This window comes from Brachycentrus maculatus, unplaced genomic scaffold (genome assembly GCF_059751285.1).
Source record: "Brachycentrus maculatus isolate JH-2025_06_01 unplaced genomic scaffold, ASM5975128v1 h1tg000142l, whole genome shotgun sequence".
Lineage (NCBI taxonomy): Eukaryota > Metazoa > Arthropoda > Insecta > Trichoptera > Brachycentridae > Brachycentrus > Brachycentrus maculatus.
Genome location: NW_028280895.1, coordinates 41512 through 113600, shown reverse-complemented (window position 1 = coordinate 113600; position 72089 = coordinate 41512). Strand labels below are relative to the sequence as shown.

The 72089-nt window shown below is 32.1% G+C and overlaps 4 protein-coding genes across 4 annotated transcripts in view; 2 read left to right on the top strand and 2 right to left on the bottom strand.

The window, feature by feature from the left end:
• LOC148308969 (flexible cuticle protein 12-like) overlaps positions 1-10333 on the bottom strand; it is an 11580-nt gene extending 1247 nt beyond the window's left edge. The window contains exons 1-3 of the mRNA XM_088260759.1: positions 10195-10333; positions 9107-9219; positions 902-997 (exon numbers count right to left, since the gene is read on the bottom strand). Of these exons, the coding sequence (XP_088116885.1) occupies positions 902-997; positions 9107-9219; positions 10195-10203 (218 nt within the window). The 5' untranslated portion in view covers positions 10204-10333. The remainder of the gene's footprint in view (positions 1-901; positions 998-9106; positions 9220-10194) is intronic.
• Positions 10334-23203: 12870 nt separating this feature from the next.
• LOC148308968 (endocuticle structural glycoprotein ABD-5-like) lies at positions 23204-29913 on the top strand. Its single transcript, XM_088260825.1, has 3 exons — positions 23204-23290; positions 27908-28014; positions 29563-29913. Exons 1-3 carry the CDS (start codon positions 23279-23281, stop codon positions 29789-29791), a joined length of 348 nt encoding a protein of 115 aa, XP_088116951.1. The 5' UTR covers positions 23204-23278; the 3' UTR covers positions 29792-29913.
• A 4608-nt stretch (positions 29914-34521) lies between these two features.
• Positions 34522-52988, bottom strand: LOC148308967 (UDP-glucose 6-dehydrogenase-like). Its single transcript, XM_088260823.1, has 8 exons — positions 52775-52988; positions 49432-49569; positions 45737-45887; positions 44515-44874; positions 42566-42705; positions 42152-42310; positions 40725-40865; positions 34522-34765 (listed from the first exon to the last, which is right to left on the bottom strand). The coding sequence occupies exons 1-8, from the start codon at positions 52931-52933 to the stop codon at positions 34601-34603; spliced, it is 1413 nt and encodes a 470-aa protein (XP_088116949.1). The 5' UTR covers positions 52934-52988; the 3' UTR covers positions 34522-34600.
• A 7549-nt stretch (positions 52989-60537) lies between these two features.
• Positions 60538-67521, top strand: LOC148308966 (uncharacterized). Its single transcript, XM_088260767.1, has 4 exons — positions 60538-60766; positions 64021-64148; positions 64831-65176; positions 66138-67521. Exons 1-4 carry the CDS (start codon positions 60749-60751, stop codon positions 66228-66230), a joined length of 585 nt encoding a protein of 194 aa, XP_088116893.1. The 5' UTR covers positions 60538-60748; the 3' UTR covers positions 66231-67521.
• Positions 67522-72089: the final 4568 nt, after the last annotated feature.

Sequence of the window (72089 nt, the reverse complement as noted above, 5' to 3'; positions counted from 1 at the left end):
CACTTGACCTTGTCTAGTGAAACAAGTAGGAAGGTCGTACGAGTAAATGTGGAAATTTCGTATGTCCAACGTTTTAACGAAAAATAATATGGACATTGTACAAAAATAAATAAAACTTTTGTGTGACCCATCATGACATATGGGATCGAATGTAGAGCGGACACCGCAGTAACAAAAACGCGCTAAGAGTGTCAGAAATGAAGACTCCAAGGAGCATATCTGGCAAGAGTCAACGAAATATTTAAAATTGACCCATCGCATTCCCAGATCTTTTTATTTTTATTTTTATTTTATTTTATTTTAGGAATAACCTGCAAAGCCTCCATAAGAGTCTTGTCTGCAGGTATGATAGTACGGATAAGGAAGGTAAATGTGAAAAATACATCACAAACATCCAGATCATCGCAGGACGATAATCACTCTTAATAACAGGCCACAAGGTCTACACCAAAAAGAAGAAGAAGATGTAGAAGAAGAGACTTTATGTACAGTTCCAGCTCGCTAATCCGAACGCTCTGTAATCCGAAACACGCTGTAATCCGAATGATTTCGAAGTAAACACATTTCGGATTAATTTTGGTTCCTCGTAAGCATGTAACTTTAACACTGAAAGACAAATTTAAAGTTCTCAAACTAATCGATAAAAGGTCTTCCTATACAGTCCTATCAGGTCTACACAAAGAAGAAGATGAAAGTGAGGAAGAAAAAGATTTCATATCAGTGTAAATATTTTTTTTCACTCTAACACATATTCAATATTGCCTGAAGCGGAGGGCTGATCACCTTTCCTTTATGTGTTAACGATCAAAATAGTACTGTGTTTGTATGATGCAGTGCCCTATGCACCATTGGGGTGAGAATTAGGGTTTGAAGAAGAAGATAAATGAAAAAAATCGCTTACTTGAATTCTCCGTTTACGATGAATGTTTCATTTTCGGTGTCTGGGTAATACAGACGACCCTGTTCTTGCTTCTGGATCCCATCCTCGGATACAAATCTGAAATATTTAATAAAAATTAATAAAATTTCAAATATGTTTGATAAAAAGTGAGTTTTGACATTAATGAACACTTAAATTTTATAACAGGTCATAATTTAATTCGTATTATAATCGAGACTTCGAGTATCAAATTACCAATTTAAAACATATATTAAACATGCATACATTTTTGTCATAAATAGCTTGTTTATTTAATGTCCTTTCCATACTCACGAATTAATAATCGAATTTAACGGCGAAACATCCGGTTTGTCTCATCGGAGATCGTTCCGGTTGTACAAAATCCTATCTCTGCAAATAACTTTTATTTAGTTTTCTCAGGCGGCGATTTGATAATCGACAGTTGGACGAGAATCGAGAGTGAAATTTCAAGGACGCGTCACGTTTATTAGGCACATTTTGTTACATAAGAGAGAAGAATGATATATCATTCAGTTATTAAATATGTGTTTAGTGAAAATAATTTAAACAATATTGAATTAATCGAAATTAAGTCAGAAAAAATATTTCACATACATATATACATATATAAGCCTTTAAAGACTACAAACACGCATGCATTTGACAACACATCAATTATTATGAATCGAGTATGATTTATGTAAGATTTATACTACATTACATACAGTGAAACCTCGATATAACGAACCTCCATTTAACGAACTTCAGATAAAACGAACAAAAAATCCGATCAAACGTATAGAAAAAGTCCAATGTAAACAATTTTAGCGGCCACGATATAAATTATGTCAGAAAACTTCAAGAGTAAAACGAAAATTGATTGCTTTTTTAAAGCAAGGTCACTGAAAGCAAGCGCATTGATATCAAACAGCAACGTCACATAACGACGAGTGTCCGAAGACAATAAATATTTTGTTTGTATTTTGTATTGTCGATTTCTTTCTATATATTCACATTTTCAAAGGTTTTTTTTTCATTATTTTTAAACCTGTTTTTATATAACGGACTTTCGGCTTCAATAGACACTACTTCCCCCAATTAGTCCGTTATATTGAGGCTTCACTGTACTTATGTGTGAGACATGACCACAGCGTAACGAATAAATAATTTGATTAGCTAATATTACCAATGTATTGACAGAACGTTTCGGATATAAAATTGAAATTTCAACACTAATTCTCCTCATATGCTAACAAATACAATGTCAATTGAATTTGTTAACATGTAAGGATAATTATCGTTGGCATTAAAATTTTAAATACGCAATACTTTGTCAATATACCGAATAATGCTGGTTGATCAAATAAAAAATATTGGGTAATAAAAAAATGGTACCCCTAATGCACGTATACTAAACATTAGGGAGTAGGTACTGCATTTATTGATACATTTTTTAATTCAGTTACCGTAAGGGTATCTGAAGTTGATAATGTTAACATCTCAACATAGATGAAGAAGAATGCGGAAACCAGGGTATTTACTGGGCTTATGGCTTGTCAAAGGCTGGTTAAGTGATCACTTTACACATGTGTAACATTAGCCATTCTATCCATGAAATTTTTGGAACTCCCACATGTGTCCTAAATCTCGTGACGCTTTATGCTTTAGTTCACGGGAGCCATCTATGGTTAGTTTAAAAAAGCTTTTATTTATCAAAGACCCTTTTATTTACCACAGATGTGCGTATATTCGATATTCTTCTTCATCTGTGTTGAAATGTCAAAGTTAAAAAATAACTCCTTAAATAAACCCATATTTGTGAACACGGATTTTATTTCACCCAAAAATTTAGTTTTTTTTCGAGTCAATGATCTTTATCTCGTAAAAGATAAACAAATGTATTTAAAAACTATTTTCACATTACTAACTAACCATCACACCGCTTCTCCTCGGGGGCACGCAGAGAGAATAGAACGCAACACCAATTTATCATTGCAAACAATTTTCGCCTCTTCCAACATATATACATGCATCTCCTCATAAATACCGGCCAATTATTCCGACTCCTGACCTGACCCCTTTTAAGTATTTGAAACACTTGATCATGTCAAATTTCCCCAAGTCTTCCTCTGCTCGTATATCTAACGAATTTCGCTACATAAAATTGTTTTACTGATCTTTCTTCACTCATTCGAATCACATGCCCAAACCATCCCAACACACATTTCTTAATTCTATCGTTAATGCTCATCTCAGCCTTCCATTCTTTCCTTATTTCACCATTCGAACATCTATCATTCATCGTTTGTACACATATGAATATATAAATATACAAATTCAATTTGAAATCATGTTCCTATCATTTTAGACTCAATGACTTTGTAATTTGTTTTGAAATAATAATTGCAATACGATAATTAACTATACATATGTATTACACAATACCATCACACACATATAAGATATTGCTGTTAACAACTTGTTTTCATGGGGAACATGCTTATATTAACGATTTTTTTATATTTTTAAAAATATTGTAAGTAAATTAACTGGTATAAGCTTAAATAAAATGAAAAATGTATTTTCTAGCGTTTCTCAAGTACGTGAATATAATCCAGAATTCAGATCTCACATACAAATAAAAGAGTTTCTGCTTAATAAAAATCTTGCCTTATCCCATCATAGATGTCACTCGTAGAGTCTATCGAGTTCAAGAATTGTGCATAGAGTTTAATCAATATATCTAGAAGTTCCAAAAATTTGAAAAGTGTGGTTGTCAATAATGGCTAGAATTAGATAATGTTACACGCGTGTACTTTATTTTCAATCTCCACCCCCTTGACTAAACCCCCTCCCCCTAACTTACCCCCTCCTTATTTATAGAACAGTTAATTATTTATTTTGTTTTAGTTTACATTTAGACCTGAAGATGGAAGCATAGCTTCCGAAACTAGTCGTCATAAATAAACTCAAGTGGTAAAATAAAAGTGTTTTTCATTAAAAAAATTATGATTCTTACGGCGAGCATGTTACGTTACGACGATACTGCGTTGCTGACTGACCGCGATCAGTGCTCGTTTAGAACACAACTGCTCGCTTGTGGCCTTGTGATCAGTGTTGCCTGAATAAATCTGAATTACAGTCTAGAAATCTGTATGAAACTTAGCGTTCGTAGTTAAAATGTCGGACGACGAAGACGTGATTCTTGGTTCTGTGATTTTAATAAATCACAGCTTACTCCAGATGAAAAAAAAAGATTTCCCGCAGTTTGAGGAATTTTCCACAGATTCTCAACCTTGGTTCTGACCTGAGATTGCATTCGTCTTCGGATGGAGCAGTCGGAACGAGCGGCGAGCAGCTCGGCTCGCTATACTGACTGCCTAAATGCTCGCATCGTAACATGTTACGTTACGACGAAATGCTCCGGTCAGTCTACACCAAGGGTGGCCAACCCGCGGCCCGTAACGTAACATGAATAATGGTTCAATGGAAATGCGATGACTGACCATTCTCTGTAAATGTCTTTGCACTGTTCCCTGTCTGTTGTGGGCGTCTGTGTACCGGCCAACGTCGAGTCGGAATCGGGTCAAGCTGACTAATTGAACTAAATACTAATCCCTTTCACTGCCTACACCGGGGTACTTCTACAAATTTTGGTGATGGATTTACAATATTGTATTTATTTAGAAGGGTAGTGACAAGTATATTGAAAGCTTTTAAATGTACATTCACAGTAAAATCGGGATACAATTTTATATTGTTTCGCATTTTCAATTAATTTCGAAACTTAGTTTTAAAAAAAATGCTTAGCAAGAGCAGATATGTCAGGAACCCTAGATGCTTCTGTATCAGATCTGGGCATGCGGTGGGACAGCTTTCAATATATAACCCGCGGCCTGCATTCGGCCCGCTGGGTGTCTTCTTGTGGCCCGCGGAGCATAACACTTATTGTTTCTTTCAGAAGAACATTCCATCGCATCGTGCGTAGTTTGTATCATATACCATTTATGGAATTTTCTTACTATCGTGACAATTTCTTCCATATACCAATATTCGTATTAACAATCACGACCCGTGCCAAAATGATTTGATTTGAAGCATTTAGAAAACTGTTTGCGTGAAGCAACAGATCAATCGTTATCAACATTGATGCACTTAATTCTGACGAACAAAATCAGACTTCTCACTAAAATATATTTTATTATGCATATTTTTTAATATTATTTTAAATATTGCCTAAATTTTATCTAAAAAATATGTTTGATTCTCATTTTTACTATATCTTCTTAAAAATACAAATAGTATAAATATTTCTCGTTTGCTTTGAAATTATAAAATAAATTTTGTGTTACGGCCCGGTAGTATATCTCATTTCTAAAATTTGGCCCGGCTGCTGAAAAGGTTGGCCACCCATGGCCTACACCATCACATGTTAATTATTTATTTAAGTACTTCATTTCGAGATCGGTCAATCAGAATCCAATATCAAACTAATGACCTCTCGAGTGTTAGGTAATTCATTCATCTTTGTATCCCAAATGTCACGACACGCCATCCGAATTAAATCTTAAATTGGATAAATTACAAATTCACAGACCTTTAAGATAAGATGGTAATTATTCATCAATTACGATACGCGTTTCTGTTAATCGTTAAATCTTAGTTTTATATATTTTAATTTCGTTAATTGATTCGGCAGTCACTTTGTGGTAATTATCTAGCCATTTCTAATTTAAGTTTTACTTAGTATTAATGACTATTCCTTAAAATGTATTGTGACTCGTATTTCGATATATTCCGCATCATTTTCAAATACTGTTAGAATGCATCGAAACACGTTTCGCAAAATATTTAAAAAAAATAGTGGTATGTAACTTAAATTAACAATGTTTTTCCCCTATTAACGGCCGGAGCCCATTTGTACATTCAACAATTCAATTTCAACAATTCAATTTATTCAACAAAAAAATAATATAAACATAACTAACAATATTCAAGGCGTATATATTAAAAGTAAGCAAGAAGACTTAAAGGTGTAGAAGAATCCCGCTTCGGAAAACTCCTTCGGACACATGGAACAGATCAATATCCAATGTGATATTGTTCAACATAGCGGTAGCTCTTCCTACAGGCATAACCATCGGCATGTTGGTCCTGTGTATAGGAATGTGAAACAATCTATGCCGACGCTGTCTTAGGTAACTATCGGGAACATACAGACCAATGCTCCGGATAATTTCAGGATTATCGATCATACCGCGCAACAATCGATAAAAATGCGTAATCAAATATGTTGTATAAAATATACATAATATGTTGTACAAAATAATATGATAGAATTACATATTTTTCTTTTTAACTATATTTTGGTTCGAAAAGTACTTATCACAAGGATGAACATATAAAACAAATAATGCATTAGCCTGAAATGTTAGCCTGTAATTATTATTTCTGTATGGTTAGGAAGTGACATATTCCATAAATCGATGTGGTCCGCGAAATCATTGTCGAGGTTTTGCATTCGGTGTATAGGAGTATTGAATCCAGACACAGTCCGGCTATTATAACAATAAAATAAATGACGGTTGCGAATATATTAATGTGCGGCAAAAAGTTCAAATGATATAAGGAAATAATGCAAGGCTGAGATATGTATTATCGATAAAATTAAGAAACGTATGTTGAGATGGTTTGGACATGTGAATCGAATTCGTAAAGAAAGAATAGTTAAGCAAAATTATGAGGCAAATGTGGTTGGTAATAGAAGCAGAAGAAGACCGAGGAAAACATATCATGATCGAGTACTTGAAAATAGTCAGGTATAAATAAATAATTGAAATATAAAGAAATAATTATTTTTTATTTGAAGAGACCAAAATAATAAACTAACAAACCAATTAACGTAAATATAAAATTAAAAATTAAAAATAGTGTTGACCGATTTTTATTACTCGATAAGGAAAATAAAAGTCAATTTATAAATTAAGTAAATTTTACTCAAATTTCGGTATTAATTAAAATATATTGAACTAAGATTTCACGATAAACAGATATTTGTATTGTAATTTATGAATAATTACGATCGTATCTGAGAGGTCTCTGACTATCTTACTAACTAACCATCGCACTGCTTCAGAGGCTAAGAAAATACATAGAGCGCCACACAAATCTATAAAGATGGAATAGACAAAGATTGTCTCCAAAGGGAGACAATCTTTGTCTATTCCACATTTATGCATCTCCTCATACCTACCCTCCAATTATTACAACTCCTGACCTGACCACTTTTATATAATTTAATTTGGGAAAATATTCAAAAAACAGAAATTAATTAATTCATTTACACAAATCATATTAAATTGAAACCCTGAAGGACGCAGACTCCCAGGCAGACCTTCAAAAAGGTGAAAAGATAGCTGGGGGTCAACATCCCAAGAGCGAAAAGCGGAGGCACATTCAGATCCTTAGGATCTACATAAAAAAGAAGAAGAAGATATTAAATTAAGAAATAAATTAATAATAATATAATACTCACATTATAAGTGTCTAAATACTTTTCCACAAAGGAATTATTTAAACATGTTGACAACTAAACAAAGAAGAAGAAGAATGTGGAATTCTTGGTATTACAGATCTTATGACTTTTATAGGTAAATTAAGTGATTCACACGTACAACATTCACCATTCTACCCATGATTGACAACCACACTACTCAAATTTGAGAAGTCAGAGATATATTATCCATCTCGTGACGTTCCATGATTGAGTTCACAACAGCCATTTATGATTGGACATAGAAAGCTTTTATTAATCAGAGATCATTTTATTTGTATGCAAGTTCTGCACCCGGATTATTTCACATACTGAGAAACGCCTGAACATATGATTTTATTTTTTTGTGCAGTTTTTACTTTGATTAGTTATTTTTATTCACAACATTCGTTAACAAATATTTGGACACACTCAAATTCTTAATTTAAAACTCCTCTGTATATTGATCGATCTCGTTACACAGTAAGTTTATATTATATGAGTTCACAACAGCCCTATGTTGGATTCAAGCAGAATTTAGACACACTTAAATGTTGCATCTTTGTTGATTTTATCGCTAATGCCCATCTGAACCCAAATGAAATAAGAAAGAAAAATGGGAAAGACTTGGACAAACTTTTCTTTTGACAAACTCAAACATATGACAGAAAATTAAGAGATTCCGACTTGTATAAAAATATAAACGTATGAATCGTGACTACCAGTGAATACATATGCACTGAATCCATACTTAAATTAAGCCTGAGAGATAAAATAAGAAATGAAAAAATAGGAACAGAACCAGAAAAGAGGATATCATGATAATATAAGAGGAGGAAAATCGAGGAAACTTGACATGATCAAGTATATTAAATACTTGAAAGCTCAAATGCACACAGCGATTCATGGAAAGATTTAAATATAATAATAAAAATGAAAATGATATTATCTGGCGTTTCTTATATGTGTGATTATAATCCAGGATTCGGACCTCACATACTGATATAAGAGTTTCTGCTCAATAAAAAAGTTTCTTTTCATTTCACCAATAGATGTCTCTAGTGAAGTTCTAGTGATTCAATAACAATATTTCTGAATTGGTTTATATATATAGAACTTCCAAGAATTTGAGTAGTGTGGTTGTCAATAATGGGTAGAATTGGTGAATGTTACACGTGTGTAAAGTGATCACTTAAACCAGCCTATGAAGGTCGTCAGCCCCGTAACTGCCCAGACTTCCATATTTTTCTTCATCTTTGATGAGATGTCAAATAATAATATTCATGGAAAGATCCATGCTTGGCATATACCTGAGAGACAGAATAAGAAATGAGGAAATTAGGAACAAATCCAGAATAGCGGATATCATGGATCGCCAAGGGAGACTCAATGGGCAGGACATGTTGCAATACAAGACCCCACAAGGTGGATCCCTAAAATTTTGAGATGAAGACCTTGGGAGAATAAAAGAGGAGTTAGAAGACCTCAAAAAAGATGGTCCGACGACATAGTCGCTTTGGAGGGTAGTAGAAACTGGCTACAAGCAGCAACAGACCGAAAAAATGGAAGGATACAGAAGAGGCCTGAAGAAGGATGCGGCGGTGGATAACAAAAGACTAAAGAAGAGGAAAAGAAAAATATCAATGTTACTTTTGAGAAAATTATGTACTTACGCATATGTGTAGTTTCCTGAGCCATCATTTTCATCTGCATAACTCGTTATTTTAGGGTATTCGTTGGCAGGAGCTCCAAACACCACGATGCCAATCAATGCGACGCAAATAACCTGAAAATAAGAACAGCTAAATCCTTGAAACTACTATTTTACCAGTTGACGATTAAGATAGCACTGCGCCGATACGATGTAGCGCCCTATACACCATTGGTTGCAGAAACGAGTTAGAAGAAGAAAAATTAATACAAATATTTAAATTTAAAAAAATGTATACGTTAAATCACCTCTTTTATGATCTACTCTAAAAAATATGTATTAAACTCATTTTTCATAGCTCCTAAACTGTTAGAAAAAAAGACTATGTGATAGACACGTATCATCAAATATGCTTCGATTAAAAATTTTGTCTAAATTATTTATTTAAAAAAAAAACAGATCCAAGTAGCTTCTTCTTTTGAACTTATACTCGTACATTCGTTAACTTTTTTTCATTTTCATCTTTTTGATTTTTTGTTCTCTATTAAAATCAAATATTGTATTTGTAGTTAGTATAAGCACATTGAATCTATTTATGTTTCTGATACGTATATCTTTTAAATTCTTTCATATATACCCGCACACAGACCATGCCTTAGTGTGATCTTTTTTTTAATTAATATAATATTTATTTTTTTGCTTGTAATAACAATATATTGTAAAATACAAAAAATCAGCCAGTTTTTGAATCACATGATCCAAATATATTATTTAACACATTTTTTTGGCAAAGCACTTATTTTGGGTTTTTGTTCTAATGTTCAAAAGACTATTTTACACTTAAATAGTGAAGTGGTTATCATATTTAGCTTCCACGCTGGAGGACCCGGGTTTGATGCCCAGAGAAGGGGAGGGGGAATGAATTAAGTGTTTTTTAACATTAAAAATATATGAAATATTACCCTGAAACGCTTGACTGATATTACAAAATATTTACAGGTACCCTGGACTCCTTGCTTTCATTAAATTACAAATCAAATTGACATTTCATCAATATAACGAAGTGCCCTAAACACTAATGATAAGGGTCAGTTCTAGTAGTAAACTTACCAGTTTCATTTTTAAATTAGGATAAGATTTATTTATATTCACAATTTCACACTGAGCCTCTGAATGATTAAAAAAACATGCGTGAAACTTCTTATATAGACTTCCGTCACACGTTTCAAAATCCTAGGCAGTCAGTGACATTCGGTGTCAATATGTAATATTTACCTGTTTACCTTATTCTGCATATAAAAGCTAATTAACATACGCAGGCCTTGAGGATCAGTACAATTTTGTAATTCCCTGGCCAAATTTGACCGTTTGCTTCAGTTTGACTATATATCTTCCTCGATATTATCAATCAAAAACAAATATTTTATCATGGGTGTCTCAATTTGAGATGAAACGTGTATTTTTTTTAAATAAAGGAATATGGAAGTCTGAGCATATATCACATACTCCTTTCAAGAACGTCATAAATCAAAAATCGTCAATTTTCAGTTGTGTATGTTTTCGGAATGCCCAGACAAATGTACCTACTATATCCCAGCAAAAGCAGCATATTTTTAACTAAATATTTATCTACTACAGGGCAGCAAGTGTTGTTTTTGCATTTGAAGAAAAGGTTTTGTTTAATTATTTTTTTTTTAATAAACTAAATATTTTTCAAATGGAAAAACAAACCTTCAGGTTTTACCTAAAAAGATCTGTTGCACATTAAAATGTTCAATAAGTGGCTTAATATTTATTTTTAATACATTGTATTATATTTTCAAACTTTAAAAACGTTCTCCTGAAAAATCAAGTTTTTTGATTTATGACGTTGTTGAAAGGCGTGAGCGATATGTGAATTTGTGAAGTAAGTCGGATTGAATCTCACCTTTATTCAAGTGGTCCAAGCTATGGTACATACATATATTATAAGAGAGCTTACCTTGCTTATTATGTACAAGGTTTATAGATCATTATGTGATATTTTTTTCTTCTTATTTGTATTTTATTTATTTAATTTGTACGAGTAATGGGAACAGGAGGGATAATTTAGTGTGGATCAATCAGGAACTTCCCAACATTTGCTTATTGCTGGGAGGAAACCACGTAATACTCCTCAGGAGAAACCGTACTGTTGACTATCGTCAACAGGACTTCCTTTGCACAAGAAGAGGGTTTGTCATTTTGTGTCCTAGCTTGGTTTATGTTTTTGTAGCCGTCCGGCCACGCCATTTGGTGTTGTCAGGTTGACAACACTGAATTATACTGCTACTGTCAGGTTGACAACACTGAGCGGATTCAACAAAATCAGCCAACCGGAGCGCGGGGGCGAGAATCGTCTGCCATTGCTTGATTGTTAAAGAACGTATATTTTAACTTCATATTTCATTCAAAGTTTAATAATCAATTAGATAAATTATAATAAGTTAATATCAAATCATCATCAAATCGTGTAAGAATTTTATATCAATAAACAAACTGTAAGTACGCATTTCTTTTAAATATCCTGCTCTGGCATCCCGCACAATAACACATGCACGAGGTGCCTAAATTGGTGACCCCAACGTGATTATTTTAAATTTAATTTAAATATTTAATTTAATTTAAATCTCCTATTCTGGCATTCCGTCACCAAAACACACAGGGTCCACCATATTTTCATTAATTGATTCGGCAGTCACTTTGTGGTAAAATCTATCCATTTTTAATTATTGTTTTACTTAGTAAATACCACTATTTCTTAAAATCTACTGTGACACGTGTTTCGATGCATTCCGCATCATTTTCAAACACCGTATTACACGTGTCACAGTAGATTTTAAGAAATAGTGGTATTTACTAAGTAAAACATTAATTAAAAATTGGTTTATGTTACGAATGCCCTTCACTATTTTTATCATGTATAATTAGACTCCTGGATAAACTAAAGCCTAACGTAAGAAAATGATACTGTAAGGAGCATATCTGGCAAGAGTCTACAAGATAGAATAAGGAACACCAGTATGATAGAAATATGTATGATTGAAGATGTCGTTAGGTGGGGAAGGCAAAGAAGGAGACAATGGTATGCGCTGTGAGGAGAATGGAACCATCCAGACTCCCCCACATTGCACTGCACAAGGCAGACCACAAAAGAGATGGATTGACAGCTAGGAATCGACATCGCAGGAGGCTAATCTATCTTAAAAACGGGCCACAAGGCTTACACTAAGAAGAAGACGAAAGTATATTTTTAATTTAAATGTCACTAAGTAAATACTGTTTTTCCTTTAAAAATATAAATATACTGTGAGTGCATATTGCAATCAAAATTTAAAACATGAAATTTAATTGTTTGTTTATTTAAATATCAATCTTAATGTTTCTGGATGTATGTAACAGGTGTGAATTTAAAATAAAACTTAATGGTATTCACGACAGACAAACAAATATTAAATCAACCTCGGTTAGATATATTTATATGATCGCGACATATGATATTGCGACACGAAATGATGTATCAAGTTCTACCAAATTTTATAAGACTGAAAAAAATCATTTTCATTTGTAACTTTCTCATTTTACGGTGTATCATGAGTCACCTCAAATCCCTAACTAACTACCAATCACACAAAAAGCCACATCACTCTACTGTTCAAAACAAACTTCGCTTCTCCTACATTCATGCACTCCTAATACATAGGTAAACGCCGATTATTCCGACTTATAACGTGAATACTTTCGAGTACCTAATTGAAATACGTGTTCATGCCAAGTTTTCCTCTATTTTTTTCTGCTTCTATTTACAACAACATTCGCCTCATCAATTTGTTAAACTGTTATTTCTTTACTCATTTGATTCACATGCCTAAACTATCTCAACACACATTTTTTCAATTTTTAACTATAATGCTTATCTCTTTATTCTATATTATTATAAATTTTTCCATCCCAAGAAAACATACTTCCGGCGAGAAAAGAATCTGCGAAAAACCTTCAAAAAATATTCCAATGCATTTTGAAATCTTAACATGGATGAAGAAGATTATTTTGAAATATTATACATAGATTAAAATAATTAAAAATTGTCAAAAAGTATTTAAAACAAAAAATAAGACGTATGTCCACATGACAACGAACACGTTTTTTATGTAATATAATTCACTAATTGATTATTTTTATTAATTAAAAACTAGTCTTCACACCATAAGATTAATTGACTTGACATTCTTTACGTGGAAAGATAAATTTGATTATTAAATACAGGGTGAATATATGTATATAAAAATATATGTATATATTTACAAACATAAAAACATATGCGTGTGTGTGTGTGTGTGTTTCTCTAGCGCTTTAGCTTTTGAAATAGTCGTTTACATTTACCTCACTGTAAACAGTAAAAATTGATCACTTAAACCAGCTTGTGACAGGCTGTAAGCTTTGTAAATACCGTTAGGTTTGGATTTTTCATACGTAGCTTTGAGGTTAACATAGGTCAGGTTAGATAAGGATGTTTCACACGTATCTTTTAGGTTAGGTTAGGATGTTTTACACATATCTTTAAGGTATGGTTAGATTAGGTTAGATTATTATGTTTTACACATATCGCTCATTCCTTTCAACAACGTCATGTATAAAAAAAACTTGATTATTCAGGAGATCGTTGTTAAAGGTTAAAAACATAATAAAATGAAAAAAATATACATCAAGACACTTATTGAACTTTTTAAATTGCAACAGATCTTTTAGGTAAAACCTGGATGTTTTTTCTCCATTTGAAAAATATTAAGTTTATTTAAAAAAATAATTAAACAATACCTTTTCTTCAAAATGCAATAACAACACTTTCTGCCCTGTAGCGGGTAAATATTTAGTTCAAAATATGCCGCTTTTCCTGGGATGCACAACTGAAAATTGACGATTTTTGATGTATGACATTGTTGAAAGGAGTGAGCGATATCTTGAAGGTTATCGGAGAAAGCTATTTTTTATGTTAATGGTATAAGTTTATTATTTTTTTAGTTAAGATGGTGTATTTTTTACATTTTTAATTACCTATTTACAAAAAACCTGTTATCTGTTTTTAACGAATAATTTCCATAAACGATAATTAACAATGGCATTGAGTTAAGTGATTTTTAATATAGAGACGTAATATTTTCACTAGACTATTCTGCTAAATATTTTAATGAACATTTTTTTATCTAGCAATTCTAATGAGCTCTATTTTAAGGACATATACAGAAACATAACTGAAAGACATCTAGAGGAAGACCAAATAATTCATGGATGCTGCAGAAATGCAACATAATTCGAAGGCATGGTCTAGGTGGTACATATTTATGTAATAAAATACCTAGGTACCTATACATTTTATAATAAAATACCTATACATTTTATCAAGTACTTACAAATAGTACCTACATAAAACAGTTCTACCACCAGATGTCGCAAGCGTCGCACAGAATAAAACAAAAGACTTCCGATAGAAAAAATGTAATATTCCGAACTGTCAGAATCAGATAGATAGATAGAAAAATATTACCACGTTATAATATATATATGTTTATATATATATATATATATATATATATATATATATATATATATATATATATATATATATATATATATATATATATATATATGTATATATAATTATATGTATATATTTATATATATATATATATATATATATATATATATATATATATATATATATATATATATATATATATATATATATATATATATATATATATATATATATATATATATATATATATATATATATATATATATATATATATATATATTTATATATATTTATAAATACACATATATAATGTTAATTGAATTATTTTTTGATTCTTAATTACCTTTGTGGAATGACATGATTATTTTATTAAAATAATTAATTATTTTAATTTGTACTAGAAGATGAAAACAATTGTCGTTTTCGAAACTAGTCGTAAATAAAAATTAAACTCGATAAAATGGATTATTCAAGTGTTTAATTTTAATAAAATGTTAATTGGATTTTGAATAGCACCAATTTGTATAATGAAGGAGTTTGAAGGGCTTATAAAATATGTAAGTTTTATTACCTTAGCCCAGACATCAACGAGCGGTTCTGTCGCAACCTATTTGCCGATACAAACCTACTACGAATTAGTTTAATATTACGACTGTTATGTTCCTAACTTTTAGTTTACGGGTCGGCAAGTGTGACTCGGGACCCGCATGCAACTGTTTGACCTTTTAAGTGCGACTCCGACACAAATATCCGCGAGAAGGCTCTTCGACTCTACGTATTTATGCAAACAATCTTTTTGAAGCATGAAGTGAAGCATGGAGTTGGCAAAAGTAAGATTAAAGTAGACTGAACGGAGTAATTACTTAGGAATTAAAATATTAATAATATTGAATATTGAATAAATATTATAATGAAAATATCTCTTATATTTATTTGAACCCTCCTGGGAAGCGAACCCAGGAACTCCAGTACGGTAGCTAAGCGTGCTGACCATTACACTACGGAAGCGGATAGTATAATGTTTATGTATGTAACAGTGTATGTAACACTCGTTAATTAAATAGTCTAGACAAGCTCAAACGTGCTGAACAAAAATATGTTTCGTAAATTCGCGGATGTGGACAATCAGAGAAAATTGAAATCTTTCAATTAAAAACGTGTAAAAAATACATTGAATTTGAATTTCATCTCAATGGTCATATTGGGTAATACAATGAGCGCTCATTAAGTCCTTTGAAGCGATTATTGACGGTAAATACCAAATCACTAATATGAATTATGTTTATTTCAAAACGTGATTGAATCATGCATTGCGATATGAAACATTTAGGATGAGTTGATGATCATTATGTCATATTTTTACATAACTCTTACAATTCGTCAAAAGCGTCAATATTAACCCTTTGCCTACCAAGGACTTTTGGGGTAACTTGCTAAAAATACCGCGATTTTAACCGAAATAATCCAAAAGATAAACGTGTTATTTTTCTTCTTTTTCATAAATTTTGATTTTCATCAATTAACCTGAACCTGTTGGAATGTATGAGTGTACTTATGTCTGGCTTTGTGAGAAGCAACCGCAAATCGCAACACGCATAGGGTGTTTTATTAGAGGTAAAAAAATTTAAATAAAATTATGTGTGTTTATTTCTTCTCCGTCTTAATCCTCATTGCTGAGGGTTGTGACCCTTGCAGAAGCAATGACTCTTCTCCAGTTATCCCTTGACTGCGCTGCACGTAGCGCTCCAACCACTGAAGTGCCTGCTGCTGCCTTAATTTGATCGGTCCATCGTGGGGGGGATCTTCCTCTCCCTCTCTTTCCCTCCAGGCTACCGATCACAACTAGTCGTTCCAGGCTATCCTCGTTGCCACGCGCAACGTGTCCAAAGAACTGGAGAATCCGTCGAGTACAGATATTGTTTATTATTTACACAAATATTTCAAATTCATACTATTTTTGTGAGCCTAAGCGGCTCATTATTAGAAATATGTATCAAATTGTGGTAGAGTTGATTCGAACCGAGAAACTCTGACTTAGAGTCAGAGTCCGCGACACTAACCACGGTACCATAATCCGACACATATACACGCGGTTTAAACATAAATAATTCAAAAGTTAAACATGTCATTTTTCTTCTTCCTCTTCTTCTTCTTCTGCTTGGTGTAGGCCTTGTGGCCTGTTTTGAAAAGGATTAGCCTTCTGCGACGTTGATTTCCAGCTGTCAATCCATCTCTTTAGTGGTCTGCTGTCTGCTAAAAAGCGAAGAAATGAGTTATAAAAATAAAATCTATTTTAATTAAGAATGTGAACGAGTGATCGCAATCTTTTAACGTTGATACTCCTTTGAGGAAAATTTGCACCGACGTTCATTTACGTCTATACTCCCAGAAAGGTCAATATATTGTTTGCGGGAGACGCCTAAAAGCGTCTTCAAAATACTGTTTGTAGAGAGCGGGAGACGCTTATAAACGTTCTATTTGCATACTTTTGGTAGAGCGCGAGACGCCAAAAAAGACATTAGTTATGTAATATTACAATTAATTGTTATACACTAGTATATGTGAAAGTTTAATTCTAAATATCGATGTATAACTTATTGAAGAAAAAAACAAAACATGCATCGCTTTTTTTACACAACCCTGAAGGAATCCCTAACATACTGACCAAAGTGTACGTGATACTTTTATTAATCATGACGCTAGAGTACCGAAAGCCGATATCGGATTTTGGTAACCAAAGGGTTAAGAGACGCCCACTTAAAGAAATTAAGTACTTCTATTCACACGATCGTTACCTACTTAGGAAAATACAAAAAAAAACTCGGTTTTTCTTTTATAATCCATACAAAAGTAGAATGCAATTGATCTTTACCTAATTTTTATTTGCGTAATTGTACGCTTCTGAGTTTCGATCCCAATATTTTAAGGTTAATTACATTCCATTATTCATTTAGCCTTGTTTTAAAATTCTAAACAATTTTTCTTTATTATATTAACTGCAAATTATTATTTAAATATTTTAAGTGCATTCTAATCATTGTTCACAAACCTGATTGTACCACTATATTTACACGCTTGCATATAACACAAATGATTTCTTAAGTGTCAGTTTTGCATTCTTTTGTGGTGATCAGTATACTACATACTTAGTAAAGTAGGGTAGGTAATTTTTGCGTTTTTATATGTCACGCGGGTAAGTTAAGATAGGCACTGTTTTTCTGCCTATGTGGAATGCACGCCCCTGCCTATATCCAGCGTTGCAGGAGAGAAGGTTAAAGAAGAAGAATAAGAAGAATGTTTACCAGTATGATATATCCAAACAATTAGTTAATACTGTATATACTTTATGGTTCAAATGTCAAGAGTACATTTATTAAAGTAGCACCTTCGTACTTTTGTATGACCCTACAATGTGAGAGATGAGTTTCTCTGAAGAACCTCGTAGCTGAAAAATTATCGAAATGTATTATTTTTCTAATAATGAGCCGCTTAGACTCACGGAAATAGTATGAAATTGAAGTATTTTTGTAAATAAAAAAAAAACACAAATATTTCTTCTATAGACAATATAATTATAATATAATATTTATAGTGATTTTAAAACAAAGTTACATTTTAATTATATCCTTTTTATTCTATTATTTTAGCTTATAATTTGACCTGATAATTAATTAAACAACATTTGAGTGTGTCCAAATACTTGTTAACAAATCTGGATTATCTCTATCTATATAATTATAGCAGTTATTTATCATATTATGGTTAGATGTCAAAAAAAAGTATGATAAATATCTCTAATAATTGGAGATAGGCCAGATTTGTGAATAAGTATTTGGACACACTCAAAATGTTATTATCAAGATGTGTTGTGTATAATAAAATCAGGTTTTTGTGCGAATATCGCGGATTTCCAAGTAAACGATTTGCATAATTTGATAATGGGTTTATTGTGTGATGTTTATTGTCCGGCGATATCTGGAATCGCCCAGTGAATAAATAAATTCTGATACTGTTGAAAACACGTTTAAAGACTGAGTAAAGACATTTTACTTTTAAAAAATATATATGACTTCTTTAAAACCATTTTTTTAAATAGAAGATATGAATCTAGATAAATGTATAAAAAAAATAACGGCTATATAGTTATATTAACTTTAAATATTTACTAATAAGAGTACAAAAATGTTCCTTTAAAAAAATCCTCACCCCCACCCGATGACGCATAGGGCACTGCATCATTTAAACGCAGTGTTATCTTAATCGTCAACACATGAAAGAAAGGTAATTAGCCCTCCTTCCAGTCCAGGGTCATATTGCATCAATCTTCGAGTTAAAAAATCATATATATTTATTTGACACTCACCTGGAATCGAACCCGGGACCTCCAGAACGGTAGCCGAGCATGCTGACCATTTCACTAAGGAGGCGGACAACTATATATTGTAGTTATACTTTAAATATTTACTAATAAGAGTTCGCAATATATTTTTTTAAATTTTAAACTTAAAAACAAAGAACACAAGAATAATTTTAAAATACCCTTAGAAGGCACAAAAATAAAACAAACATATTGATATATCTCATGACATTATTATTAAATGTTGACATCTCAACACAGGTAAAGAATATTATGAAAGTTTGGGTATTTTTACAGGGCTTATGACCTGTAATTAATTAAGTGATCACTTCACTTAACTAGCTTATGAATAATTAGCTTTTGGAACTCTTAGATTTATGATCAATCTCACGATGCAGTACATATGAGTTCACAGCAGCCATCTTTATTGGATTGAGATTGGAGAGAGATTGAAAGCACTTAGCGAAAACCCTTTAAATTAAATGTACCATATGCAAGGTCAGAACCCCGATTTATTTTTAGATACTGAAAACTCCTGGAGACACGATTTTCATTTTTTGTAGCTTTTATAAGCTACAAAAAATGAAAATCGTGTCTCCAGGAGTTTTCAGTATCTAAAAATAAATCGGGGTTCTGACCTTGCATATGGTACATCCTGTATCTGTATCTATATCTGACCTTGCATATGGCTTTTATAAGCTGGTTTTTATTGTTGAAACAAAATAAATGCGTTTTCGGATTAAACGACGTGTCAAAATTTCAAAGATATCTCTGAATAACCTAAAGAAATGTAAGATTTTGAACAAATAAATATTTACGTTTTTATTTTTATAAGTACATACGTATTAAAATACATACAATCTGTGTGTATTTTAATACTTTTTGTGTTACTTGGTTCTCACTGTAGATACAAATAAAATTTAAATAATTTAAATGTAATTATTTTTTAATAATATGGCTTCAAAGGTAAAAATGGTTAAACTCCTTAAATACCTCTACTTAAATGTCAAGAGCATTCCCATCATATTAATATATTGCACATATAAATATTTAACACGCTTCTTTATAAAACTGTAATGTATGGTATGAGACACGGGTACGATTCAATTGCAAGCAATTTATTTCATTAATATCTTATTACATCGTACATACAATATTATCCAATCGGTTGAAAGAAGATTCGTCTAAAGCAGTGGTTCTCAAACAGGACCCCCAGGGGTTTCCGGGATATTTCAGGAGGGAAAGGTGGAAAATTAATAATGAATTGGGGGTCCCTGAACAGCGTCACAAGATCCGCGGAATTGATAATATAAAATAAAATTAAAAATGTAAAAAATTTTTAAAACACATTGTTTGACGTCAACGCTTAAAAGCTTCTTTTATATACTGTTAGTAGAGAGCGGGAAACGCTTATAAAAATTGTATTTGCTTACTTTTGGTAAGTTAGTAGGGTTCGCGATTACTTGTGATTAGTATAATACCACTCTAATTAGGGGTGGTTGATGAAAAAAACTGTCCGCCAACAATGTGTTAATATGGAAGTTATAATAAATACCAATGAATAAATTGTTAGCTAATTTTGAAACGAATTTTTTCAACCGTAATAATGCCATCTTCTTCACTCCTTTTTTTAAAATCTGGAGTAAGACACCAAGAATTGGATAAGAGAAAATACAAAAAAAAACAGATGTAGCTCAAAGAATTGCGGAACTACATGGAAACTGGGCAGCTGATGTGGCATGAATGTATGAAAATAGATGGAAAATAGATGCTTGACTGGAGACCTAGAACAGGACGCAGGAGCGTGGGTAGGGCCCAGACTAGATGGTCCGATGACATTAGCAAAGTAGCGGGCCTGCACTGGAAGAGAGTGGCGTCCAACAGAGAACTGTAGAAGTCCAAAAAGGAGGCCTTTGTTAAATACTGGACATTTTACAGGCGCCGTGGCGCAGTTGGGTAGACGCTCGACTGCGAAACTGGCGTCACGAGTTCGATTCCCGCCAATTATAAAATAAATTCAAGAAAGATTTATTTTCAATTGGTCTGAGTATTTGTGATGTATTTTTCACATTTACCATCCCTATACTTACTATCCTACCTGTAGACAAGCCTCTAAAAGAGGTTTTGTGGGTTGATCCTTAAAAAAAATACAAAAATTAAAAAGGTGAAGAGAAGACACTGAACGAGCAGAAATTAAAAAATAAGCCTTTCGAAACATGTTTAAAGGACTATTTCGGCACAAGAGGACATTTATCAACAAAAAAAGATACTGACTATGGAGATTTTTTATTGCAACTCACAAACATAAAACTGAACATAAATACGCAACATCCCATCTAGTTCATTCAAGTAATCAATTTATGAAAATCAATCATAAATTTATGAAAAGGGTTCCGTGGGTCAAAAGAGTTTAAGAATCACTGATCTAAAGCTGTTGTAAATACGGAAAAGTCATGCTTCGGATGTATTAACACAAAAGGTTTCGTCGCATCTTTGACTTGACATATTGATCTCTGACCTTAATTCGCCATTTTTTACACAAAGCTCAATGTTGGCGGATGAAGATATTCATCTTGTACATTGCAAAAAATATTTAAAAATACAGGCTTTTTTATTTATTTTTTATTTATTTCTTTAATAAGCTTATATTTCACTAATATAAACTATTATTTACATATTATTTCGAGAAATAAAAATACTTTGTGTTCTGATCCACTCACATTTTTATTAACCAACTAGTTTCGGCAACAACATGTTGCCCTCTTCAGGGTTACATTTATTACTAAATATATATATAAAAAGAAACAGTGTAGAAGTTGTTGGGTTTCAAAAGGGTAGGGGTGGGGGTAATGGTGTTTTAAGGAGGGGTAAGAGCAAGGAAGGGGATAACTCAGTTTAGGTTGGGTTTGATTTTTTTTTGTACATTATTTCTTTTTATATATATATTTAGTAATAAATGTGACCCTGAAGAGGGCAACAGGTTGTTGCCGAAACTAGTTGGTTAATAAAAATGTGAGTGGATCAGAACACAAAGTATTTTTATTTCTCGAAATAATATATCAATATGATCTACAAAGTTAATGCTTTCAATATTCAAAACATATTATTTACACTTTATTAACATCATATAACCTTCGTTTTTAAATTCTTTCATACCCTTTTCATTCTTCATACATTCAGGCATCTCATCAAATATTTTCAAACCCTTATACATTAAACGATTTTGTGACTCGTTTTTTTTTCAACAATGCCAGTCTTATTTTATCCTTATTTCTAGTAATATGTTTATGAAAATTGTATGAATAATAAACATCGTAATTTTTTGAAATCATGTCTCCCAGTATGAAAAATGATTCTGGAAGGATCTAGAATACATTTCTTTAAATGGTCTCTGCTAAAAAAAAATCTTAAATCAACCATGAATACAATAGCAAACTCACGCAATTATATGAAATATCGCTCACTCCTTTCAACAACGTCATATATAAAAAATCGTCAATTTTCAGTTGTACATGTCTTCGGAATGCCCAGAAAATGCTCTATATCCCAGCAAAAGCAGCATATTTTAAATTTAATATTTACCCGCTACAGGGCAGAAAGTGTTGTTTTTGCATTTTGAAGAAAAGGTATTGTTTTTTTTTTTAAATATACTAAATATTTTTCAAATGGAGAAAAAACATTCAGGTTTTACCTCAAAACATCTGTTGCACAGTAAAAAGATCAATAAATGGCTTGATATTTATTTTAATACATTTTATTATATTCTCACACTTTAAAAATGATCTCCTGAAAAATTAAGTTTTTTTTATTGTGACGTTGTTGAAAGGAATGAGCGATATATGTTGGTCATATATATGTTGGTATTGCACTTCAACTAAATTTGGTTGGCTACTTTTATCTATCGATTCAAGTGACACTTGACATGTTTAGTAAGTTAGTAAAATGTCAAAATGTAATTCTTTTAAAAATTTGAAGACACATTTCGACAGAGGGGCCGTAACACGAGCTGCCTCTGCAAATCGGCCACCCATGCAATCCGTCAAGAGGCTAAGTTGAGAAAAATACCAGTGAAAGACACTTATGGTATTGGGCTAACCTTTATTATTTCGATACCGTGTACAAAGGAAGAAAAAGGCGTCGAAGAAGCAACGCGTGATGTGCAAAGTATAAAAGACGGTCAGAACGTTGATGGGTCATCGTTATCGACCTAAAAGTGAAAGTGATCACATCTCTGTAGAGAAATATCTTCCTTCGAACATAACCTTATTTACAAAAATAACACAATGAAGTTCGCGGTGAGTGTTGCCTATTAATTCGTCATATGTGCGCTTTGTTTTTATTTGGTGTTGCCATAATTACCTGATAGTGAAAACAACAAAAGTGAATAATAACTTCTTCTTCGCCGTTGGACTATGCAATCGTGATGAACGGTCCTTACGAAGCAAATTTTAAACTTAAATCATTCGTAGAAATTATAAACTAATTTAAAATATTTTATTTATTTATGTATTTAAACTTCATGTACAGAAAAGAAATAAGTACATTGGTGAGCTTATTGCTTAAAATCAATATCTCTCAACAAATCAAAAACAGACTAGTGATATTGGTCTAAATGTTTAATACCATATATAGCTGTTTGTTGTAATCAGAGGGTAGATAGTACTTGAACATTTAAAAAAAACATAAATGTAAAATTTATGATAATAAGGAAGGCAAAGTAAAAAGGGAGTTTATGACGGAGGTAGAGGAAAAAAACTAAGGGATGAGGTTTGATGGACAGTTAGGATTCCAATGATAGATAGTAATGTCTCAGACGTTTCTCAAAAGTTATTAGACAGGGTGCATTTTTTACAAGGAGAGATAATTCATTTCATAGTCTGGCAGCTTGATATTTCGTTATATTATTTAATTATTAGTCCACCTCCGTGGTATAACGGTTAACGTGTTTAACTAACGTGCTGAAGGTCCCGGGTTCGATTCCCAGGGGGGGTTGAAATTAATATACTTGTATGATTTTATAATCTAAAATTTATTTAATATTACCGTGAAGCGCAGGAGTGATCCTTGCCGTCATGTATGTAACGATCAAGATTACACTGCGTCAAAACAATGCAGTGCCCTTTGCACCATTAGCTACGGATACGGGTTAGAAGAGGAATTTATTTTTTTTGTTTTTTTTTTGCCTACAGTGAAAACTAGAAAGAAAACCCAGGTTGAAATGAAAAAAAAAAGTAATTGGATAAATTCGAAATGTTGTGGATAAAAACTAGTTTGTTTTATCATTCGGTTATGAATACATCGATTATTTTAAACATATATTTTTCTTTTGATTGATTCTGGAGTCACTTTGTAGTAGGATCTATCTATTTTTAATTTATGTTTTACTAAGTCAATACCACTATTGTGTTATTTGCCAAATAGTGGTATTAACCAAGTTAAATTAAAATAAAAATGGATGGATATTACCATGAAGATAGTCAATCTTATAGATTTTTGGGACTCTAATCCTGTTGTCCGCCTCCGTAGTGTAATGGTCAGCACGCTCGGCTACCGTTCTGGAGGTCCCGGGTTCGATTCCCAAGGGGGGTAAAATAACTATAAATGATTTTTTTAATGTCATATTTATTCAATAATTCCCTGGACTGGTACCTGAAGCGGAGGGCTGATCACCTTTCCTTCATGTGTAAACGATCAAGATAACACTGCGTTTATATGACGCAGTGCCCTATGCACCATTGGGGTTCGGATAAGGGTTTTATTATTATTTATTAATCCTGTTTCACTAGCTGGTTTGATAAATTATGTAAATTTTAACTTTAACTGATAATGATAATAATAAGTCTTGAAGAAAAATTATCATTCAACTGTTTAAAATTTAGATAGATTTTATTGGTATATCTACGTACATTAAGAATATGGAAGTCTGGGCATAACACGGCTTAAGACCTAATTGGGCGGTGTAAGTGATCACTTTATACGCTGTGTAAAATTCACAATTCTATTCATGATTCACATCCTCTTTCCAGTATTTTTTTTTAAATAAAGAGAAATATCTGTATTTTTATTATTTACACAAATATTTAAATTTCATACTATTTCTGTGAGCCTGAGAGGCTCATTATTAAAAATAGGTATCAAATAGTGGGTTCGAACCGAGAAACTCTGACTTAAGAGTTCGCGACACTAACCACAGGACCACAACCCGACGTTTAAATGTTTTAATTTAAAAAATCCAAACATGGTTTTTTTATCAGTTTTTTTTTTAAAACAAACATTCATAAAATGTATCTATCAATCTTTCCCGAATTACTTTACAGACTAGAAAACGTATAAAAATACAATTTTTATGTTAAAATTTAGATATACTAAAAAATACTTAGCAAACCAGTTTTTTTCATATTATTTTAGGTGTGTCCAAATTTCAACTCGTTCTTGAATAAATTCGAAAAAAATCCCTCTTTTTAAAATAAAACGTGATTGATTTAATATAAAGTTGAAATATATTCTAGTTTAACCTATCCCTTCCGGTGCCAAAATAAAACGAGCTTCCCGGTATTGGGTAGTAACTAAACAAAAAAATTAGCAATTTTAAATCGAAAAAATACGAACATTCGTAACTAATCCCCTGAATCAATTATAAATGAATTTGAAAAATTAACCAATTTAGATTTTTTTGCTAAAAAATTTTTAAAAACCATCTGGCAACGCTCACGGAACAAGCATAGGTCCAATCTTGTCGGAAGCCCAAAAGCTACTGCCGCTAGCTAGAGAATATTGAGCTTTAAGCTCCTGACGCTTGAACAGTGCAAGTATGCAAGTATGAGATGCGAATATAGTGTCGCGGTTCCCGTACACTCGTCACGCGCTGTTTACGCAAATTTGTTTCAGATATTCACAAAGTACCTCCGATGTACCCGATAACTTCTGACTATTATTAATTTTATTTTTTAAATCAATGCGTAATTATGTAATGGAGGAATGCCTAAAATCTTAGCCTTGTATTTATTATATTTATAGAGGTAAATCTATTATTATAATAAAAAAATACAATGTGTACTAGGCACACAACACCGGGAAGGGAGGGTTAATAAAATAAAAGTTATGCGTGTTATAAATATTAAAAGGTACATAAAAAACACATAATTCCAGCAATGTTCAAACAGATACAAAAATATTTCTTTAAATAATTCAAAATCCCATTCACGTACGAAATAAAATACTGGCAGTTTTAAAATACATTAAAAATAAAATAAATCTTTATATTGTTTGATAATTTCTCTAAAATTTAACGTTTTGTCGTATTTCATTAGACGTCAAACTTCTCAATAAATTATACCTCGTGTAGAATTCAATTTTATATCCTTTTGTATACGAATATTTAGTTGACTCTTGAATTAAGTTATTTAAAATAATTTTAAATGATTTAATGAGAAAAAGGTTATAGTCTTACGTGTGCATATATTATTTTCCAAATTATTTTCAAATAAAAAAAAATACTTGGGAATAAATTATTTCATTTTGTTTTTTTGTTATAAATTATTTCAGTCGTTAAAACATTGCCCTTAAAATGGCGTTTTAACTACAACAGGTATCGGGTTGTGGTCCCATGGTTAGTGTCGCGGACTCTGAAGTCAGATTTTCTCAGTTCGAACCCTCTCTACCAATTCCAAACCTTTTTTGAAAGCTTACTTAATTGAAAACAATACAATAAATAAGCATAAATACTATAATAATAATTAAAATATGGGTGACCAATATGGGTGACCACAATTAAAATATGGGTGACCACTAGAACCGGCTACAACTCATGCGACACCGCTTATCATATTCCTACTTTGGCACAAAATTAACCCTATTTCTCTGTGTATTGGTGGGTATATGATAAAAGTTATTATAATTTACAAAGTTCTTGAATGAAGAATTCTCATTACTATTTTCTTTTCAAAATCATATATTTTTTTCCAAGAAAAACTTCTTTTCTGAATACAAAAACGGTGTTTTAAGCAAAAATATCCATTACGATAAATATTACCCGAGTTAAAAAAAATAAGATTACGGTCTTTTGATTATCCTGCCTTAATATTTAAGCACTGTGTGTCATTATCACTAATCATATGAAATAATTTTCATATTGTTTTATTTTTAAAGATAAATATTTGTGTTTTTATTGTTAACACAAATATTTCCATTTCATAATATTTCTGTGAGCCTAAGAGGCTCATTATTAGAAATATGTATGAAATCAGAGTCCGCGACACTAACCACGGGACGACAACCCGAGACGTTATCATAATTGAATGTATCAAATCACAAATAGTGATATTTACCAAATAATTGATTCATAAAAAAAGTGTTTGACATCCATATTCTTCTTCATCTATGGTGAAATATCAAAATGTAAAAATAACATGACAAATGAATGGAGGGATTTGTGGCAAGGAACAATTGCTTGCCACAAATCCCTACACCCAAAATGATGAAAAATATATTTTTTTTACAAAGCTTACAAAGCTTTACAAAAATTACAGAGCTTCTTTTCATCTCACCAATAGATGTCTCTATTGAAGTCCTAGTGATTCAAGAATAATGTTTCAAAATTGGTTCATATATATAGAACTTCCAAGATTTGAGTAGTGTGGCTGTCAATAATGGGTAGAATTGGTGAATGTTACACGTGTGTAAAGTGATCATTTAAACCAGCCTATGACGGTCGTCAGCCCCGTTAATACCCAGACTTCCATATGCTTCTTTATCTTTGGTGAGATGTCAAAAAATAATATGAAAATAGCTCCTGTAATTGGAGATAATCCAGATTTTGTGAACAAGTATTTGGACACACTAAAAATGTTGTTAAAGAAATATAATAATTTGCAGGGAACGAATTATTAAAATATTTTTAAAATATGTTTCAGATTGTTGTATTGTGCGTGTGTGCGATGGCAGCAGCAGCTCCTCAGGACCAGGTTCAAGTAGTGTCGTATGAAAATGACAACAGTGGACTGGGTGACTACAAATTTTCGTAAGTATTATCGTAGCACAGGCAGTTTGAGCGACAGCTTTAATATTTGTTCCCTTTGTGTGTCATGTCGGGTTCCCCGACGTCAACTATTTAATGTATAGTTACACATGCTACTAATTGAGTGAATTACATAAAATTATAGTAACTTTAAACATAAAGAGTAAATCCACTCACAAGTAGGCATGGGCTATGAAACTTATAAAGTTGAAGCCTGACTAGGGACATGATAAACGGTGTTGCATAAGCCGTAGCTAGATTTCAGAGTCACTTGGACGTTAGGTAATTTAAAAAAAAAAACTACTTATTGAGCATACTTAGACGGTTGCTCATCATCAGACGATCTCAGAGCCCCTTTTACTCGCGCTGTAGGTAGCATGCTTATTTCTAGAAAACATATCCTACCAAGTAGCAATTGATCAATTATAGCATGCTTTGGTACCTACAAATAATGAGTATGTGTATCTTAAACCTTCAACAGTTATTTTCCTTGTCTGATTCCCGTCCAATCTCGTATATTCCTGAGCCAGGAGATCTGTTTTCATGAATATTTTATAAAATTAGAACTTTGTTTTAAACCACTTTTATTTTTGGTATTTTTCACTAATCGGTTTCGACAAGAACCTTGTCATTTTCAGAGATGGACACGTTCTAAATATAAAACTGAGAAATATAATTTTTTTATGTAGTTACGAGAGTTTTTTTTTTAAGTTACTTTTTCTTGAATGTTTTTCGCAGATACTTTGTGGTACATTTTATATCACTCACTCCTTTCAACAATGTCATATATCAAAAAACTTGGAATTTCAGGAGATTTTTTAATGTTTAAAATATAATAAAACTTTAAAAAAATATCAAGCCACTTATTAAAACCTCTATGTTTTTTCGCCACTTGAATAATAATAGTTAGCATATTCAAAAAAAGAATTAAACAATATCTTTTCTTCAAAATGCAAAATCAACACTTTCTGCCCTGTAGCGGGTAAATATTAAATTTAAAACATGCCGCTTTTGCTGGGATATAGTATATTTTCCAGGCATTCCGAAAACATGCACAACTGAAAATTGACGATTTTTGATATATGTATGACTTTGTTGAAAAGAGTGAGGGATTCGAGAAATGTCTAAGCTGCAGTATACACAATATATCAATAATATAAAATATATCTGATAAATTCAATATACAAAACATAAAAATATGTCGCTTTTGCTGGGATATAGTACATTTTTTGGGCATTCCGAAAACATGCACAACTGAAAATTGTCGATTTTTGATATTTGACTTTGTTGAAAAGAGTGAGGGATTTGTGAACTGTCTAAGCTGCAGTATACAAAATACAAATCAATAATATAAAATATATCTGATAAATTCAATATTCAAAACATAAAAATATGCCGCCTTTGCTGGGATATAGTACATTTTTTGGGCATTCCGAAAACATGCACAACTGAAAATTGACGATTTTTGATATATGACGTTGTTAAAAGGAGAAGCGATATGTATTAATGTAAATTATTACGATTCACTCTAATATAATTGTAATTTAACAGATACGAGTTATCAGACGGAACGAAACGCAACGAGGAAGGTCACTTGAAGAATGCCGGAACAGAAAATGAGGCCATGTCGGTCCAGGGATCCTACTCCTGGGTGTCTCCTGACGGCATCGTCTGGACCGTGACCTTCATCGCTGACGAGAACGGCTTCCAACCCAAGGTCGAGCAAGGTGGCGCTGGGGGTGGCATCAGCGGACCCCTTGTGGCCTCTCTTCTAGGATAAATACTCTTCTTACTCATTTTTCACCTTCACATATACATAGTCACATCTCAAAAGGTTATATTTAAAAGTTTTTAAATTATTAAAGTTTTTGATTGTAAGTATATTAAAATTACAAAAAAAACATCCATATACCATTTGCAACATTCTTTGTAAGTTATTTGTTAAAGGTATCTCAATTTGATATGAAATATCCCTCACTCCTTTCAACGACGTCATAAATAAAAAAAACTTGATTTTTCAGGAGAACGTTTTAAAAGTTTAAAAATATAATACAATGTATTAAAAAATAAATATCAAGCCACTTACTGAACTTTTTACTGTGCAACAGGTCCTATAAGTAAAACCTGAAGGCTTTTTCTCCATTTGAAAAATATTTTGTTTATAAAAAATTAATTAAACAATACATTTTCTTCAAAATGCAAAACCAACACTTTCTGCCCTGTAGCGGGTAAATGTTAAGTTAAAAATATGCTAGGATAAAGTACATTTTCTGAGCATTCCAAAAACATGCAAAACTCAAAATTGACTTTGATATATGACGTTGTTGAAAGGAGTGAGCGATATCTATAACTTTTATGCGAAAGAGGATAAAAGTCTGAGCTTACAAATTTAAAATAAGAAAAGTAATCAATTAATTTTGTGAATACAGCTTTCTACATATTTTGATCTATTATATTTGTCGAAATACAGATCAATAATGAATAGGATTTCTCGTTTCAAACAAAATTTTGACTCTGTTTAAAAATCATTTTTATCTCAAATATAACCCTTTGCTTGTGAGAACCCGATGTATATTTGTACATATGAGGATATCAGATGTAAAATTAGGATTGTCCACTTAAAGAGTATCTGAATATTGACGAAAATTTATCAACAGTTTTGTAAAATCTCATATGTCTCGTATGGTATAAAATTTTTAATTGAAGTTTTGACTTGCATTTTTTTTTGTTTTATGATATCAAAAAATCATTTTATGGTTTAAATAAATAATTCTAATTTTGTTTCTGAAGTCTTCAAATGCACTAGTACAATAACCATTTGTAAATATTTCAAAATCTCAAATTTCATGTATATTTTTATTAAAATATATTTGTTTCAAAGTATATATTATATAATTTATAATTTAAATTATTTTCATTTTCTGTTTCTATTATATGTATGTATATTGTTCCCCTATGTAATAAAAACCTTCGTCTTCATTCTCTTATGTGTTATACACTGTTTGCAGCAATATATATATAGTAAATGTATATTTTGTATTGTAATTTCTGTTGATACACAAATAAAAAATCAACATTTCTCAACATATGTGTTTTCCTTGTTTTTAACACCTTCCTCAAAAAATATCTTGGACATTAAGGTCCAACATACGAGAAATGGCAACTTATTTTTTTTAAATCCAAGTTACATTTGGCGTAATTGATTATTTTATTTAAAATGCCGTTTTTATATTGGAAAAATAAGTTTTTCTTTGAAATAAATGTAAAGTTTTGAAAAGAAAATAGTTATTGAAAGTGAGGAGTAAAATAAAAGGACAAAATATTTTTTCAATATTTATTCTTTAATAATAAATAATAAAACCCTTATCCGCACCCAAATGGTGCATAGGGCACTGTCTTATAAACGCAGTGTTATCTTGATCGTTTATACATGAAGGAAAGGTGATCAGCCCTCCGCTTCAGGTACCAGTCCATGGTAATTTTGAATAAATATTACAATGAAAAAATCACTAATATTTATTTTACCTCCCTTGGGAATCGAACCCGAAACCTCCAGAACGGTAGCCGAGCGTGCTGACCATTACACTACGGAGGTGGACGAAATTTAAACATACATCAGTTTATCTCTTCCAAATGGAGCATAGGATACTTCATCAGATCACAATGTTAACTTGATCGTTGAATATAAAAAGGCTAGATGATCATGAATGCGGAAGAAGCGAATAATGTTTGCAAATACAGAGCGGTGTGGCGTTCTATTCTCTCTGCCTACGCTGCGTGATGGTTGGTTAGTTAAAAATCCCAAAAATATCGTTCATCTTTTAATAGACATGGTCAGATTGTAAGTAACATAGTACAAAAATAGCATCATGCTGACATCTTTGGTCCAAAACAGAAACTATATTTATTACTTTACCTAAACAAAACAAAAAACGAAAAAAGCGACATCTACATAATGCTGCTTCAACCATTTTGAAATCGTTTATACAAAATCGATACTGTTTTCGATTTTTCTTTAATGTTATTATTGTACTAAATGTTTACAGATTTTATAATTTTTTTTTGTATTTAACATTTTATTAAAACATATTCCAAAGATTTGATTGTAAATTGCTTCAAGCGAAGGTGTCGGTACTTACTTTTTTGTTTTAAAATATAATACATATTTGATAGATAAAAACTAACTAACTAAGTAACCATCACGCCGCTCCGCCGCAGGGGAAGAAAGAGAGAATAGAACACCACATCACTCTTTGCAAACATCCTTCGCCTCTTCCACGTTCATGCATCTCCTCATACATACCCGCCGATTATTAGGACTCCTAACTTGACCGCTTTCAAGTATTTGGCATACCTAATCGTGCCAAGTTTTTCTCGGTCTTTCTCTGCTCTTTTTCCAACTACACTCGCCTCATAAATTTGTTTTACCGTTCTTTCCTCACTCATTAGTTCTGCGTATCCTAAACTTTTTTAATTTTATCGGTATTGCTTATCTCAGTTTTGCATTCCTTCCTTATTTCACTATTTGAATATCTGTCATACGTCGTTTTTTCGCACATTTTTCTGAGATATCGCATTTTCAAAAAATCAGTATATATAAAACATATAAATTAATTGGTGAAAATTATCGAAATCGGCCTTAAAGTCCGATAAGTAAAATGTTTTTACCAAAACCCGCCAGATCCTAAATTGAATATTAAAATCCGTCAGAAACCAAATATTTTTTTACCATAAAACATCGTTTTCTTAAAAAATACTGAAGAATTTTCTAAAAAAATAGGATTATTCTGAATTCCATAATATTATATGGAAAGGTTAACAATTTTTTTTAAACATAAATGTAACCCTTAATTTTACATTTTTTGTAAAATCGACTTGCAAGGATCTGGCGGTTTTTGAAACTGGCGACACTTATGTAAATTCATTAACATAATTATATCATACAATGATTAAATAAAACACTTGTTTTTTACCACTATAGTAAAAAACAAGTGTTTTCTTTAATCATTGTAACATGTCTTACCACAAAGTTAATGCCAAAACAATATATAAAATAATTATATCATATTAAGAAAGTAATTAGTCGTTAACATAATAAATAATTTACTGCATTTTTAGTGTCTCCAAATACTTGTTCACAAATCTGGATTATCTCCAACGAGGAGTTACTTTTTGCATTGTTGTTTTAAATGTCAAATGAAAATGTAAAACAACTCTTAATTGAGATAAACAATATTTTGAGTGTGTCCAAATACTTCACAAATCTGGACTATCTTCAATATGGAGTTATTTTTTTCAAATTTCTTTTAGACGTGCCATCTCATCATCTCTTGAACCAGCCTATGACGGTCGTAAGTCCAGACTTCCATATTTTTCTTCATCTTTGTTGAGATGTGAAATAAAAACTCAACTGAGATAATCCATAATTGAGAAGTCAAAAAAATGTCATCTAAGTAGTTTATACGTTGTTGCGGTAAAATATGAAAAAATAAAATAAAAACCAATTTGATTGGTTTTTAATAGAAAATAACCAGCTGAATGAATTTGGTTATAACAAAAATTTACGTTTTTATTTTTCTTCATTATTTTCCTTATATTCAGATTTTCCTCTGATACGTGATTTTTTCTGCGTGCGTCTCAATCTACGTGATCGTTTTCCCAAATGACGCCTAAATTATTAGAACGTAAAAACAAAATCAACATACACAGGGCTTGTTAATAGGACATTAAATTACATACCGTTATTAAAGTATGTTTGTCTTATAAGTCTTTAAACCCTCATTCTCACCCAGTGCATAAGGTACTGCATCATAATATAAACGCAATGTTATCTTGATCATTAATACATGAAGGAAAAGGGATCAGCCCTCCGCTTCAGGTACTAGTCCAGAGTCATATTGATTAAATATATGTTGTAAAAAATCACTTATATCTATTTGACTTCCCCCCCCCTTTGGAATAGAACCCGGGACCTCCAGAACGGTAGGCGAGCCTGTTGTCCATTACAATACGGCGACGGACGTTATATAAGCGTGTACTCCATAAATAAATGCATTTTTTATTAATTGATTGGCCAGACAATTTATCTGGTAATATCTACCCATTTTTTTATTTAAATACATACATTTAACAAAATTGAAGTGTATTATACGAGTATATATATATATATATATATATATATATATATATATATATATATATATATATATATATATATATGTGAGTGATCATCGTTTAAAAGCCTTCCCTCAAACGAATGTGTGAAAAATCGTCATATGACAGAGTAAAAGACAACAGAAAGAAATGTAAGGCTGAACAAGGGTTAAATAAAAAGATTAAGAAATGTTATTTTTAACCTGGTGTGGATATGTGGAGCAAACGGATAACGAGAGAATGTCTATAAAATAATATTCGGCATATGCAAATGGGACAACAGAACGATGACGGCCAAATTTTTTTATATATTTTGAAATACAGTAAAAAATCATATTATTCCATAAAAATAAAAAGTTTCTTTCAAGTTTCTTGTACAATTTTATTCGGCCATTTAAATACATGAATACAATACTATTCAATTCATTTTTTTCCTTCAAATCACTCCATTCCCTGAGATGTTTTTTTGAATCAACCTTTTACCAACAGTTTGGACATGGAAGCCATACTTTATCAGCTTACAGTGGTCCAGAATCTTCCTTCCATCGAACACATGGGCCGGCTTCAACATGACGTTGTAGAACTTCTGATAATCCAAGGTCTGCAAGTGTAAAGATAACAATTTAATTTCATATACTTATTAATTATTGACAATCTCAATTTCAACACATTTTGTTCCGAAATTGTATCATATATAGAACTTCCAAGAATTTGAGTAGTATGGTTGTCAACTGGTTACTGATTTTAATTTGTATAATGGGCATTTTTTAAATATAATTAGGAATCATTCTTTGATATAACAAAAGATTGAGTAACGTTTTGGATCTTTGACGATGTCGCAAATCGATTCATTTGAACCATAATATGTAAGCTTTTTTAACAATACAAAGAGATAATGAATTTTTCAATATCATACATATATTCAAAAATACATTAACTTATTGTGGAATACATCACAAAGAAAATTGTAAGTATGCTTTAAGTTTTTGTCAGATTGCAATTAGCATTTTTATCCGTGATTTAAATTTTTTCTCTTTGTATGACATTGCCTGTGAACAAAAACTAGGTAACAAATACAGAATGGCGCAAAATTAATCACCCTATCGGAAAATATTATAATTTTTTCAAATGGCGTCATACGTCAATCAGATTTGACATTTCGCTCACTCCTTTCAAGAACGTCATAAATAAAAAAAACTTGATTTTTCAGGAGAACGTTTTTAAAGTTTAAAAATATAACACAATGTATTAAAAATAAATATCAAGCTAATAAATATCTTATTGGACTTTTTATTGTGCAACAGATCTTTTTAGGTAAAACCTGAAGGTTTTTTCTCCATTTGAAAAATATTTAGTATATTTAAAAAAATAATTAAACAATGCATTTTCTTCAAAATGTAAAAACAACACTTTCTGCCCTGTAGCGGGTAAATATTGAGTTAAAAATATGCTTCTTTTGCTGGAATACTTATAGTACATTTTCTAGGCATTCCGAAAACATGTACAACTGAAAATTGTCGATTTTTGATTTATGACGTTCTTGAAAGGAGTGAGCGATTTGTAAGCTAGATAGCTGCAGTACATAAACAAATTGATAAAACGGCTCCAAATATGTATCAACACTGGGGGCAGCAACTTGACGGATATCATATTTTCCACTTTAAAGAAAAAAAAAAATTAAAACTCCAAATAAAGATTTAATTACTCTATTTTTTTTTATCTCATCCACACCCGATGGTGCATAGGGCACTGCATCATATAAACGCAGTATTATTGATCGTTAACACATGAAGGAAAGGTGAACAGCCTTCCGCTTCAGGTCCAGGGTTATATTGAATAAATATTTATTTAAGCCAAATCTGAAAATCGAACCGAGACTTCCAGCACGGTAGCCGAGTGTTCTAACAATTTTATTACGGAGGCGGACATAATATACTAATGTATATTATTTAAAAAAAACTTAACAAAAAAAAGTATTTTATGTAAAACAGTAGTAAGACATAATTTCAAAAGTTATTCAAAAACACAAAATTGTGTGATGAATTTTGCGCCACCATATTTTTTTTGTTTACTGCAACCTATACAATTCTGAAATCTCAAATATGATTGACGTAAGACACCATTTGCTAAAATTATAGCATCTTCCGATAGGGTGATTTGTTTTGCGCCATCCTGTACATACCTAGATAATTTAAACTAATATTCGTCACTCGTATTACTAATATGACGCAGTAGACTAACATGAGAGGTATATTTTTTTCAAACTAATATCTTAACGACGTGGAATGGAATATTTAAAGTTGATCTTGGACCTTCGCGATTAATATTTATTTATTTATTTATGTAAATTTCATCATACATGTAATTTAAAATTACAATAATGTGCCTTCACTGAGTTTTTTCGTCCCAAAAATACATTTTACAGTGCTTAATTATAAAACTATATGAAAGAAAATTGATGATGATATGCTTTCAAATACGCCATGGCCAAATGATGCTATCTATTTCAGATCTACCCACTTCCATTATCCATTTATAAATAGCTATTTTAAATATATTATTTCGAGATTTAAAAATACTTCGTGTTCTGATCCACTCACATTTTTATTAACCAACTAGTTTCGGCAACAACCTGTTGCCCTCTTCAGGGTTTCATTTATTACTGAAGAAACCCTGAAACCCTGAAGAAGGCAACAGGTTGTTGCCGAAACTAGTTGGTTAATAAAAATGTGAGTGGATCAGAACACAAAGTATTTTTATTTCTAGAAATAATAAATCAATATGATCCACAAAGTTAATGCTTTCAATACTCAAAATAGCTATTTTAATATTCGATTATTTTTTTAAGTTATTTATGAATATTTTTTTATTGTTTCGGCATTCATTTGCCACAACAAGACATGATGAAATTGTAAATAAAATCAGTTGTGTTTCACCACTTGAGTTATATTTATCTTAACTAAATATTACATATTTCAAATAAATATAACGCAAGTGGTAAAAAAACAAGTGTTTTTATTTACAATTGCTTTATGGATTGATGAAGCAGGTTGTACAACTTTATTGCAATATAATAAAAGTTTTTTTGACCAAAAGAAGTATGCGTTACGTTTTGTTTGATGTGTTTCTGTGTGAATGAGTGAGGAATTTACTTTAAATATAAATATATAAAAAAGAGAAGCTCTTGTTTACTGATTTGGCGTTTAATATGTAGAACTCCATATAACTAACTAACTAACTAACCATCGTAGGCAGAGAGAATAGAGCGCCACACCACTCTGTCCTTGCAAACACTCTTCGCCTCTTCCACGTTCATGCATCTCCTCATACATACCCGCCGATTGTTACGACTCCTAACCTGACCACTTTCAAGTATTTGGCATACCTGATCGTGCCATGTTTTTCTCGGTCTTCCTCTGCTTCTTTTCCCACTAACATTCGCCTCATAAATTTGTTTTACCGTTCTTTCCTCACTCATTCGTTCTACACGTCCAAACCATCTCAACACACCTTTCTTAATTGTATCGATAATGCTTATCTCAGCTTTGCATTCCTTCCTTATTTCACTATTCGCACATCTATCATACGTCGTTTTGTCGCACATTCTTCTAAGAGATCGCATTTCGACTGCATTCAGTCTACTTTCATCCTTCTTTTGCCAACTCCATGTTTCACTTCCATACATTAGAGTTGGAACCAGGAATCCGTTGTGCACTGCCAGTTTAGCTTCCACTGATAGGTTTTTATTTGCTATAACTGATTTCAGTGCACCATTCACTTTGTTCCCAGCATTCACTCTCCTTTCTATGTCTTTATCAATCTTTCCATCCCTTGAAAACATACTACCCAAATACACGAAATCATCTACCTGTTCCAAAATCTCTCCATTTACCAGTATTTTACATTTAGATCTGCATTCTTCTCTTTCAAAAACCATTATCTTGGATGGAACTCCATTTTATTTTATTAATTAATTTTTAAATTAAACACAGATTTTTGTGAGTCTACTAAGTTAAATTTTTTGTCTCAATAATAATTTTTATGTGTTTTTTTGTAATAAAATACAACTTAGTAGAATTAAAATATCTGTGTTTGCAACATTTTGAGTGTGTCCAAATACTTGTTCACAAAATCTGGATTATCTCCAATTACAGGAGTTATTTTCATATTATTTTTTGACATCTCATCAAAGATGAAGAAGAATATGGAAGTCTGGGCATTTACGGGGCTTACGACCGTCATAGGCTGGTTTAAGCGATCACTTTACACACGTGTAACATTCACCAATTCTACCCATTATTGACAACCACACTACTCAAATTCTTGGAAGTTCTATATAGAAACCTTGTTCATGAATCACTAGAACTTCACTAGAGACATCTATTGGTGAGATGTAAAGAAGCTTTTTATTAAGCAGAAACTCTTATATTAGTATGTGAGATCTCACATACTAATATAATGAGATCTCACATACTAATATAAGAGTTTCTGCTTAATAAAAAGCTTCTTTACATCTCACCAATAGATGTCTCTAGTGAAGTTCTAGTGATTCATGAACAAGGTTTCTATATAGAACTTCCAAGAATTTGAGTAGTGTGGTTGTCAATAATGGGTAGAATTGGTGAATGTTACACGTGTGTAAAGTGATCACTTAAACCAGCCTATGACGGTCGTAAGCCCCGTAAATGCCCAGACTTCCATATTCTTCTTCATCTTTGATGAGACGTCAAAAAATAATATCTGTGTTTGACTTAAAAATTAACACATAAATAGAAGTATATGTGTTTTTATTATTTACCAAAATATTTCAATCTCATGCTATTTCTGTGAGCCTGATACGACTCATTTTTTAAAATAGGTATCAAATTATGGTAGAGTGGGTTCGAACCCAGAAACTATGACTAAAGAGTCCGCGACGTTAACCATGGGACCACAACTCAATTAAATTATGAAGGGAATAAAATTAGATAATGAAGCAAAGGAAAACAATTTTACATGTTCAAGTATTTCAAATACTTCAAAATGGTCATATTTTTAGTATATTTTATCTTTTATACAAAATATAACGTAAGGTTTTGTTTTATACGTTACTGTGTTTTGTATCTATAGTTCTATGAGGTGCTTTCTTTAAATAATAATAATAAAACCCTTATCCGCACCCCAATGGTGCATAGGGCACTGTGTCTTATAAACGCAGTGTTATCATGATCATTTTACACATGAAGGAAAGGTGATCAGCCCTCCGCTTCAGATACCAGTCCATGGTTATTGAATAAATATTACAGTAAAAAAATTACTTATATTTATTTTTACCCCCCTTGGGAATCGAACCCGGGACCTCCAGAACGGTAGCCGAGCGTGCTGACCATTACACTACGGAGGCGGACAAAAAGGCTTTCTTTTATGTGAGAGTTATACTTAAATGCGTATGTAAGGATTGTTTTGAGCATATAGTTGTTTGACTACCTTAGTTGTCATTTGTGAGTTTTAAATTATGGGTTGTAAATATTAAAATTTGCATACAAATGTAATGTAACCAAGCCAATTTTAAATATTGTATCTTCTACCCAATTTTAGATTATGGATTTATGGGTTTTGATCACCATAGAATCATTATGTTGGTACACTTATTTATAGGATTTTGGTGATCGTTAAGTTGGTCTAACAATTTACACCGGGCAGTATATTACATATGGGTAAAAGTAGCAATTAGAAGTCTCATTTGAAAAAGTTTCTGATATCTTTAAGGAAAACTATTGAGAATAAACACTTGAAATCTCAAATACATTTTAATTTATTCACTTTTACTATCATATAATTTGTTAACCGCTTTACTGTTTTAGAATCTGAATTTAACAAATCAGAATTTTTAATGAGTTTCGTATCAAATTTAACAATATAATTCTGAAAATTGACTAAACAAAATGATGTGTGATAGATGTTCGAATGGTGATATACAGGATTTTAAGAGGTGTCTAAATTCAAATTTCCCGCAACAAATTTATGGTGGCACCCGCCTTGCGGTATGTTGCGCCATTTTGTTGAAACTACAACTTTATCACATCAATGCCATTCAACTGAGGTACGAAGAAGTCAGTAAGCATGCTTCTGTAGCGTTCTCTATTGACGTCGTTAGTGGAGGGTCACCAGCCGTTGACCATGATCATTTGTGTATGATATTCCCGTATATCATCCTTTTTTCATCGCTTGTAATGGCTGTGTTTCAGCAGCATTTCACATATAGTAATTCGGTCAATCAAATGTCTTTGCGTTAATTCATGTGGCATCCATACGTTGAGCTTATTTTGTAGCCTGCTCTTTTTTAAATGATTCCAAACTGTCATACGGTTGATCATTAGTGTCTCCGCTATTTATTGACTTTTCCAGTGACTGGCAGACAACAGCGAGTTCATCTTTGACTTTAAAATTTCCGGAATGGGATGGACAAACTCAACAACTCCTGGATCCTCACAGCATCTCACCGTATGTGAGTGTGTGAGTGTGTGTGTCTGTGCGTGTGTGTGCAGACATAATTTATTATTTTTGTTGATTATATTTACCTTGAACTCATCCCATTCTGTACAAATTATTATTGCATGCGCGTTGGTGGCTGCAGACAGGGCCGAGGAATGGATGGAATACTTTCCGGTATTTTTACTACAACTTTCATCCAAATCGCACTGAATCTGCTCGGGATTTACCTGAAAACAAGAAATGTCGCTTTTACAGAACAATATTATTTTTTAAATCTCAAATATAAAGAAGAATATAGAAGTCTGGGAATTTACGATGCTAACGAACCGTCATAGGCTGATTTAGGTAATCACTGACTTAAGTACACACGTATTTTATTTATTACTTTAGCATTCACTTTGTGATGAGGCATGATAAAATTTAAAAGAAAACACTTGTTGAGATGTCAACAAATTTTAAATAAAAAATAACAAGTATTTGGACTCACTCAAATTGTTGTAAATAATACAAAACAATATTAAAGTCAAGATTTACCCAAAAATAAGAAATATCGTTATAAAACAACAATAATAAGGAAAATGAGGCTTTGAATAAATTTAACAATTCTTTTTCTGATATATTTATTTACTTTCAAATGTATTTTATTCATTATTTTTATTTTCCCTGTTTCATTGTTTTTTTTGTTATTTTAATTTTTATTGTTCTATTTTACCTGTTTAAAATTCCAATATTTTGTATATAAAATATAACTGGTTAAGTATTGCCCTTACCGGTAAATGAAACCGGAATAAACTATTATGATCATTTTTATTATAAGGAAAATCACCCAGCATTATTGATAAGTTTACAGACCTTGCATATACAAATGTGTATGTAAATATATTTATATATGTATAGTATAATGTATGCAAGAAGAATAGGACTGAGTTGGGTGGCTTTTGGCCTCAAACTGAAACAGATTCTGCAAAATAAGGAAATTTCGTCCTCTCGTAAAAGAGAATTGTACGAATCCTGAATACTGCTAGTAAACACGAATGCACTAGAGACTATGGCTCTGATAAAGAGAAATGCAGAGAAGCTCAAGTGTACACAGCGATCCATGGAAAGATCCATGCTTGGTTTTAGCCTGAGGGATAAAATAAATAATAAAGATACCAGGAAAAGAACCAAAGAAGAGGATATTATGGATCGCGTGGCAAAACTCAAATGTCAATCGGCAGGACATATTGCAAGACAGGACCCCGCTTGACGAACCCCGAGAATTTTACGATGGAGACCAAAAGAGGTTTCGGAAGACCCCAAAAGAGATTCAGGCGGCATTTGGTCTTCACCGAGTATAGATCCAATCTCCAGACAGCCTTTTTACTGTTAAATGCAGATCCTGCGAGTCCTAAACGCACTCCCAGTTGCTTTTGAAGGCTGCCATTTTCAGTAACGTACTTTAATTTTACTTGGTCGAAACCACTTTTTTAAACAATGGTATCTGCCAAGTAAATCTATGCTTTGCTCTTACCTTTGGGTCATAGATTTGTACTTTAGCTCCCTCGTCTAGGAGGGTCTGCGCCACGCTTATAGCAGGAGACTCTCTGGTATCGCCCGTGTCCTTCTTAAAAGCGAATCCGAATATTGCAACCGTTTTGTTGGACGCAGTATTGAACAGAGCTTCGATCACCTAAAGGTTATAAATCATACATAAATATACCTGTATAAATAATTATGTGATTTTAAAAAGTAAATTGAGGACTACGAGTATATGGCAATAATTCACGCAACTTTCAAGTATGATCTAGAACTAATCAAAAACAACAGTTCTGAAATAATGTAGTTTTAAATAGCAACTTTCTGTTAATGTTCACATTAATAATTATCAAAAAAGCATACCACAAGGCCTACACCAAGAAGAATAAGAATAATTTGATTCCCTTACTTTTTTACTTATTCTTGACTTTTGATACTCGTTCAGATCGATTACTTGTTGCCAATATGACGCTACTTCCGGTAGGTTCAGATATTCGCATATGTACACCAAACTGAGGATATCCTTCTGGAAACAGCTACCTCCAAAACCTGCGAAGTAACATGCCTTTGAGATTGAGGAATCATTCACCAACAATTATTGGAGAACTTAATATTCCAAATTATGTAATAAGTTCACAACATTTTGAGTGTGGCCAAATACTGCTTCACAAATCTGGGTTCTTCACTTAGGAGTTATTGTATACATTTGTCATATCTCAACATACATGAAAAAGTATATGGAAGTCTGGGTATCTTTTGGGCTTGTGACCTATCATAGGCACTTAGTGATAACACTTTTTTTTAAGATTAATGGTGGCTTGACCAGCCTCTGACAGATTATAAGTTTTGTAAATTAAACTGGGTTTAATATGTACACACCCTCATGATGACAAGGTTCTTGTTGAAACCGGTTGGAGAAAAGTACCAATAAAAAGTGGTTAAAAACAAAGTAGTTTTACTTTACGGAGTTTATAAAATATGCTACAAATTGTCTTCGAAAAATATTCAAGAAAAATAGAAAAGATAATTAAGATATTGCTTCTTAGCAGTAAGCCCGCCATTATTCATATATTATGTGCAACAAATTTAAATAATTAAATAAATAATACATGGATCAACCTTCAATGTATGATAATCGGTAGAAAGATATACATAACATGTACTGTGTCACGAGTTTGATCAATATATCTAGTGGTTCCAAAAATTTGACTGGTGTGGTTGTCATTAATGGGTAGAATTTGTGAATGTTACAAGTGTGTAAAGTGATGACTTAACCAAGCTTATGACGGTTGTAATCCCTGTAAATGAACAGGCTTATTCTTCTTCATCAATGTTGAGTTTTCAAAAAAATGGTTTCTTTAGATGGTTTGGACATTTGGAATGAATACATGATGAAACGTATGATGGATGTTCGAATGCTGAAATCAAGAAATAATGCAAAGCTGAGATAAATATTAAAATAACATCATCTTTAATAATTTTCACATCATTTTTTCTATGAAATCAAATACAAGTACAGTTTACGTTGATTTTAACAACACAGTGGGATAACAAAACAAGTAAATATTATTATGGCTGTATTTTTTACTATTATAAAGTACACAATTTCTGGCGACCCATGGGCGAATGCTTTATTGGATATCAATATAATAATACAGCCTGTAGGCAAAATCCAACATAATGGAATCTTTTTAAAAGACTTAGGTCAACAGTAGAAGCCACAAATTGATAAATATCATCATAGATGATAGATGAACAATGTGAACAGAAATTAATAAATCTCAACAAAGAAAAAGATAAAACAACATTTTGAGTGTTTCAAAATACTTGTTCACAAATCTGAATCACCTCCAATTACAGCACTTATTTTTCATGTCACAAATACATATCTCTAGTGAATTTCTAGTGATGTTTCGAAAATGGATCATGTATGGTATATAGAGCTCTCAAGAATTTGAGTAGTGTGGTTGTCAATCATGGGTAGAATTGTTGAATGTTACACGTGTGTAAATAAACATTTTACCTAGACTATGATGATAGTAAGCCCTGTAAATGCACAGACTTCCATATTCTTCTTCATCTATGTTGAGATGTCAAAAAATTATGAGACAATTAAATATTTTTATGTTTGTATTTTTTATTATTATAAAGCACTTAAAAATTTCTAGTGACCCATGTGTCAATACTTTATTGAATATCAAAATCCAACAAGCCGGCAATCTATGGAAAGACTGAGGTCACTAGTGCAAGTCAGAAATTAATAAATCTCAACATAAAAACTTTTTCTATGTTGAGCATTATTAATTCATGACCTCCACTATAAAGATATAAAGATATACAGATATACATGATTATTACCTAGGGATGCTTCTAAGAACTTTGGTCCAATGCGAGACTCCATCCCAATAGCCTTAGCCACTTCAGAGATGTCCGCCCCAGTTATCTCGCAGAGTGGCGTGAGTGAATTGATGCTGGATACTCTTTGCGCCAAGAATGCGTTGGCCGCTAGTTTGGACAGCTCCGAGCTCCAGGTATTAGTGGTAAGGATCCGCTCCTTCGGGATCCAGTGTTCGTATACCCAGCTCAGTTCCTGGATCGCCTCGTGTCCGTGTATGGTATCTTGGCCCCCTATCAATATCCTGTTCGCAAAGAGAAGGTCGTTGATGGCTGTACCCTCGGCGAGGAACTCGGGGTTTGACAACACGTGGAAGCTTACACCTGAAAATGATTTTAAAATAGCTTTGAAACAGAAAAATTGATAAATCAAATGAGCTAAAAGTGTTAGAAATGAAAACTCTTAGGAGCATATTTGGCAAGAGTCTGCGAGATAGAAAAAGGAACACCAGGATAAGAGAAGGCAATGAATAATACAATGGTATGCGCATGTGAGGAGAATGGAACCATCTAGACTCTCCCACATTGCACTGCACGACCATCCCCCAAGGAAGACCACCAAAGAGATAGTTCAATAGTCATAACTATTGAACTATCTCTTTGGTCATAATCATGAAATTTCTAAGGATCATATCTGGCAAAAGATCTACGAGAATAAAGAACACCACAATAAGAGAAATATGCGAGATGGAAGATGTCGTAAGGTAAGGAAGTCAAGGAAGAATACAATGGTTTGCGCATGTGAGGAAACTCCTCCACATTGTATTGGACGGCCCACCGCAAGATAGACGACTCCCAGGCAGTCCAACAAAGATGGACAGCGGGGAATCGACATCGCAGAAGGCTAATCTCTCTTAAAAACGGACCATAAGGCCTACACTAAGAAGAAGAACATAAGAAAATACACTAATTTAAGTGGTGTTAATTTAATTTAACTTTTAATACATAAAAGTAAGCTTTTAAGTCCTGGGATTAATTTTAATGACAAATTTTTAAAAAAAAAGAAAATATCGCTAGAAAATATAATAAAAATATAACTGTTAGGTTAAATTCAACACACTTTACTTGTCTATATAGATATATAGTTCAAGACCAACCCTCAGGAGGTCAAATCAATACTACTCTCAAGAATTGAGAATATGATTAACCAAATTGAGAAAATATTTATGAACAGTATTGTACTAACCAGGTTTAGCGTTGGCGTTCAATATGTTGGTTATACTTTCAGCAGCCATAACTGGTACGGTACTTTTCTCCACGACTATTTTAGATCCTGTAGAGACTTTTGCGATCATCCTGGCCGCCTTTTCCACGAAGGATAAATCTGTTGCTCTTCCCTATAAAGCACATTAGAAAAATGTAAATACAATGGATAAAGAAAGGAAAGATAACATTCAGAAATTTGGAGAAAAACGTAACAGTAATTTTAATTTAGCAGATACTAGATTATTCAGCCTACGAATGACATATCAATATTAAAGGTTAGGTCAGGTTAGGTAAGGTTTATTTTTAAAATTTTTAATTAAGTTGTTAAAAATGGACAGATTTTACCACAAAGTGACTAAGAACTTCGAAACTAATTACCTATTAACAATGATATATTGTAAACGCTTCGTTTAGTAAGCTTATATTTGACATTATTTTAACTATTAAGGACAGGAAAGGCAATTGAGATGGTATGGGCACATAGGACGTAGAGAATCTAATCATATTGTAAACCAGTCGAACGCCATGGATCTTCCTCGAAAGACATCTTGAGGAAGACCAAAAAATTCATGGATGCCATAGAAAGATGATTCGAATGAAACACGATTCGTAGGCATGACTTAGGTGACCTTATATATCGCTCACTCCTTTCAAGAACGTCATAAATCAAAAATCGACAATTTTCAGTTGAGCATGTTTTCGGAATGCCCAGAAAATGTACCATATCCCAACAAAAGTGGAACATTTTTAACTTAATATTTACCCGCTACAGGGCAGAATGTGTTGTTTCTGCATTTTGAAGAAAAGGTATTCTTTAATTATTTTTTAAAATATACTTACTTATATTTTTCAAATGGAGAAAGAACCTTCAAGTTTTACCTAAAAAGATCTGTTGCACAGTTAAAAGTCAATAAGTGGCTTGATATTTATTTTTAATGCATTGTATTATATTGTTAAACTTCAAAAACGTTCTCCTGAAAAATCAAGTGAGCGATATGATACTAGACCTACAACCTGAGGACGAGGAGAGCCGACCCTTACAGTTTACGAAGACGATAAGTTGGGGTGAAGACAGGAAGAAGGAAGGAACCTTTTGGTCTCCATACATTCATACATTTTAAAATGTATTAAATTCCAAAGTATAAATATTTTCGCTTTGTTAAATTTTAAGCCCTATAAAAACGACGTTAGTTAATCCATAACAAAACATGTATTTACGCAATATATGATCTATGGACCCTAGTATTATAAGAAGAAAAAAATTCGTCGCAAAAAATTGTATTGAAGACGAATAAAAGACAGTTAAATGACACGCTGTGATTATATGTGTTGTTACCATGCTAGATATACAGGATCATCAAAAAATAATGCTAATATTTAAAATAGATATTTTAAGAAAATTATTAATAGTAATTCAATGGTTTTGATCTGAAAATGTGCGAAAATGTTTTTTTTTTAATTATGTGTGCACAGTTTATCTCTCTGCATATCGCTCATTCCTTTCAACAACGTCATTTTTAGAAAAACTTGATTTTTCAGGGGATCGTTTTTAAAGTTTAAAAATATAATTCAATGTATTAATAATAAATATCAAGCCACTTATTAAACTTTTTACTATGCAACAGATCTTTTTAGGTAAAACCTGAAGGTGTTTTCTTCATTTGAAAAATATTAAGTATATTTAAAAAAAATAATGAAACAATACATTTTCTTCAAAATGGAAAAACAACACTTTCTGCCCTGTAGTGGGAAAATATTAAGTTAAAAATATGCCGCATTTTCTAGGATATAGTATATTTTTGGGCATTTCGACAACATGCACAACTGAAAATTGGCGATTTTTGAAATATGACGTTGTTGAAGTCTAGCCTGTAGTCGATTTCTTGCCACGTCCCTATTATTCATTTGGTAATAGAATATTGCAGGAGATGCCATTCAGACGCTGTAGCAACAGAAATGGCGCCATTTTACCATACTCTACAGTGACACTCGCGCCATCTTGCAGCATATCACCAGAAAATCATTTCTCTCGATGTTTCTCCCGATGTAAATGGTTTTTCCACACATTTTGATACATTCAACTTATTTAAAAAAATGTAATTACGAGATTGTTGCACTAAATGAGCGGTATGTGCAATAATTTCAGGAGTAACTGTCAAGATAGCGGCAGAAGTTCGCTCCCGCTGGTGATCCAAAACCCGAATCTTTTTTTGCGTATGCAATGTTTTTAATGTACCCCCAGAAAAAATCCAAAGAGGAAAAACCCTAGACCTCCAGCACGGTAGCTAAACACGCTAACCATTGCATCACAAAACACAAGAAATTAAGGTAGATAATCGTTTGTTTTTATATGATGAATGTTAAATTTGGTTAAATTTAACGTCCGCCTCCGTAGTGTAATGGTCAGCACGCTCGGCTACCGTTCTGGAGGTCCCGGGTTCGATTCTCAAGGGGGGTAAAATAAATATAAGTGATTTTTTCACTGTAATATTTATTCAATATTACCATGGACTGGTACCTGAAGCGGAGGGCTGATCACCTTTCCTTCATGTGTAATCGATCAAGATAACACTGCGTTTATATGACACAGTGCCCTATGCACCATTGGGGTACGGATAAGGGTTTTATTATTTTATTATTAAATTTAGATTTGACGTTCAAGCAATCCAACAATATAAACAAGTGAAATATAAAAGAAAAAAAAAACGCGTCTTTTAAAAAGGATTGCCTTTTATCAGATATGTTTCAGAATTGATTTTACTTTTTAAAATTATGTTCAATTTAACCGACACCGAAAAGACTAACAAGGTGGCTTGGTGGGTCTTTGCAAAAAAATATTTTAAATATCTTTACAATTGTTCTTTAAAGAGTTGTATACAATTAATGTAAGGAAAAAAAATAAAAAAATGTTTAAAAGAATATATTCACAAGATGTACAAATCTGAATTAATCTAGATTTGTGAACAAGTATTTAGACACACTTAAAATGTTACACGCATGTAAAGTGATCACTTAAACCAGCCTATAACGGTCGTCAGCCCCGTAAATGCCCTGACTTCCATATTCTTCTTCATCTTTGATGAGATGTCAAAAAAAAAATGAAAAATACTCCTATAATTGGAGACAATCCAGATTTGTGAACAAGTATTTGGACACACTCAAAATATTGTAACAATTTCATCATGTCTTACCACAAAGTGAATGCCATCACAATAAATAAAATGTTTTAAAATAAATAAATAAATTTAAATATGTTTAGCAGTAGTGAAGACATAAGGTTGGTTTGTTCATTAGGTAATGGGGGGTGTAGGTATGTACCCTTATATTTATTTTCTGAAAGCAAAGGTAGAAAAATGAATATATATATTAGAACAATTAGAAATTAATAAGTATAAAAACAATCCTAATTTTAAAATCATTAATGAACAAACCAACATTATACCTTCACCACTGCTAAACATATTTAAATAGACTATTATTATACAGCATCTCTCTCTATGTAAACGCTTGCATGATGCGTTATTGATAAACTAATAATTATATCTGCATATATAAATTCTTTCTTAAAATAATAATAATTATATCTACGTATATAAATACTTTCTTAAAAATAAAAATAAAAATTGCCATGTCAATAAATTCTTCCTTTCCCAGAAAACAAATAAATAAAATTACCTTTCCATTTCCAGATATCTTGGTTGGTGTATTTACTGAAATAAATATAAGTTCTGAATCAAGGATACTTTTTTCTACGTCGGTTGTAAAGAAAAGATTTTTTCCTCTGCATTCCTGTACGACTTCGTCCAATCCGGGCTACAATAAATCATAAAACATAAATTATTTAAATTTTATATTTGAAGCACTTACTTTTTGACTTTCCATTTTATTATTAAGATGTTACTTTGTTTTAAAATAACTCATTTGACAGGTCTAAATATATTATACACGTGCAACAGAGTATTTAAATTAGATTACTTAGAAATATTAGAAATTAATAATAATTTACACCTAATAAATACTCTAAAAGTCCGTTATTAAATATGTATCCAATCACTCAACATCCCTGATCCTTTTTGACTGTGACTGCTAATCAGTACAAAAAAATAAGCCACTTGAGATCTACCCAAGCTGCTTTAGCTAACCGTCAAAAAATTTTGAATATTATTAAAATAGAAAGTGTTTTTGTATTAATCAGTCTTGATAAAGAAGCGGTTAGCTTCGAAACCAGTAGACATTATAATTAAGTTATAATAAAATATTTATAATGATTTTAAAAGGTACATTTTAATTAAAAAATAATTATTTCATGGTTATATTAATCATCCCTTTGTACAGATCAAACAAAACACATAAAAAATCATACACAAAAAACATTGAGGATTATTTTAACAGAAGGACGAATAGTTTAATATGTAACACTCGATCTATTCCCTATCCGCACCCAATGATACATAGGGCACTGCATCATATTAACGCAGTGTTATCTTGATCGTTGCTTACACGAAGGCAAGACGATCACGCCTGCGCTTCAGGGACCAGTCCAGGATAATATCAACTATATATTAAAGTCTAAAATCAATAATATCTATTTTCACTCCCCCCCCTGGGAATTGAACCCGGGACCTCAAGCACGGTAGCTAAATACGTATACCATTACATCACGGAAGCAAACTATCATCTTGCAGTGATTTTTCGTATTTTTTAATCAAAGATACAGGGTGGTACAAAACTAATCACCCTATCCAAAAATGTTCTAATTTTTGCAAATGGCGTCGTACGTAAATCATATTTGACATTTGTGAACTAGACAGCTGTAGTATACAAAAAAATCAGGATGGCGCAAAAGTAATCATCCAATTTTGTTTTTGAATAACTTTTTTACTAAATACAAAAAAAAGTTTATGAGTTATGGATATCTTTATTTTTATCTTTTTTTGGTAAATTGAAAAATATGATATCCGACATTGATACATATTTGTGCCCGTTTTATAAATCTGTTTGTATACTGTAACCGTCTTGTTCACAAATATCAAAAATGATTGACGTACGACGCCATTTGCATATTTTTTGTGAAATATTTGTGTTTTCATTATTTACACAAATATTTCAATTTCATACTATTTGTGTGAGCCTAAGCGGCTCATTATTAGAAACAGGTACTAAATTGTGGTAGAGTGGGTTCGAACCGAGAAACTCTGACTTAAGAATCCGCGACACTTACCACGGGACCACAACCCGACAAATTATAACGTCTTCCGAAAGAGAGATTTATTTTGTGCCACCCTGTGCAATACTGATATCTCAACATAGACGAGGAAGAATTTTGAACCACCCTAAACTTGTTTGTCTACTGCAACTGTTTAATTTTACAAATTTTAAAATATGAATGAAATACGACTCCGTTTGAAAAAAATACAGTATCTTCCGATTGGGTGATTAATCTTGCGCCACCCTGTATATCGTGCGTTAGTCATTTTCAGATACAGAAGCGACATATTCTCATCTAATTATTGACATTATAAAAAGTTTAATAAATACCAATTATTTGTGCTTATAACAAAACAAACTGTAGAACTTAAGTACGATTTCATCCTTTGAATCAAAATAAGTACAAAGTCTGAAATTTAAATATCAAATTCAGACGATGTAAGCCGATATTGAAATGTAATAGGATAAATTCACTATGTAAATTTTTAGTACGTACGCTGGTAGTCTTATGATACACAATTTTTTCAGTTCAATATTAATTTTGAAACTAAATAACCATCACGCCAATTTTCCAGTTCGCCAGGGGTGGGCAGAGAAAAAGGGACGCCATACTATTTGTGCTTGCAAAAAATCTTTGCTTTTTACACGTTCATGTATTTTCTCATACATAATCGATCACTATTCCGACTCCTGACCTGACCAATTTCCAATATTTGAGATACTTGATCAGTTTCTTTGACTCCACGGTTCACAGTTTTCCACTGTTTTCCTCTGTCCCTATTTCCAACTACTTTTCTTTCTATAACTTGTTTTACCGTCCTTTCCTCACTCATTCGATCCACATGTCCCAAACCATCATTTCCATACATTATACTACAACTCATTCCATTTCATCAGTCATGGCCAATATTCAGTTTACTTTTTAGTTATTTTAGTTACAGTTATTTTCATATTATTTTTTGACATCTCATCAAAAAAGATGAATATGGAATAAGAATGGGATTGGATAATGGAATTCATTGAACATTCATTGAATGTTAACTTATCACTTAAACCAGCCTAAGAATATGGAAGTCTGGGCATTTATGGGGCTGACGACCTATGACTGGTTTAAGTGATCACTTTACACATGTGTTTCACCAATTCTACCCATGATTGGCAACCACAGTACCTACTCAAATTCTTGGAAGTTCTAAAATGATCCAATTTCGAAACATTGTACAAGAATCACTAGAATTTTCACTAGAGACATCTATTAGTGAGATAAAGAAGCTTTTTATTCAGCAGAAACTCTTATATTTGTATGTTGGGTCCGAATCCTGGATTTTAATCACATACATGAAATACTCCAGAAAATATCGTTTGCTTTTATTATTTAAGCATATAATTTGACCATTTAATTTATTAACAACATTTGATTTGTGAACAAGTATTTGGACACCCTCAAAATGATGCTTGGTAAAACTTAAATTGTCCGCCTCCGTAGTGTAATGGTTAGCACGCTCGGCTACCGTTCTGGAGGTCCCGGGTTCGATTCCCAAGGGAGGTAAAATAAGGTGATTTTTTCACCGTAATTTTCACTCTTTTATTTATTCAATACTACCCTGGACTGGTAACCTGAAGCGGGAGGCTGATCACCTTTCCTTCGTGTGTTAACGATCAAGGTAACACTGTGTTTATATGATGCAGTGCCCTATGCACCATTGGGGTGCGGATAAGAGTTGTCATCTTATTTTCTATCTTTAAAACTTAAATTAAAAATACATTTCATTGTATGGAGTAAGTCATGGGTATCGGCAATGAAATGTACCTCGTAGATGGGAAGAGTGGCCGAATTCCACTGGTCGATTCTCGCCTGGTTCCTGTCCACGACCGTCACGCGGATGTGCGGGCACTTGAAGGCGATGACGCTGCACGTTGGGCCTCCAACGTACCCGGCGCCCAAGCAGCAAATATTCTTTACAACCATCTCAGAGAAAACCAATATGAAGTGCCAATCGAACCGACACGGTAAACGCGACTGTAGTGAGATGTGGAGTCAGACGTTTTAATTTATAATTTAATACGCGTATTTTTTTTTACTTATTAAAATTTGAATTGTTAATTTTCTCTAAAGATGTAACCATTGCCATTCGAATGTATCATTCCGACATACACGTATAGAGTAAATGCCCAGACTTCCACATTCTTCTTCATCTTTGATGAGATGTCAAAAAATAATATGAAAAATAACTCCTATATATATATATATATATATATATATATATATATATATATATATATATATATGTATATATATATATATATATAAATATATATATATATATATATATATATATATATATATATATATATATATATATATATATATATATATATATATATATATATATATATATATATATATATATATATATATATATATATATATATATATATATATATATATATATATATATATATATATATTTACATCTCCTCACAGTAAACAATACATTTATTTTAAAATTCTTTCAGACTCTTTTCATTCTTCATAGATTCAGGCATCTCGTCATACATTTTCAAACCCTTATCCATGAAACGATTTTGTGACTGAAAATAATAAAAATGAAAATGGTATTTTTTGGCGTTTCTCATGTGTGTGATTATAATCCAGGATTCGGACCTCACATGCAAACCAAAACCAATGTTTCTGCTCAATAAAAGGCTTATTTTCATCTCACCAATAGATGACCCTAGTGAAGTTCTAGTAATTCAAGAACAACGCTTTGAAATTGGTTCATTTATATGTCAAGAACTTTCAAGAATTTCACTAGTGTGGTTGTCAATCATGAGTAAAATTGGTGAATGTTACACGTGTGTAAAGTGATCACTTAAGCCAGCCTATAACGGTCGACAGCCCCGTAAATACCCAGACAACCATATTCATCTTCACTTTTGATGATATGTCAAAAATAACACTTTACAGTCATAAATATTTATGTGCTTATCCTCAACGCAGCGGAGCATTTTGATGAGATGTACAAGTACGAGTATGCACCTCCGAGTGCCCTAGAAATTGCTGCTTTTCTACTTTTTCTCTTCTACACGTAAAATTCAAACATAATAGTATAGTGTCATATTAATACATATGTGCTTATTTTCAATGAACTGGTGCATCATATTGGCATGTAAAAGTCTGGGTATGCACCTCCGAACGCCCTAGCTGTTGCTGCTGTTCTCTTTTCCTCTTCAATATGTATATTTCAAACATTCATGTACAGTATCATAAATTGGTTCCCAATAGACGGAACATATTATCGACATGTACGAGTGTGGATATGCAGCTCCGAGTGTCCTGGCCAAAGCCGTAATGTCACTACACCAGCATATAAACAATACTAGACATTTTTTTGACATATTAAAATAGATGAAAAAGAATGTGAAAGTCTTTGTATTTACAGGGATTATGACCTGTCATAGTCTGGTTAAGTGAACACTTTACACACGTGTAACATTCACCATTTCACCCATGATTGACATCCACACAACTTAAAGTTTTGGATCTCATAGATATATTGATCAATCTTGTGACACAGTACATATGAGTTCACAAATGACATCTATGTTGGATTGAGGAAAGCTTTTATGTAATAGAGATCCTTTAATTGGATAAAACAGCTGTTACAACAACGAATAATTCGATGAAATATTGAATCGTGTTTTCATTAATATTTATCCTATTATTTTTTAACATCTCATCAAAGATGAAGAAGAATATGGAAATCTGGGCATTTACGGGGCTGACGACCGTCATAGGCTGGTTTAAGTGATCACTTTACACACGTGTAACATTCACCAATTCTACCCATTATTGACAACCACACTACTCAAATTCTTGGAAGTTCTATATATATGAACCAATTTAGAAACCTTGTTCTTGAATCACTAGAACTTCACTAGAAACATCTATTGGTGAGATGTAAAGAAGCTTTTTATAAGCAGAAACTCTTACATTAGTATGTGAGGTCCGAATCCTGGATTATAATATTATTATTAGCCTATGACGGTCGTCAGCCCCGTAAATGCCCAGACTTCCATATTTTTCTTCATCTTTGATGAGATGTTAAAAAATAATAGGAAAATAACTCCTGTAAATGGAGATAATCCAGATTTTGTGAACAAGTATTTGGACACACTCAAAATGTTGTAAATATTTATCCTTTTCAATTATTTTTACCTTCTGTGAATCGAATCCAGGACTTCAGTCAAACGCGCTACCCACTGCACTATAGCAGACAAAATCATTTAAATTTCAGCATTTTTTTTACAACTGAATAAATAATTTTAAAAAGAATTCCGTCATTCGTTCCAAGTAAAAACAGAAGATTATATTTCAATGTCGATTGTAAAATTTGTCTGTCTAAAAAGAGTATTCTTCCATCGATGAAACAAGGTCATTTTTATATGTATAGGGTGTTTTTTTAGAGGTTAACAAATTCAAATTTCCCGCAATAAATTGATGGTGCCACCCGCCGTGTGGCTTGTTGAGCCATCTTGTTGAAACCGTAGATGAACTCTGTCACATCAATGCCATTCAACTGAGGTACGATGAAATCACTAAGCATGGTTCTGTAGCGCTCTCCATTGACCTTAACATTCTGGCCGGCATCGTCTTTAAAAAAATATATTCCACCGACCCATAATATGCAACAAACAGTGACTTTAAATGGATGTAAGGGAGTCTCCACATAGGCTTCTGGGTTTTCACCACTCCGAATTCGGCAATTCTGCTTTTTGACAAAGCCATTCAACCAAAAATGTGCCCCATCGGTGAACAAAATTTAGCGTTGAAAAATAGGATCAAGCTGAATATTGATTTTGGCCCATTCACCGAACCTAATAATAATATCATCATTTCTTAGCACAAAGTAAGTGCCGAAACAATAAATAAAAAAATGTTGACAGATTAAAAACCAAACCTCTACAAGAACACTCTGTATTTAAACGTATGTAATTTTATTATTTTAACTCTTATCATACTTAATAAAATTGAGTTTTTTTGCTTAGTTGCGTAATTGAATAAGTTTTTCTTAGAAATAAAAAGGTGGTTATATGGTTTCGAAAAAAAGGGTTATCGAAAGGTAAAGAGTCAAAAAATGATAAAAAATATTTATTTAATAAATATCAATGGAGAAATTTCCGAAGTATATATATGTATAAATATATATATATTTTTATATATATATATATATATATATATATATATATATATATATATATATATATATATATATATATATATATGTATATATATATTTATACATATATATATATATATATATATATATATATATATATATATATATATATATATATATATATATATATATATATATATATATCGCAATTCAAGGCTACGCGTGAATGAGAGGCATCAAGATGGAAACGATCTGAAATGACCCGTCTCAAAAACGCATTAAAGAAGTACATTACTGTATGTACGAGTACGTATGCATCTCCACACATGTGCGTCTTGTGATCCACCAGTCTATGGATAATTGTTTTTAAAAAATCAGGTATAATATCATTACTTCTAACATTATATTTATTTTTTCGGCAATGTTCAATAAGTGGCTTAATATTTATTTTTAATTAATTTTATTATTTTCTTAAACTTTAAAAACAATATACTGTAAAATCAGGTTTTATGAAATACGGTGGTATTTCATATGGTGGTACTTCATATTGTGGTACTTTATATGGTGTACGGGAAGGGTAATTATCTATAACCTTACTACGAGTATTTCAATGATTTAGAATAAGAACATATACCCTGATGATGACATGGTTCTTGTTAAAACCGGTTGGAAAAGTGTACCATTAAAAAGTGGTTAAAACAAAGTTGTTTTTATTTTACAAAGTTAATAAAATGTGCCACAAAGTATTTGCGAAAAACATTCAAGAATTTTTTTTTCTTTATATAGACTGGTGAATTCCTTCAACTAAATACTAAACTCAATGTGCCGTTACTGCAATAAAATATGCGGAACTTGCTATATCAAGGCAATGTTATTTTTAGCATCATATCCTTAATACAGTGTTTCGCAATCAGTAGTACGCGTACTCCTAGGGGAACGCTAAGTTGTATGAAGGAGTACACAAGGCAATCTCTTTACCAAGATAATTTCATCATATAATGTTAGCACAAAAAAGGATGAAACTAGTCATTACAACTGTTTTAAATGGTGATAAATCGCTCACAATGACGTAATTAAAAAAACAAGTAAAATACGTCAAAATGTGCGGAAAGACTATTTATAATACATCGGGAGAAACATCGACAGAATTAATTTTGCGATGAAATGCTGCGAGACGGCGCGAGTGACATTGTATGAGTAAAATGGCCTATTCTGTTGCTACAACGTCCGAATGGCATCTCCTGTAATATTTCTTACAGTGTAATTACGCCATTATTGCACCAAATGAGCGAAATATTCTTCTTCTTGGAGTACGCCATGTGGCCTGTTTTAAAAGGAATTAGCCTCCTGCAATGTCGATTCCCAGCTGTCGATCCAACTCTTTGGTGGTCTACCTAGGGGTAAGCAGTGCAGTGCAATGTGGGGGAGTCCATTCTGTGAGGAGGATGTTACAGTCTCCTTACATGCGCAAACCATTTCTCCTTCATTGCCTTCCCCACCTAACGACATCTTCGATCTCGCATATTTCTCTTATCCTGGTGTTCCTTATTCTATCTCGTAAACTCTTGCCAGATATGCTCCTTAGATTGTCTCAGCTGAAGGCAGCAGAACATAAAAATGCCCGAACTAAGATAGATTTATCTCAGATTCACATCAAAACATTGTCAGAAAATAAAAATAAACTGGTTTCTTTCTGCATAATAACGAGTATTTTACAATCGCGACCGTCATGTCGGCGTGGGACGCCCAGGAGGGACGCAGTCAACATTCGTGATGTCTTATGACGAATATCCAATGGTGAAACCATTAAAATATTTTGATTTTCAATAAAAAATTATTACATAAACTTTTTACGTATTTAGTTACATGAAAGAATCATAAAAATGCGTCACATTCAGTAAGTTCTGATACTAATTCCCACAGAGGGAATATTTAACAAACTTCAACTTATGACAGGCTTTACGTATTAAAAATTACACGTATCACAAGAAAATGCCTTCCATCAAAGGACACATATCGCTCACTCCTTTCAACATCATATTTCAAAAATCGTCAATTTTCAGTTGTGCACGATTTCGGAATGCCCAAAAATGTACTATATCCCAGCAAAAGCGGCATATTTTTAACTTAATATTTACCCGCTACAGGGCAGGAAGTGTTGTTTTTGGATTTTGAAGAAAAGGTATTGTTTAATTTTTTTTTAAATATGCTAAATATTTTTCAAATGGAGAAAAAACCTTTAGGTTTTGCCTAAACAGATCTGTTGTACAGTAATAAGTTCAATAAGTGGCTAGATATTTATTTTAAATACATTTTATTATATTTTTTTACTTTAAAAACGATTTCCTGAAAAATCAAGTTTTTTGATAAATGACCTTGTTGAAAGGAGTGAGCGATATGCGTTTAAAAATTAATTACTCGTATCATGAGAAAATGCCTCCCGTCTAAGGACACATATCACCACTAACACACTTTATGGATGCATACATAATACCGCAAGATCGTAAACACAGAAACACATCAAACAAAACCAACCACATACCTCTTTTGACCAAAAAAAAACTTTGATTATTTTGTAAAAAACGTTGTATACCCTGCTTTTACTATACATTAAGTCATTAAATAATGAAGTGATCATTAAAACTACCGTATGAAAGGTCATAAACCCTGTGAATACAAAGACTTCTATTTTTTTTAGATATAAGTTGAGATCTCATTACATAATAGGTTTTTTCAATGTCATGGTCTAGACTTAAAAGAAAATGAAAAATATCAACTTTCTTTATTTTGCATTTCAGAAAAGTTTAGAAGTAGAGGTAATTGACAATAGATACGGACTTCCACCAGACCTTATATGGTCACTCTTAGGAAGAAGATAATTTTCCTTTTTATTTCAGTATTATTTATTTATTTTACACATCGGTAGTGTAAAGGCATATATATATATATATATATATATATATATATATATATATATATATATATATATATATATATATATATATATATATATAGACATATACCCTGTCTATGTATCTGTCTCAGACCAAATTTTACAGGAGAGTAAAAACAAACTTGTGAAATTAAATAAAAAAAAAATTATGTATTTTTATATGTACACATCTTATAAATAATAAAACTAAACAAGTGTTGCAACCACAGCTATATCCTTTTGCCAGATTATGGAATACACTATTTTAGACATTTTGTGGAACTAACTTAGAAAAAGAAAAATTTGACATTACACTACCGACATAGTACCACACATAATCCAAAATAAATTATTTTAAATATTTAGAAATCCAATGAAACTTAAATTCTAATAATAATAATCATTTCTTTCCATTTTTCCTTTATTTTCAAATTCCGCGTCCTTGACTAACCCCCTCACTCCCCCTTACTTACCCCTCTCCTTATTTATAGAACAGTTAATTATTTATTATGTTTTAGTTTACATTTAGACCTGAAGATGGAAGCTAAGCTTCCGAAACTAGTCGTCACTAAAATAAGCTCAAGTGGTTAAAAAACAAGCGTTTTCTTTATTAATACATGAAAATATATTTTTCTATACACGGAATTCTTTAACACATAAAAATATCCAATATACATTCTTTAAAAAATCGGGCATGAGCAAACATGTGACCTCTCTTGTGGAATGAATTCTTTAGTTGAGAATATCCCTTTTAAAAAAAGAGAGAAAAAACTAATTAATTTTTTTATTTGTCATTTTTGCAACACGAGTTAAATATTTTTAATTCAAACCCTTATCCGCACCTCTATGGTGCATAGGGCTCTGCATTATATAAACGCAGTGTTATCTTGATCGTTAACACACGAAGGAAAGGTGATCAGCCCTCCGCTTCAGGTACCAGTCCAGGGTAATATTAAATAAATATTAGAGTGAAAAAATCACTTATATTTATTTTGACCCCCCCTGGGAATCGAACCCAGGACCTCTAGAACGGTAGCCGAACATGCTGACCATTACTCTATAATATATTTTTAATTAAGTAATATTTCTTTGAAGCGGAGGGCTGATCACCTTTCCTTCGTGTGTGAACGATCAAGGTAATCACTGCGTTTATATGATGCAGTGCTCTATGCACCATTGGGGTGCGGATAGGGGTTCGAATGAAATATTTCATTCAAATGGTACGAGTGAAAAACTGATTGGGAACCATTGCCTCAACACACTATTATCTGCAATTAGTTCTCTCGTCAAAAAAATATTCGTCATCTTCGTAAACTAAATCCATTTCCGAGAATTTCGATAAAGATAAACATCTTAATCGATATTGGCATTGATATTGGTCACGCCATTGTTTGATTTTTTACTCATTACGAAATACAATCAGCTTCTTCTGCGTTCTTACGTACATTACTGGGTTTTCTTATCACTTCCACTAAAGCATAATACCACCAGGATAAGACCAAGTCGTGTCTTGATGCGGGAATCCCGTCTGGTTCATAACTGGACAGAAAACAACTGGTTGTATGTATAAAATGTAGCTCGCCTCCGCCGATCGACTCAGTCTTAATCTCGGCTTACTTCCGTATATACTTCGGTGTTCTGTGCAAAATTTCCATAAAATATTTCACATACCATGGTTTCCTACGCAAAGGTCAGTGATATTTGACATATTCAACTCAGATCAATCTTGTGTTATACCATTTCGTACCTATTCGGCTGTCCAAATTTAAAACACAGTAAGGGACATTTTTTTGTAGTAGGGTTTTTTGCATTTATGGACTAAGTAGACTCTACTTAGTCCAAAAATACAAAAAAACCTACTACAAAAAAATGTCCCTTACTGTGTTTTAAATTTGGACAGCCGTACTGGCATAAAACGTTTACACCAAAATTTTTGACTTAATGATGTAGTATCATAATGTATCCATGGTTCTATAAACTGGCAAAATATACTAATTACTTTCAAATGTCATATTTATGTGGTTGTAAAAGTATGTTCATCTTCAAGTTTAGTAGCCGGTATTTTAGACAGTCTTTAAATAACAAGGATTATTCAAATGGGAAATTTAAAGTTTTTTTTTTGTTTTTTTCCAGTTTACCCATGATATAATATTTATTATATCATGGGGATAAGATAATCCAGTCTGGTTTAAGTGATCACTTTATACACCTGTATAAAGATTCTCAAGGGGGGTAAAAATAAATATAAGTAATTTTTTCACTGTAATATTTATTCAATATTACCATGGACTGGTACCGGAATGAAGGTACCGAAGAAGGGCTGATCACCTTTCTTTCATGTGTAAATCGATCATGATAACACTGCGTTTATAAGACACACTGCCCTATGCACCATTGGGGTGCGGATAAGGGTTTTATTATGATTTATTATGTATATATGTGCGTGTGTGTAAATCAAATGTGAATAATAGTTTATATTAGTGTAATATAAGCTAATTAAAGAACGCACTCCGTACACCATATGAATATATGATTAAATAAACACAAATATTTTGTACGGAGTGAGTGGAAGTTTTTGGTAAGGGAATGGTTATTAACTATGAGTATTTCAATATTTAAGATTTTAATTCATAAGCCCTGATGATGACAAGGTTCTTGTCGAAACCGGTTGGATAAAGTGTACCAATAAAAAGTAGTTAAAACAAAGTTGTTTTATTTTATAAAGTTTATAAAATGTACCACAAAGTATCTGCGAAAAACATTCAAGATGTTTTTATTTTAGTTTGTACATATTTGTTATTTTTTTCAATACTGTCAACCTTGAAACAAAAGAATTTAAACTTGCAGAAACTACTTATATACTAGTAATACTAATTAATTGACTGTATTAGTCCTTTTTGCATCAATTAATTTATTTTATTCACTAAGATGGGTTTGTCATTAAAATATATGAATAATTCATGTCACGAAAATGGCATTCAAATTGTTTTTTGTCATAATATTTTTCCTTCGATCGCATAAATTAGTTACAAGTGACAATTTAATATGTTGAAATAGTGAAAATGTACTTTATAACACCTCAATAAACGTATTTAGTATTAAACACTCTCCTTATCATTCATCGTTCACATTGTGTAACACCACTTTTTTAAAACACTATTTCATGACTACCGGTTTCAGAGTAATCATTCCATCATCAGGCTAATGAACAATATATGAAAATGAGACATTTATACATAAATTACAGTTTTGAAAAAAATGATTTCGAAGTACAAAAAAATGTATTCAGAATTTCCGTTTATATGTTTCTCTGATGTGTAGCTTAAGCTGTTTGGTATTAGGACTATACCATCTGTAATTTAAATTAAAAATTGATAACTACAATAGGTAATTCATCTGTGTAATTCCATGTAAAAAAACATTTTGAGTGTGTCCAGATATTTTTTCACAAATCTGGGTTTCTCCACTTGGGGTTTTTTTTCAGGTTTAGATGAATTAGACATTGTGCTTTCAATAGTTTGTACGATCTTAGTCTAAGCTTTTAAAGAGATTTTCCGCATTGAAAGTTGACTTAAAGCTCCGTTTTTTCAAAGCTTCTTTTTGAATTTTTGGTATGATTTTCATATCCTTTGAAGATATTGCGTTTTTCTTCAAATGAGAATTGTTCATAAATAACTTCAAATGTAAGATAACTCAACAAATCATATTCATAATTTTATTCTAAGTAGGTACTCATGTTTAAAATATCGCCAAATAATTATTAAAACCGTGGTTTGTGAACTGCCACGGAGTACAGACTTATTTTATAGTAAATTTAAACAAAATACACGTTTTAATCTGACGCAAATGATTCGAACGTTGGAGTCAAATCGTATCATACCGTACAAGGAAAATATTAAACCAACCAAATAAAAAGATTATTTAAAAAAAAAACGCTTCTTGCAGAGAACTAGCAAACCGTGAAACGTTTGCATAAAAAGCAACATCATACCTGGGATACGTGTTTCTTCTCCTAACCCTTATCCGTAAGCGTAAAGCATAGATGGCCAACATTTTCAGTAGACGGGCCATCTTTTAGAAATGAGATTTCTTACCATATTATTCAAAGCAAACAAGATTTTAATATATAAACACATTTATTACGTACTTTTTTTTAAACTTATTTGCATGTTTACCTACGTAATGCCGTTTAATGTTATACTTTTTTAAGATAGAAACAGAATCATTGCAAATCAGGTTGTTGGCTTTGTTTTAAATTCCACGAAAAAATAGTTTATCTGTCTTAAAAAAATCTCAGTTCTTCTGTTACTCTTCTCTTCTTTGGTCCAACGTCTTAACTACTTGACTCTATTATGGGTATTGAAATTGTCAGGATAGTGAAATACTCCTAAAAATGGGATATGATACGAACTACGCACGATGGAATGTGGAACACCTGGCAGGCCGCATACGGCCCGCGAGCCGCGGGTTGGCCATCCTTGGCTTAAAGCTTCTGTCTCGAAAAAAATATTTATTTTAATCTGTGTGTGGAACAAGAGGGATAATATAGTGTGAGCTAATCAGAAACTTCCTTTATTTGATCATTTCTGGGAAGAAACCATGTAAAACTCTTCAGAAGAAGCCGGACTCTTGACCCTGGTCAACAGGCCTTCTGTTGCACTAGTAAAAGGTTCGCCATTTTGTGTCCTAACTTGGTTCATAGTACCAATGTCCTTCACTATTTTTATCGTGTATGATACCCCTCGTGAGAGTTCCTTATGAACTATCATGGATCCAATATAACACATTGGAGTATAAAAACACATATGGAAATCTGCTCCGAGTAATAGAGGATAGAGAAACGTTCTCCAAAATGATGTCTTACGTCAGTAGAATCTGATACAGCAAAGGAAGAAGGAATAGTATATTAGTAACTGATTCAATATCATTTTCATTCTTCAACAGATTGCAATATTACTGGTCGTAGTCGTCAGTAGCTGTTCCGATTGCACTTCGAGATGGATTGACTTCAAGAAATCCACCATCGTAAAGATGAAAATGGACCCATGGCGACCAGATGGATACAAATTCTCGTAAGAATATTTTTACAGTTTCTCTTGTAATTTTTTCTTGGACCCATATTAAAAGCTCTCCCAATCGCTTTACTGGACTGATACATAAGCATCTAGTCTTCTTATCTTTACGAGATTAATGATATATGTAGGAGCTCTATAAATTTTAGTTGTAAGCCCTTTAAATGGCCAGACATCCATATTCGTCTTTATCTGTGATGAGATGTCAAAAAGGTTCATATTTTTAGTTAGTTTTCTTTCTTTTCTTAGTTCATTTTAACTGACAACCAAAGTTAAAACTCTAAAAAAATTATACAACCAAATACTGAAAAAGGAAATTGAGAATCTTTATAAACATTTGATGCTTGACAATAAATACTAATAAATAATGGTGAATGATGAACGGGTGAAAAGTGATCGCTTAACCAGCCTACAACAGGTCATAAACCCTATAAATATAACGAGAGCATATTCTTCTTCATCTATGTTGATCTCAACATCTGTCAAAACATGTTTTGCAAACAAGGGAACGTTGAAAACTCACTGAATCACACATTTTTTTAAACTGTAAATTTTACCTCCATTGTAATAATCATCCTTTTTGAGATATTAATATAAATAACTCCCAGATGAGAAAACCCAGATTTGTTAACAAGTGTTTGAACACTCTCAAAATGTTGTGAATTAATATATTTTTTTTCAGGTATCAGACATCGTTTGGAAGTTCAAGGAGAGAAAGTGGCTATTTAAAAACAGCTGCCGATGGTACAAAAATCCTCACAACAGAAGGGGAATTTTCGTACTTTGGTCCCAACAGCAAATTTTACAAAGTATATTACACTGCCGACGAGAATGGTTATCACCCGAGGCCGGATACGAAGACTGCAGACGTGGATCCTCAAGATGATGATGATGATAGCTTCGTGTTTCCGGAAGACGACAGCAAATTGCAGACAATCACACAACCAACCTCAACTGTCCCGTCGGTTGATACAGCCACCACAAATTCTACAGAAGAAACCGATTCTGATACCACAACAATGATGCCCGTAAGTTTTTTTAATCTTTTCATCACGTTTTGTCATCTCAGCATAGAGAAAAAAATAAGGAAGTCTGCTTATTTACAGGCCTTACGACCTGTTACATCAGTTTTGAGAAGGATTTTACAAGCACAGTTTAGTTTTACAGAGCAACACGAGTATTTTGATTGTAATATTATATTATTTTTGCTTTATTATGATTATTATTTAAAAATTCAACCATAGAAGAAGAATATGAATGTCTGGGTTACCTCTCATCGGCTGGTTTAATTAATCACTTTTTACATTTTAACACTATAACATTCACCATTCTATTTATATATATATATATATATATATATATATATATATATATATATATATATATATATATATATATATACATATATACATATATATATATACATATATATATATATATATATATATATATATATATATATATATATATATATATATATATATATATATATATATATATATATATATATATATATCTATATATATACATATATATATATATATATATATATATATATATATATATATATATATATATATATATATATATATATATATATATATATATATATATATATCGTAGTCATACAGGAGAAAGTGACCAAGTGCATTTTTTACAAAAACGTGATTATTGACTTATTGAAATCAGACTAGCTTAATATTACCCCGAAAAAATCCCAAAGCGATTTTAAACTTGGACGTATAATATATTCACTTGTTAAAAATTACTAACTGCATTGATGTTTATTTTCTTGCCAAGCAAAAGAGACTGGCCCTCCTTAACATTTTACGTTTTGTTACTTGGTCACTTTCTCCTGAACGACTACTGTATATATGTATACTGTTACGTCCAGGTCTATTATATCCAGGTTCGACTGTAAAGAAAATGAATAATAAAGATTTGTTTGATATTCCTCTGATTTAATCTGTTTTTTTTTTTGCATTTCAGAAAAGCTTAGATCCGACGGAAGTGGAGGAAACACTTGACAATAGATACGGACTTCCACCAGGACTTATAGGATCACTCTTAGGAGGAGGATAATTTCATTTTTATTTCAAAAGTGTTTACAAAATTGAACAATCTATCGAACTTAACGTACCCACACTCATATATGTAAATATGTATATATATGTATATATACATAGAAGCTGAGGAAGACCGAGAAATACTTGGCATGATCGAGTATGTCAAATACTTGAAAATCGTCAGGTCAAGAGTCGGATTAATCTTTGGGTATGTATGAGGAGATGTTTGTATGTGTTGTTGTTGTATTGTTTGCAAATACAGTTTTGTGTGACCTATAAGTACCTACTATTCCCTCTGCTTACTCCTGCGGTAAAGCGACGTGATAGTTTGCAGTTAGTAAATTAAAGTTTAAAGTATTTAATTATACTCTTTGTAAATTTAATTTCACCCGTGTACTGTGTGAAAGAAATATATTCATACGATTTTTTTATTAATATTTCCAATAAATTTTAATATTATCTTAGACTTTAGACATACATACTTTATAATAACACTCGCAAATATCATGTTCATATATTTAAGTAAAAGATATACATACCTTTTTATACAATTTTATTTATTTATTCTATAAGACACTTGATTTTTTACGTTACTGATAATATCAAGATAGAAATTATATTTATCTCAAATGATACGAAGAAAGGGAAAATATAGTAGTTAAAACCTTTGTATAATGTGATCCCTTAAATCAGCCAATATGTGTATATATATTTATAGAATATGGTAGTCTGAGCATCCCAGGACCTAAGACCTGGAATTTGCATGACTTAAGTGATCACTTTATGCGTTTGAGTAACGTTCACCAATTTGCCCATTATTGGAGATTCATATGTACTAGTTAGTACCTATATTGCATTAATTTTTGGAACTTTTTTATATGCAGTGGTCTTGGATTCCTTCATACGTTTTTTTTGTCATCTCGAAAATGTCAAATCACGGACATACGAGAATATGACATATTTTAGCTATCACGAACTATTAATATCATAATTATTAATTAAACATCAATCAATGACAATGTAAATATTGAATAAACAGAATATTTTTAATGCAAATTTATATTGTTGTATTTTATTTCATCACTAGCGGACCCGACAGACTACGTCCTGTCAAAAAGATTTGTAATGTGGCAGTTTTTTGTTCCTACGTATTTTATAGTCGGGGCAAAAAATTCTCCTGAACAGAACCGTCACCCTGGTGATAGGGCGTTGTGAATAAAAAAATAATTAAATAAAACATATTATATAAGAATTTAAAAGTAATCGCTTTATTGTTAATCGTGTGAATCATAATTATTAACAAAAAATAGTTTTATTATCATTGTAGTGCTTTATGATATACGATGTTTTTTGTTTGATTACCTGGCGCATAGACAAACAAATCTGATGGTTTTCAAACACGGGAACAGGCAACATATGTGAGAAACATGGGTTTTCCAGATTAATACCACAAACACTTAATGATTGCCTCTGGGACTTGTTTATGGTCATAGCAAAAGCAAGCCGTACTGGACACTGTAGTCGTTTAAACTGAAATGGCACATCAGTCGGAATCATTGGGATGCGCGGTATGAGAACATCTTCTCCTTCATACTTTCCTTTGAGTATAGTTGCTTCTATCACGTTGTTTAGTATTTTTTTTATCGCTAACCGTGTTCCGTCGCAAAGACGCGGTTGGTTGATATTTCGCAACATTATGACAACCGATCCAACCTTTAATTGAAGATTGTGAGGTGGCAATCCTGGCAAGTCCAGCGAGTTTAAAAATTCCGGTGGACAGTTGACTACATCATCTTGGTTAGTAGCCGAATCAACTGATTTATATATCCTCGATTCGCCTGTAATTTGTTCTTGAATTTTGAAATTTAATTAATTTACATCAATGTTTTTTGCAGCCAATATAGCTCGTTCGCTCAACCAATCATGGTTTCTGTAATTTTGAGAAACATTTGGAAACACCTTCTGAATGAGTTCATCTTTTGATCGAGTTAACTGACAAAAACTTTGAAGAAAGTTAATGCAGCCAGTCAACGTGTCTATAGAAAATTTGCCATTACCAATGTCAATGAGTTGTTTAGAGAATATGTTTCCAGATTGGTCATTTTGCAACTCGACACGCATATTCTTGCTAAAATGAACTTTGACATGTTTCCACAAATTGGAGGACTTTAGACATGCATTGAGTTCATCTGCTGGCGTTAATCGTGGAATCACTGGCAATGTTTGACGAAAATCTCCTGCTAATAAAATCAATGCAACATCAAATCGGTTATAATTGCTCCGTAGATCTTTTAAGGTTCTGTCTAAAGCCTCCAAAGATTTTTTATGTGCCATCGTGCATTCATCTCAAACAATAATTTTACATTGCTGCAAAACCTTTGCCATTGCAGAGTTCTTCGAAATGTTGCAGGTTGGAGTTTCATTGCTTTGCATATTTAATGGCAATTTTAGTGCTGAATGGGCTGTTCGACCACCTTCAAGCAAAGTTGCTGCAATTCCCGGCGAAGCGAGTGCAAGTGCAATTTTATTTTGTGAGCGAATTGTTGCTAATATTATAGAAATTAAAAAAGTTTTTCCTGTACCACCAGGTGCATCTAAGAAGTAAACCCGCCAGTTTCATCATTTGTTACTTTCATAAGAATATCAAATACATACTTCTGTTGTTCATTCAACAGTGGAAGATTTGTTTGAATTAATTCTTTCAAAGTGTTGAGATCATACAGTTTTTCTCGATGCAACTCTTGGTTAAAAGCATCATGCATTGGACGATTAGGCGCGGCCAGACCTGATTGAATTAATAGTTTGTTTGATATCATCAAGCACATGTCCTCAATTGAAATCAATGCTTCATTGTAAATTTCTTCACTGATTTGTATATTTGGATTTCCCATTCTATTCCGTATTTGATATAAAATATCATCACACATATAATCCTTGTACTGATCCACAAATCGATTGGGTTTGATTGGAAGCATGTAGATATGATTATTGAAAACAATGTTCGTATTTGATGAGCGTGTGATGATATTACAGCATCATTGAGAGTTTGATCCCAATGAGCGTCATTTTCTAGCAATTGCAAACGTTGACAGGCTTCTCTGTAGGATCCACACAATTCACCATCAACAGTTCTTAAATGTTGGAATGATGTTGGGCCACGTACATTGACTAATAGCAGCCGTAAATAAAAACATTCATCATTGCTTGGATGTACTGAATAAATTCGACCAATCGCATCGGTGGAATATACATCTGGGTATCCTGCAACTGGGTTTTCTTGTTTCCGTCGTATAAATCTCCTTGAGGATTGATTCCAGGTCTAATATTTTGGCATTTCAGAATATAACAATGTTTGTGCAAAATCATCGTTTTGGCATGTCTCAAAAAAACTGGTTAATGTCGTAGATGGTGGCTGAGCAGCTCTTTGTACTGCATTCTGTGCTGTAAAATACACTCTTTGTCCATTTTCTAAATGCACAGCTAAGTGAACAACAACAGGGTGTCTCTCATGAATAGGAAAAGAAAATATTCGCTAAACTGCTTCATTACTACTAACATAGCGGCCCATTTGGTATTGGGTAACTTCATCATTAGAATTCTCTGCCCCAATTCCAATCACAGCCATATCACTCCCTTTGGTTACATATTTGCAAATGTATTTATTATATTTCACTGAATCGCAAGATTCAACGTTGATGTGTGCTTTGAATGTCTTTGATAAAATGGGTGAGTATGGAACAATCCAGCGATTATCTATTTCAATATCTTGTTGATTTAATTTGACAAGTGCTGATTCTTTATTTGATTTGTTTTTTCTTTATTTGATTTGACTTGAAGTCTTTCAAGCCGTACCGATGTTTTATGTCTGTAAAATAGGGATAATAATACTTTTATTAACGCGGTTTGTATTTGACTGATGTAATGACGTGAAAACTGATGCATTTTATGTCGTGTGCCGATAGTAAAACAAAATAAATTTAATATGAACTTAATACAATAGCAATAAAACTCAAATTGACTACGTTTTAGTAAGAAAACGTTTGTATGGGAAAAAGAAAATCCTTGAACTCCAACGAACATTTGAAAAAAAAAATTGGCCAAATTGGTCCAGGCGTTGTTGAGTTATGCGCTTACCAACACATTTTGCGATTCATTTTTATATTATAGATGAAATATGGGATCGAAAGCAGAGCGGACACCGTTATGAAAAAAACGCGCTTTGAGTGTCAGAAATGAATACTCCAAGGAGCATATCTGGCAAGAGTCTACGAGATAGAAGAAGGAACGCCAGGATAAGGGAAATATGTGAGATCGAAGACATCGTAAGGTGAGGCAACGAAGAAGACAATGAAAACATCCAGATTACACTATAAGGGCAACCCTAAGGTAGACGACTCCAGGGCAGACCACCAAAGACATGGATCGACCGCTGGTAATCGAAATCACAGGAGGTTATTTCCTCTTAAAAACAGGCCACAAGGCCTACACCAAGCAGAAGAAGAAGAAGAGGAGTATTTATTTTGAGATGCTCACCTTTTTTTTCTCCCTCTCTCTATCTCTCTCGTTGAATCTCTCTCAACCCCTTATTTAAAAAGAACTTTTATTTCTTTTTATCAACTGTTTTGTTTTTAGTGTTGATTTTAATGTTAGAAAATCTCTGTATAACGACATCTAAATTTTGATGTTCGATACTTTTGACAAAAAATATACGAATAAAGAGGAAAAAAGTAAATAATATTATTTTAACACAAAGCGACATCTGTTGGAAACATTATAAAATTTAATTGATGCATAATACTTTTGATTCACTATTTGACCAGTTTACAAAAAAGCTGTTTAATATAAAAGTCGTTTTGGGCGTATTGACAATTCACCTTTTAAATTTGATATGGCAAAAAAACACACAACAGAATATTGGTATTCGATTCTTATCTCCCTGTATTCAATTAAATTAAATTTCGCTTTCAATCAAATAACCAACTAACTAATCACCACACCACTTCCACGGAAAGGTAGGAAGAGAGAATAGAACGCCACACATATGAACCAAATCATACATACCCGCCGATAATTGCGACTCCTAGCCTAAACACCCCCAAGTATTTAAAATAATGTCAGCCTCCGTAGTGTAATGGCCAGCACGCTCTGCAACCGTTCTGGAGGTCCCGGGTTCGATTCCCAGAGGGGTCAAATAAATATAAGTGATTTTATCACTGTGATATTTAATCAATATTACCCTGGACTGGTACCTGAAGCGAAGGGCTAATCTCATTTCCTTCATGTGTAAACGATCAAGATAACACTGCGTTTGTATGACACAGTGCCCTATGCACCATTGGGGTGCGGATAAGGGTTTTATATATTATAAAATTGGAATAATTTATCATGCCAAGTTTTCCTGTTTTCTTCTGCTTCTATTACCATCAACATTCGCTTCATACATTTGATTTATTGTTCTTTCTTCAATCATTCAATTCACATGCCCAAACCATCTTAACACACCTTTTTCATACCTAGTTCACATTTAGTTACCGGTTATCTAATATTTATTATATATATGTATATATATATATATATATATATATATATATATATATATATATATATATATATATATATATATATATATATATAATATTTATATATATATATATATATATATATATATATATATATATATATATATATATATATATATATATATATATATATATATATATATATATATATATATATATATAAAATAAGTAGATTGTAAAATCACTAATATTTATTTTCATCACCCCTGCCTTGAAATCGAATCTGGGTATGTATCTACCTCCGGTATGGTAGCTAAACACGCTAACCGTTATACCATGGGGGCGATAAATCATGA

Coding starts and splice junctions, on each gene's coding strand:
- LOC148308968 (XM_088260825.1), top strand. Junction 28,015..29,562: donor CTGGGTGACTACAAATTTTC/GTAAGTATTATC, acceptor GTAATTTAACAG/ATACGAGTTATCAGACGGAA.
- LOC148308966 (XM_088260767.1), top strand. Junction 64,149..64,830: donor CCAGATGGATACAAATTCTC/GTAAGAATATTT, acceptor ATTTTTTTTCAG/GTATCAGACATCGTTTGGAA. Junction 65,177..66,137: donor ATACCACAACAATGATGCCC/GTAAGTTTTTTT, acceptor TTTGCATTTCAG/AAAAGCTTAGATCCGACGGA.
- LOC148308967 (XM_088260823.1), bottom strand. CDS start 52,933: ATGGTTGTAAAGAATATTTGCTGCTTGGGCGCCGGGTACGTTGGAGGC. Junction 45,888..49,431: donor AGATATCTGGAAATGGAAAG/GTAATTTTATTT, acceptor TGTGCTTTATAG/GGAAGAGCAACAGATTTATC. Junction 40,866..42,151: donor TACAAATCTATGACCCAAAG/GTAAGAGCAAAG, acceptor TCTTGTTTTCAG/GTAAATCCCGAGCAGATTCA.